This window comes from Zea mays, chromosome 3, assembly GCF_902167145.1.
Source record: "Zea mays cultivar B73 chromosome 3, Zm-B73-REFERENCE-NAM-5.0, whole genome shotgun sequence".
Lineage (NCBI taxonomy): Eukaryota > Viridiplantae > Streptophyta > Magnoliopsida > Poales > Poaceae > Zea > Zea mays.
The window spans coordinates 189,721,820-189,793,577 of NC_050098.1; the positions used below are offsets into that span (position 1 = coordinate 189,721,820).

At 52.6% G+C, this 71,758-nt stretch overlaps 1 protein-coding gene across 5 annotated transcripts; it reads left to right on the forward strand.

The window, feature by feature from the left end:
* The first annotated feature begins 17,093 nt into the window (after positions 1-17,093).
* LOC100278902 (uncharacterized) lies at positions 17,094-29,677 on the forward strand. 5 transcript variants are annotated; one of them, XM_023301866.2, is made up of 13 exons: positions 17,094-17,255; positions 17,446-17,540; positions 17,647-17,729; positions 18,168-18,243; positions 18,340-18,407; positions 23,955-24,042; positions 25,028-25,143; positions 25,256-25,339; positions 26,832-26,978; positions 28,018-28,126; positions 28,228-28,347; positions 28,535-28,640; positions 29,194-29,677. In XM_023301866.2, the coding sequence occupies exons 2-12, from the start codon at positions 17,453-17,455 to the stop codon at positions 28,606-28,608; spliced, it is 1,053 nt and encodes a 350-aa protein (XP_023157634.1). In that variant the 5' UTR covers positions 17,094-17,255; positions 17,446-17,452; the 3' UTR covers positions 28,609-28,640; positions 29,194-29,677. The 5 variants fall into 5 exon arrangements, with proteins under 5 accessions (XP_023157634.1, XP_023157635.1, NP_001337200.1 ...); XM_023301867.2 differs by having other exon boundaries at positions 29,250-29,677; XM_035965802.1 differs by having other exon boundaries at positions 17,248-17,358.
* Positions 29,678-71,758: the final 42,081 nt, after the last annotated feature.

A 71,758-nucleotide genomic window follows, 5' to 3' on the forward strand; every position in this document is an offset into this window, starting at 1 on the left:
TAACCCTTTCGTCACCACTGTTCACCCTTGTTGGCCTCCTTGCGATTGATAGCAAGTTCCAACATTTGGCGCCCAGCGTTCGTGCTACGACAAAACCACCCGCGATGGCACCCAAGAGAGCTAACCCGAAGGCTGACGAGGCTGCGAAGGCAGCACTGCTTGCCGCAAGAAAGGGCAAGACCCTCGCCCTCACCCAATCCACCCACCAAGAGCCCACTGAAGACAATGTTCCCCGCACCTGCGAAGACGACACCTTCCGCACCTGCGGACCCGAAGGACAATCGCAGCCGCCCCCAGGCTTCGCCCCTCTGGAAGGCGCGGATCTCACCGAGGACGGCGAGGTCCTCGGCGTCTCAACAGAAGAACAGCTACAGCTGCGCGCCCTGCGCCTCAAGAACCGCAATCTCGAGAGGCAGAAAGAGATACTAGAGGCCAAGCGCCAGCGTGTGTCCGCACTAGCCAAGGTGCGGCAAATGATACGCGACGAGGAGCAGAAGGCCCAAGACCTCGAGCGCGAGATCGCGCTAATGCAGCGCGAAGGCCACCTCGGCCTACAGCAAGAGCCACCCCTCCAGCAGCGCGCACAACCGGAAGACACGCGCGAAGGCCACCTCGGCCTGCAGCATGGCCCACCCCTGCAACACCGAGCGCAGCCGGAGAACCCGCGTTTCCCCCAGCATGACTACACCTTCCAGCACGGCGCGCCATTCCAAGGGGTCAACTACCTCGACGAGCGAAGTCCCCTGGCGCCACACCTGCAAGTGACGCCTTGGCCAGCTAACTTCCGAGCAGGGACCTATCCCAAGTACAACGGCAGCACCGACCCGGCGCAATACATAATGAGTTATCAGGTCGCCGTTGCATCCGCCGGAGGGGACGACGCCACAATGGTGAAGTCTTTTATCATCGCCCTTGAAGGCCCAGCACTCACCTGGTTCACCAGATTGCCTCCGCTGTCCATTGATTCATGGAGAAGTCTCAGGGACAAGTTCCTGCTCAACTTCCAAGGGTACCGCCCAGACACCGACGCCTTGGCCGAGCTCTCGCTTTGCAAGCAGCTGGAAAAGGAGACTCTGCGGGAGTATTACCGCAAATTCTTAACACTCAAGTCGCAGCTGCCCTCCGTCGATGATCAGATCGCTATCCACTACGCCATCAGTGGCCTTCGGGCCGGCGTCCTCTACAGCCACTGTATCAGAGATCCACCCAAGAACCTGCAGGAGCTATATCAGCTCTTTGAAAAATATGCCAAATCCGAAGAGCTCCACCAGCGCAAGGTTGAGTCACAGCAGAAGCCCAAAGATGCCCCGCAGTCCAGCCGCACGTGGACGAGGACTCCGCAGCCAGACTCCGGTCGAGACGGCCGCAGTCAGCAGCAAGTGCACAACATCGCCAACCAGTAGCCTGTCGCTGACCCCCCTCGTCGCCAGGAATATCCCCCCCAGGGCCACGGAAACAGAACTCGTGGCAGGGGCCGAGGGCGCGCGCAGCCGCCGCGCCGGTTCTACTGCCTTTTCCACGGCGAAGACTGCGCCCACCAAACCAAAGACTGCCCCGAAACGAAGGCCACCAGAGACAGAATGGCGCGGGCGCAGCCAGCCGACAATCCCAGAATTGTCGCGCATAATTACCAGCCACCCCCTCCACCATATATCCACGCTCCCGCCCCGCACCCACCGCACCACGCTTACCAACACCATCAGGAAGTACAAATCGTACCTCCTCCACCCCCACCACCACACCAGCAACATCAAAACATCCCCCATGCCCCAAAGCAGGAAGACTTCGCCGATCAACCATATCGCGGAGTCATTCACATGATAACAGGGGGGTCCAGCACTGACTTCGACACCAAGCGGCAGAAGCGGGACCACTACCGCAGCATCAACCATGTCGCCGTCACTGGCCCAGTCGTGCAGACAAAGTGGTCCCACATACCGCTAACCTTCGACGCACGAGACGTCGACCTGCGCAGTGCCCCCCACATCGACGCTATGGTCATCAATTGCAGCGTGGCAGGCTGGGACTTACACAAAGTCCTAGTCGACAACGGCAGTCAGGCGGACATCATCTTCCTCCACGCCTTCGACCGCATGGGTATCAGCCACAGCCTGCTCAAGCCTTCGGACAACCCGTTGTATGGCTTCGGCGGCAAGGGCACCTTTCCCGTTGGCAAAATAGAGTTGCCCCTCTCCTTCGGTGTAGCACCCAATGCCCGAAGTGAGCAAGTAACCTTCGATATTGTCGACATGGTATATCCATACAACGCCATCATGGGCCGGGGCTCCATCAATAAGTTCGAAGCTGCCATCCACGGACTGTACCTATGTATGAAGATACCAGGTCCGCTAGGCGCCATTACGATCTACGGCAACCAGCAGACGACGCGCAACATAGAGCGGGACTTCGTGCCTGGTCAGCGGAACGTACACTGTCTCACGACCCAGCGCGAGGTCCCTGCGCCCGCCAGCCCAACAGATAAGCAGCACGACAAGGCACAGTTGCAGAGCCAAGACGGGACCAAGACTGTCCCCCTCGATCAGGCCACGCCCAAGCAGACAATCACTATCAGCGAAGACCTTACCTCACATGAAGAAGAGAAGCTTCTCTGCTGCCTGGCCAAGAATAAAGATGTCTTCGCCTGGTCCGCCCTCGACCTGGTCGGAGTCAGTCGATCCATAATTGAGCACGGCTTGGGAATTGACCCTTCGGTGCGACCAAAAAAGCAAAGGCTTCGCAAAATGTCCGACGAAAAGACAGAGGCCGCCAAGGCGGAGGTGCACCACCTCCTAGAGGCTAAATTCATCGAGCCAGTGGCTTACCCCACGTGGCTCTCCAATGTTGTAATGGTGCAGAAAAAAAGCGGCAAATGGCGAATGTGCATAGACTTCACCAGTCTCAATAAGGCCTGCCCAAAGGACAATTTCCCGTTGCCACGGATCGACAAAATAGTCGATAGCGCGGCCGGATGCGAGGTCATGTCTCTCCTCGACTGCTTCTCCGGCTATCACCAGATATACATGAAGGAGGAAGACAAGGCTAGCACCAGCTTTATAACACCCTTCGGCACTTATTGCTTCATCAGAATGCCGGAGGGTCTCAAGAATGTCGGGTCCACCTTCTCCAGACTCACCAAAACAGTACTCGAAGGGCAGGTTGGCAGAAATATATTTACATATGTGGACGACATCGTCGTCGCCAGCAAGAATAAGGAGGACCATCTCGCCGACCTCGCCGAGACATTCGCGAACATGCGAGATGCACGACTCCGCCTAAACCCGGAAAAGTGCGTCTTCGGTGTTCGCCAGGGCAAGATATTGGGCTACCTGGTGTCACACCGCGGCATCGAGGCCAACCCAACCAAGATCCAGGCCATCGTAGACATGTCGCCTCCGCAGTCCGCCAGGGACGTCCAGCGTCTGACAGGCAGATTGGCCGCTCTCAACAGATTCATCTCCAGGTTCGCCGAGCGAAGTCTCCCCTTCCTCAAAACACTCCGCGGTGCAAAAGACTTCGCCTGGGGACCGGAGCAAGCAGCGGCCTTCGCCTCACTAAAACAGTACCTGTCAGAGCTGGCCATCCTCACAAGCCCCGACTCCTCGCTCCCCCTACTGCTCTATGTCGCGGCTTCGCCGCACGCGGTCAGCGCGACACTAGTGCAGGAGCAGACAGTTGAGGGTGCGGTCAGACAGTGCCCTGTTTACTATGTCTCCGAGGTACTGACACCGTCCAAGTGCAACATGACAGAGCTGGAGAAGATCGCCTACGCAGTCGTTATGTCCTCACGCAAACTGCGCCATTACTTTGAAGCATTCAAGGTCCGAGTCACCTCAGACAGAGGACTCGGCGAACTCTTCAGAAACCCGGAGGCATCGGTGAGGATTGCCAAGTGGGCAGCCGAACTATCCGGCTACCACATCAGCTTCGAGCCCAGGACAGCCATCAAGTCACAAGTCCTGGCAGACTTCGTCGTCGACTGGACTGGGCCAATAACACAGCCGGACTCGTCCACAGAGAAGGTTTGGACCATCCATTGCGACGGCGCATGGTGCCATGCGGGGGCAGGCGTCGCTGCAGTCGTCACCTCACCAGCCGGAGTCAAACACAGATATGCAGCACGCCTCAGCTTCGCTCTGGAATCCGACAGATGCACAAACAATATAGCAGAGTATGAAGCGGTTATCCTCGGCCTCCGCAAGCTAAGGGCCCTCGGAGTCACCACATGTATCATCAAAACAGACTCCAAGATAGTTGTCGGCCAGGTCGAGAAGGACTATGTAGCAAAAGACCCCGCGCTCATGCAATACCTCGCGGCCATCCGAAGTCTCGAGAGACAGTTCAAGGGATTCACCTTGCAGCATGTGGATAGGGCCAAGAACGAGGAGGCCGATGCATTGGCCAAGGCTGCCGCCAGGGGCGAGCCCTTGCCCTCCGACGTGTTCTTTCACACCATCGGCACGCCAGCCGTCCGGAGCCCCGAAGGGCTCCAAATAACTAATGATAGCGAGGGCCACCGCATAGTCAACCTAATCATGACCGAAGACTGGCGGGCACCAATAACCCTGTTCCTACAGGGGTACTATCATCCAACCGACGTCAGTGAGGCCAAGCGCCTCAGACATCGAAGCCGGGACTTCGCACTGATTGAGGGCCAACTCTACAAGAAAGGGGTCAGTCAGCCAATGCTTAAGTGCGTCACCGAAACCGAAGGCATGCAGATCCTACGTGAAGTCCACAGTGGCACGTGCGGCTCGCACGCAGGGCCAAGGGCCCTAGCTGCCAAGGTGATCCGCCAAGGGTTTTACTGGCCCGCAATGATCTGCGCCGCAAATCGGGTCGCAAGGTCCTGCAAAGCCTGCCAGAAGTTTTCTCCTCGGTCAGGCAGCCCCTCGCAGTATACAAAGCTGATTGCCCATACATGGCCTCTCCAGCGCTGGGGCCTGGACATTGTCGGGCCCCTGCCCACCGCTCAGGGGAACCTCAAGTTCGCCTTCGTAGCCGTCGAATACTTCACCAAATGGATCGAAGCGAGGGCTATTTCTACAATAACATCAAAGACTGCCCAAAAATTCTTCTGGCAAAACATTGTTTGCCGCTTCGGAGTACCGTCCGAGCTAACAGTTGACAACGGCAAGCAGTTCGACAACCAGGATTTCAAGGATTTTTGTTTCTCCATCGGCACCAAGCTTGCCTTCGCTTCAGTTTATCATCCGCAGTCCAACGGGGTCGTGGAGCGCGCCAATGGGAAAATCTTCACAGCTGTCAAGAAGATGCTCCTCGATGAAAAAAAGGCAGATGGACCGATTTATTACCGGAGGCAGTCTGGGCGCTAAACACAACTGAGTGCAGGGCGACTGGGTTCACTCCTTTCCGCCTTCTATACGGATCGGAGGCCATGACCCCGCAAGAAATAAAGCATGGGTCCCCGCGTACAGTTCCGTCAGCCGTCCCCGACGTGGACGAGCCAACTTCAAAAGATCTCATTGACGGAGACCGGGTCTTCGCCCTGCAGGCCCTGAACAAATACCAAGCCCAGACCAAAGCATGGCGCGACCACGCAGTCATCCCGAGGGAGTTCAGCGAAGGGGACCTCGTACTCGTCCGAACAGCTCGGACGGAGTCCAGGGGCAAGCTGGAGCCCAAGTGGGAGGGCCCCTTTATAGTCAAGACAAAAGCTTCCCCCAGCGCCTACAGGCTCACAACGCCAAACAGCGAGGACCTGGAGCACTCCTGGAACATCGACAACCTCCGCAAATTTTTTGTTTGACTCATCGGGGCTGATTCTGCCCTTGTAATTCGCCAAAAACAATCTTGTACCGGCCCGCACTCTTTTCCTCCCGGGGGGTGAGGTTTTTAACGAGGCGGAGCCATGTAATATATGTGTGAAAAATCCCCCGCAAAAACATGCGTTGAAAAAAGACCGCGACGACGGTCTTCGACATTCGACCAATTCGAGGTCACCGCGAGGCTAAGCGTTAGCCACCCTCGCGTGCGACAAATCCGCGCAGAAGTCGCCTAAGGGTGCAGCCGGACTAGCACAACAAGTGCGAAAAAATCCAATGTCTATCGCGAAGACTATCCGCGCAGAAGTCGCCTAAGGGTGCAGCCGGACTAGCACAACAAGTGCGAAAAAATCCAATGTCTATCGCGAAGACTATCCGCGCAGAAGTCGCCTAAGGGTGCAGCCGGACTAGCACAACAAGTACGAAAAAATCCAATGTCTATCGCGAAGACTATCCGCGCAGAAGTCGCCTAAGGGTGCAGCCGGACTAGCACAACAAGTGCGAAAAAACCCGAAGTCTATCGCAAAAGACTCCGCGCAGAAGTCGCCTAAGGGTGCAGCCGGACTAGCACAACAAGTGCGAAAAAAGCGCGAAAAAACCGAAGTTTACCGCGAAGGCTATCCACGCAGAAGCCGCCTAAGGGCGCAGCCGAACTAGTACAACAAGAGCAGAAACGACAACATCAAACCATCCGCGCTAAGACCGACTATAATCACACCAGCACAGCATAACCAACCATACCAGACAAAGTACACAGCGCCCTCGCAGGCACAGGCGCGCGAGGGCACACAACTTCATCGTACAAGCTTTTACACATATACAAGCGAGGGCGCCACACTCTACATCGGCTCAACCTTAGGAATAATTCACATCTCCCTATAATTAAATAACATTATCCTAAGCTCCTCACCCGCAAAAAGACTTCGCAGTTCCCCTTCCCCTGTACTCGCGGCCGGCAAAGACAACAGTTCCTGCCGACCAGCCCTACCCACACGAAGCCGAGACCTTTCCTCCGTGCTAACTCTACGCTTTGCAACCGCCCTTCGCCGTCGCCGTCCGGTGCTAGGACCTGGCACATCTTGCGCGTCCCCAGCGTGCGGCGAGGTCTCTGCCGCAGCCACATCCAAAGCCGCGAAATAGTCCAAATCCTCCTCCGACGACTCCTCAGTCCACTCAACCGAGCTCCCAGAATCAGCAACATCAAAAAACTCAGAAAATTCAGATCCAGATCCACCACATTCATTACCACCTTCCGCGGTCGAAGCCGCCAAAATTTTAGCAGTAGCGGTTGCGTGCGCAGGCCCAAAATCTTGAACCTGCGCAGCAACCAAAATTCAGTAACATATCCAAAATTCCCCAACCCTATTACACCCACTACGCCACCTGCGAAGGCCCTGGCACTGCGAAAGCTTCCGCCATTGGCTCCGCCGCTGCTTCCGCTGTTGTTTCTGCCGCCACCGCCGCGGGATCTTCAGCACTCGGCGCAGCGGCCGCGGGGGCATCCGGTTCGCCTTCGGCCACCTTTGGGGGCAGGTCTTCGCCGGCCGCAGCAGATGTGGGGGCAGCCGTCGCGATCGCCGCGGTCTCCGGGGTTGGCTCCAGGGCGACCCCGGACACGGCCTCCGCAGGGGCCGGCTCCGGGTCAGGCAGCGCGCTATTCAACGCCCCGAGGTCGTCCACCCGCTCGCCACGCAACGCCTAAGACAAAACACGCAAGATTCAGCAAACACACGCACACCCCACATCCAACAAACGCCAAACAAACGAAAATGTTACCTGAGCCATCGCCGTCTCCGCCCGCTCCCTGACCACCTCGCGACCGTGCGGACCCCACATCCGGTCGTAGAGGGCCCCGGCAGAATCCTTCACCACGAGGTCTTCAACCTTATAGACATCTCGATCAAAATCTTCATCCGCCTGGTCGAAGACCTCGAAGTGCCGGCACCCTTCGCGGGAGAGCGCGTTCATCGCCCCCTCGCAGGTAACCAGGGAGGCGTACGACATAAACCCCCCCCCCCCACGACAGCGGGGAGTTCCAGCAGCTCCTCCTGCACCCATTGCAGGCAACGAAGCCCGGGCTCTCGGTCCGGCACCTCGAAGTCACCGGTCCGCGCACCCAGCTCACGATATGTATCCATAAGCTGCGTGCGCGTCCGTTCGGCCTCCGCACGCATCGCGGCCTCGGCCCCCTTCGCGCGGCTCTCCAGGGCGGTGAGCCGCTCTTGCAGATGTTCGGCGAGCTCCTTGGCAAGATTGCCCTCCGCCCGCGCCAGCTTGGCCTCCGCCTGCGCAGCCTGCTCCTTGGCGATGGCCTCGTTGGCCTCCCTCCTCTCCGCCGCCAGTTGGCGCCGGAGGTCAGCCTTCTCCCTCTCCAATGCGGCCACCTTGTCCGTCAGTTTACGACACTTGCTGTCGGAGGCTGACTTCTCACAGACAGCGTCAGCATGTTGCGTCCGAAGTCTCTCGACTTCGGCAGACACAGCTGCCGTGAGGGCCCCCGACGCAGTACGGCTGGCGAAGTCAGCCACCTGCAGAGCACACGTAAGGCCGTTGCCCCAAAAGAAAGGGGGGGAGAGTATAGCTCAGCGGACCTGACTCAGCGCCTCCGTCACCTCCTTCAGCCGGCGGGTCGCTGCGTCCGCCTCGTCCCTGACAACCGCGAGGGCCGACACCTCGCCTCCGGAGCCAAGGGCCTCGCCCCTCGCCTTCGGCACTATGGCGGCCGTCGCGATCACCGCGGCAGGCGCAACTGTAGCAAGCTGGCCCTCGTCCGACCCTGCAACGCACCAACGAATTAAAAAAAATGTCGGTGGCGAAGTCGGCGACACGCTTGCCTGCCGACGGCAACGCTCGGGCCGCCTTCGCGGCCTCCGCCACCCTGCTGAGCGGCGGCACAGCCTTCGCCGGTCTGGAGCCTCCGGCGCCCGCCGCTGCCTCTGGCGCCTTGCTAGATGCAGGGACGCCTGACTTCGCCGCCAGCGGCGGCTTGCCTCCGCCGGGGGCCGCATCCTTCGCCGACCCCCGCTTTTGCCTCTTTGGCCTGGCTTCAACAATCCTGATAGCCGCCTGCCGCTTTTGTGCAGCCCCCTGGCGATCCTTGTCCATCACTGCCGACACAACAACAGCAATATTCCGCCCGTAAGGAAAAACTCTCCATTTGCGAACCATGCGAGATGTAAAAACGCCCCCGCTGGCCGCGCGGGGGATAGGAACATTCCTAGGCCAGCGACCCCCGGTAACCTTCAGCATCCGAGCCGAAGACTCCCGAAGCTCGGGCGAAGACATCCTTTCCCCCGGGGCCGCGCACGTCCTCATCAACTCTCTAGCAAAGCCATCGGAAACCCCAAGTCCTCCCATGGCAGTACCTAGTTTCCTCTTCTTAGAGGATGGGGCGGCCGCCGGCGCAGGGTCGTCTTTAGTCTCCACCACCGGTTTCTTCCCTCGGCGGTCCGCATCGTCTTGACCAGGGTAGCCGTCATATGGCAGTTGGTTCAATTCGAAGACCCTATTCAGACGGTCATTCGACCCGCGGATCTCCCAGCTGCGCTGGCCCTCTGTCCTCGGCCATAACGCCCAACAAGCCGCACCGCCTCATCCTCCGCCTCACGCACAAAGGCGGCCGGATCACGGTTTCGCAGATTTAGCGCGAAGGCGGGACTCCGCACCACCTTCCCACCACGGAAAGGCATCTGGCGAGGGCATACTTCGCCCAACGCCCAACCATGCGCCAAGGGCCATACCCCGTACGCCGCGAACTCTTCAACCAAGTCGCGCCCACTGCTCTGGCCGGCGGCACACCGAAGGGCCCCTTCGTCCACATCATCCTCCGCCACTTCAAAGGGCGGGTACGCCGAGTAAAAATGAGAGCACATCTCGGACACGGGGAGTCCCTCATGGCCTTCGACGGTACCCTCGGCAACGTAAAACCAAAATTCATTCCAGTTGCCCCACTTATTGCGGGCGCATGGAACCAACTCCACTACTTGCATTGTGGTCTTGCCGGTCTTCGGTGTGAAAGTGCATGACCCAAACTGAGCAACTTCGTCCCCAATCATCCTCTTCTGCCAGTGTAAACAATAATGCTTCGCAAAAACTTCGACCGATGGCTGTCCGCCGTACGAAGTCGTCGCCCAGACATACTTCGACAGGGCCACCACGGCATTCGGCGTCAGCTGATGTATTTGAACGTTGAACCTGCGCAGGACTTCGCCGACGAACCGGTTTGCAGGCAAGCGGAGACCGGCGGCGAAGAACGCCTCGAAAACAACCAACTCGCCCTCCGGCTCGGGGACTTCCTCCGTCCCCGGGGCACGACCAACTCCGCCGACGAAGTAGCCCAACCGCTGCATATCCTCCACGCGGGCCGACGACATGCGCGACACGCCGAAATCGACAGAATCGCCGGCGCGCAAATCCGCCATCAAACTACTCAGCGTCTCCTCCGACGAGGCGGCGGCCGGCGGCGAGGAATCGACCGGCGGCGTAGCGGCAGCGGAAGAAGAGGAGGACGGCATCACTACGTACCGTCGGTGGCGGCGGGCAGTCTGCTTCACTCGCGCCAGATCTCCAGCGAACAAGAGACGGCAGGCAGACGAGCAGCAAGACGGCGGGCGGCTAGGGTTTTCGCGGAGCAAGGAAAGTAAAGTTCAAAAGCGCCGGCCCCCGCCCCCTTTTATAGGCAGGGCGCGGCTCTTCGGGAAACCCGTAATCCAACAGAGCATGGCGCTTCGGGAAACCCGCAATCCAACAGTACGCGGTCAATCAACGGTCACATCAAAAACCCCCGCGGAACCACTTCGAGCGAGGGCAGCGTCTCCGCCATCTAGCGACGTCTTCGGCACTAGGTGACTTTGTCGAACTGGTCCCTCGGAGGGCAAATGTTGGAGCGAAGGCAGAAACGCCACCCTTCGCTCGAAGTCTCCACTGCTTAGCCGCCGCTTTGACAGAGACAAAGCAGGCAGGAACACCCTTCGCTTGATCGGCGCCAGACGAAGACCGGCGACGAAGGAATCCCACAGTGCGGCCTCATCCAGCTCAGAGGCCCACGTGCGATCCGGCCCATTGTAACGGGCCCTGCGTGGCCGCCGCGTGTTACGGGCCTAATTTGTAAAGGCATCCCTGTAATTACAGTCTGTAACCCTGCTTTATGGGAATATTCTGGGGATAACCTAGGTAGCTGAGGGCACATGCGTCCTTAACACAAGGCGTTGGGCGTTCAGGTACCTATAAATACCCCCGCACAGTGCCCGTGAGAGGCCTGGTTAACAGAGCTATTTGCCATCTCACGCGTAACCCTTTCGTCACCACTGTTCACCCTTGTTGGCCTCCTTGCGATTGATAGCAAGTTCCAACAAAAACCATGGTTTTACCAATACCACAATATTTTTTGGGTCAAAAAACTTTGGTCCAGACCAAAGTTTTTGGCTTGCACGCAGCTGCAGTCTTCTCTTCTACACTACAACTGAATACTTTATCTCCAAAAATGTGTTAGGCTGGACTGATGCAAAATCTATACTACTTCTTAAGAACTTAAGGAGGGCGTCCACCGGTGAAGCCTGCCCCCGCCCTCCGCTCGCTACGCAGCACTGCGCCTCAAGCCCTCACGTCCTCTGCACTTGTCGCTGGCTGCGCAACTTCCGCTCGCCTCGCTCCTCCCGGCATTAGCGCTCCGTCCACACCTCGGTGCCCCCAACCCCGTCTCCCGCCCGGGTGCCTCCCCTGCCCCGTTCACGGTCCCCGCCCCCATCCCTCGATCGGCGCGCGTGACGTCGTTGCTGCCACAGCGCGTACGTGCCCCCGCCCCGTCCTGCCAGCATCGGCGCACCCCCTCGCGTCCTCGCTGCTCCACTCCTTGCGATGCCCGAGTCCGAGCGGGAGGTACGACGGTGGAGGAGCTCCATTATCAACGTAGAAGCACGGTCCCATGCCAAGTCCGACCCGCGCCGCTGCGACCTCTCTCCAGACCGCGAGTACGCCGCGCTCCAAGCGAGAGCCAGCTGCTCTACATCAAGATCCGGTAAACCTTACCTCCCCAGCAATGGCGGAACTTCCAATTTCAGTCCTTGCACTTCCTGCCTCTCCCTCGCACTCTCGGTCCCACCGCTGTTCCCCCAACGCAACGATGAATCCGCTGTCCACGACAGCAAGTGGCAGGGTCCCCCACCCCTCGCTCCGTCCGGTGTTGCGGCGAAGAGGGTCAATCCCTACCCTCGGCTGTCTTTGTGCGTTCCTCGGCCGGTAGCTGAGGTCTGAAAATGAAGGTGTTGTCCCGTATTTACGCGGTCACAGCTCCCACCCCCTTCTCCCGCATCCTTCCATTGACGGCGGCGAGATTGCCACACCCCCATGCTCCCGCCCCCGCATATGTCTCCCTCCCATGGAGCTCGCCGTGCCCCTGCCCCCAACTCCATCATCGCGTGAATCCAGCCCCCGCCCCCTTCTCCTGCATCCTTGCATTGACAGCACCGAGATTGCAGCAGACCAGGCTGCAGAGATGCATGCCCCTTCTCCTGCATCCTTGCATCGACGACGTCAAGATTGCAGCAGTCCAGACTCCAGAGATGCACGCCCCCTTCCAACCACCATGCCTCCTTTCATCGACGGAGCGCCTCTGCCCCAAAACATCGCCACCACGGAACTAGCCCCCTGGTACGTGGCTGCAGGCCCCCTCCCCCAACCCCCTTCCACCACTTGAGTCTACAGCCCATGAGAAAAAGCGACGACGTCGAGTGGTCTCCGGGTTGGTGGTCCTGCTCGTATCCTCACCTTGATGGGCCACCCTTCCCTCGTAAACCATTAAGATCTAAGATGAGAAGATTTTTCTTCGGAGGCCCTAAGGTCTTTCCCAGTGAAAAGACAAGTTTGAGTTTTTCCGTATATTCCTTAGCTAAATGGGAACGATTCAAGTAGTTAACATTGTGACTGTTTGACAAACATGCTAAGTCTTGCTCTTGTAATCCATTTCTCACAATATTTATGGAGTCCAAATTACTCTTTTCCAGCTCATACCTATTTTCAAAGTTGTTGTCAAAACTATTATAAGCCAGTTCACATCTCTTTTCAATAGTGCCTTCCAAATTCACACCAAATGGTTCTGATCTCCGTGCATTGTTGATTAAAAGTAAGTTAGTCATGGATTTCTTGTTCTGATCTGTCTTCTTCCTCTGTTCCTCTGGTTTAAGAGCTGAAGTACATTTCTTAGAAAGGAACGTCACCAAACCAGAATTATCAGCAGCAGTTGAAGCTGGAGAATCCTGTAAATTAGCTTTCTTGTGAAAGGATATTTGGAAATGGAAACTTAATATATTTTTCAGGTAACAGGCCCGTCGTGTCAGTAATGATCTCTATAGGAACTTATCCTTCATAAATCTTAATACATTTTTTAAACACATTAATTTACTGTATTCAAGTTTTCAAGTAAGTATTATTATGTTTTTTTGTTAGAACTAATGTGTGAATATGTTCTCTTTTTTCTTTTCCAATTTAGGGAGGATCTGCTTGGTCATAGTAAAAAGGAAGATGACATGAGCAGAGTTGCTGGGTTAGATAACCAAGGAATTGTTGGCCTTGAGAGGCAAATTATGAAAGATATTGGTTTATTGTGGTTTGCTCAGTAGTGTTTGCTCGATGGACCTTACTAAAATGGTGCGATTAACTGTTTGCATGGGGTCATGTAGCACTGTTTCTTCACATCATTTCCATTTGCATTTCAGATTTGGTTGGTACAGATTTTTATCTCTGTCTTGCAGATGTCTTACTGAAGAGGCTTAAGCCATGATGATTATGATATTTGTTGATATCTGCTGATTGCTGAAGTCCCTTTCAGTTTGTGAACTCTAATTTTGTAAGTAAGAATTGCTTTTCTTCCACTTACAAATGTGGAATACATTGCTTTTCAGACTACATTGCTTCTGCTTCTATCTTTACATTCTTTTGACTGGTAACACTGTAGAAAGTTGAAACTCAACAAGCTAGAACTGACTGCATTGTGGAGATATTGGCGCCACTACAATCTCGTAAGTAGAACTCAAATTCTTAGATAAGGCTCTACTATCAATTGCAAGTATCCAATTATGCTTCGTTATTCTAATTGTCGGCATTTACTAAACAGGATGCATGTCCTAATCCATATAGAGAGCAGTTACTTGATGCTGTTCAGAGGCACTTCATAGCCCAGGTTGATAAAACAAATTTAACTTCTGACTCCAGTAACTTGCATCATTATGATGTTATTAGGACCTGACAGTCTGCTTTGTTGTGTTAATTCCAATTTGCTTTGCCCATGCCGAAGCAATTGGATGAGTTGAAGGTCATTGTCGGCTTTATGCAAGCTGCAAAGAGGCTGAAGACGACTATGAAAGTGGCCTAACTGTGAAGCCTGAACTTCAACTAACAGATTCAAGAGAGGATGCAGCATGTTTGATGATTGCCGTGGTATGTAATATATATGCACAAAGTTCTTTATATTTAGGTGGCTAGGTTAATGACAACTATATTATGTTAGCCTAATCTGATGTAGATATGCCTATCGAAAGATGTTTTAACCTCTAGCTCAGTTCTTTCTCTGGTGACTGGGTGTGGATTGAAATGACAAGTTTAAAAGTTATTTTGTCACCCTTTTCTAAGTTCCAACATTATATTTAGCCCATGCTTTGCCCAAATTGCATGCAGAATTAATCAGGAATGCAAAATGTGGTGGCCAGAAGTGCCAGAAAATTACCAAGTCTCATGGTAAAACCCTTCTGCAATAGTAGCCGGGAACTGTTTAAGTGAGCATGTGTAAAGACTTTTGAGTAATGGCTTGATAAAAGCTTTGAGAGGTGAATTGCAGTTAGCACCAAGACAAATTGAGCACCATGAGAGAAGCACGATGGCTAATTATAATATATCAGGTATTTAATTAACGTTTTATCAAATTAGGTCGTAGCATTAGCACGGGCAACTCACTATCTTATCTATTAAGAACCTAATGTGGGCACCTGGTGCTACCATAGCTTCACCCTCACCACGCCTAGCGCCCGCGCAGCACGCGCAAAAAATAGTACAGAACGAGCACTCAAACTCATGTCCCTTGCTCTAGAAATTTGGAGCTAACCACCAGACCACATGTACCTTACTGTTTAGAAATAAACAATAATTATATTTACAGTCTAGGAATCGCTCCACCCGCTTCCCCGCCTCGTGGCAACGCACGGGCATATACCTAGTATATTATATTTATGATATGACATACAATAAATTGTGGTATTATAAACTACGGTTTTAAGAAAGAGTTCCTAAACAAAGCCCTTAAATGTACAATAGGGCAAAGTTTGAGAATCTGGTTAGACCTTTTGCTTAAAAAAGAACAGATAGACTATAATAACACCGTCCCTATTACAAGAGAAAAATACAACGAGGCTGATTGTCCCTAGTTAGCCAAGTACCAGTATTTATAGATCAGACTGCACGCCTCCGGTCGTGAGCCGAGTTTTTTTCCAATTATAGTACGTTTTGTTAATGGTACTCACAACTTTACCTTCTCTCCAATTATATCCACAGGTAAACCGTAAACATATCTTCTAAATAGTAATATGACTTCTTTTTAACCACTTTCACTATTTTATCATTTCTCACGTCTAAATTGACTATATTGTCTGTTCTAGTTCGAGGGGAAGACAGAACGCACACACGCACTAGCACTCCAGATCGTACAAAGAGGACGCACCCCTCCCGTGCCCATTTTTCTTTATTTTCCTAAATTCAAAACAGTTTTTAATAGTTTAGAGTCTAAATTCAAAACATTTTTTTCTAAAATTTCAAAAATTGAATAACTTTGAATTAAATCTAGAATATCTTAGAAAATCTTGATTTGATTTTAGTTCAAATCTTAGTATTTTTAGATCTATATTAAAATTATCCTATTTTATGCATTTTTTTAAAAAAATCCTGATTTGGTTTTATAACCAAAACTATTAAAAACCATCTGTTGAACGTCTAAAAGAAAAAAAGGAAGAAAAAGACAGGAGCGAGGTGGGCCGTGGGCACTAGTGTGTGGGTGCGTTATGTGTCCCTTCGATTGATTCAGCTAAGATATACTAGAGAGACAATGTGATCAATTTAGGTAGTAAGATCAGATAAGAAATGAATGTAGAAAAATAAAAATAATTTAAAAGAGACAAGAGTACTATTTTAAAGCATATACTCCCTCCGTTAAAAAATATTTATTCGAAAATATAGATTTTCAAGTCACACTCATACGATCTTGAGTAATAAAACAAATTATAACAAAATAAATAACAACTTGTATTTTTTTAATAAAACGGGTGATTACAGTTTTGAAAATCGAAGGCACTGGTCGATCAAGCGATTTGTCGCGAGTAGGCGTCGATCAGGACGATTAGTCGACCCTAATCGTCCCTCTGGTTGTCCGGTGTATTCCAGTATATATATATATATATATATATATATATATATATATATATATATATATATATATATATATATATATATATATATATATATATATATATATATATATATATATATATATATATATATAGTAAGAGTCTTGCAACAGTATAAATATTAAAATAGTCAATAACAGCACAATATCAACAAGTTTATATAAGACTATGAAACTACAAGTCTACAACTTACTAGACGAGTAGAGTAGTAGACTATGACCAAGGTCCAAGAAGGCAACACCTATGTGAGATCATCATCCAGTTTGAACCGATCACCAGCAGCTCCAGATTCTTCTTCATCATCAATCGTTTTTTCTGTAATATCTTGGTCATTTTTAGTTGGCTCTTGATATCATTTTCGTTGTGACTGTCATCGTGCAGGACTAGAGGTAGAACCGTAGAAGACAGGTTGTTGCTGCTCAGCTGTTGTTAAGCCTAAAATGACTTTTAGCCTTCTTAGACAGCATTCCCAGACTGTATATGAAAGGTCTGGGCGTCCTTTAGCCTTCCCAGACAGCATTTAAGCCTAAAATGGTTTTGGACTACGAGACTTATCGTCTGATCGCCCAACACGGCGATTAATCGCTATAAATTGCGATTAGGCGGACGATAAGGATGATCAGCTACCCTAATCAAATCATTACCCCTTATCGAGCACTAAAATCGATCAGACCGACTAATCACGACTAATTAGTGGGACGAGATGTAATCAGAGCTTATGAATAATAATAAAATTATAAAAAAACCTAAGTGATAGTCTGAGAACACCATCTTTTTCAAAGGATTATTATTTTAAAGAAAAAATGAACTAATTTCTAAAAAAATGAAAATCGGGTTTCCAAATTATATAAAAAAGAGTCCGAAAAAGTTTCAGGGAGCCCGCGACTGCCCTTTCCTCTTATTTCCATTACCCCGAGCGTACATTCTCTCCTCTCTCTCTTGGCGGCGACTCGGCGACCGGCGCTGCTGCCCCACGTTTGGTGCCCAGGTCTTCGTGGGCCCCTTAGCCGGCGACGAGCATCACCAGGTACGTCGTCCCCTTTATTCCCTTACCGCTGTGCGAAACTGAGCACCCAAACCCTAACTTACTCTCGTGCTCGGATCTGATCTGATTACTAGTTCATATGCATGTATTATGCCTACTAACTTCAATTCTTTTGCAAAATTATCGGCTGTACATGCTTACACCCATGCCGTTTACTGGATCCGCCCTGCAGCTGAAAGATGGCGAGGATACCGTCTTTGAAGAGCCTCAATGCGTTTCCACATGCGGAGGAACACTTGTTGAAGAAGACTTACTCTGGTGCTGTTGGTATGATATATGGGGACCCTATTGTTCTGTAATTGCTGCAAAAAATCGCTTAAGTATATAGTTTTGAGGTTTGTATTTAATTAGCAAATCATCTATATCTTGGCAGTGACAATTCTTGGGCTACTTATAATGATTACACTGTTTGTACATGAGCTGCAGTTTTATCTCACCACATACACAGTGCATCAGGTATGATTGGTCACAGCTTATATTTTCATGTTTGACTGCTATATGCAACTTCTCAATATAATATTCACATATACTTTTGTTCTCCCTTAGTTTTTTTCCCACGCACTGTGAATATGCCTGTAGAAAATAGGGCCTTATCCAAAGTAAATGCTTCCATGTATTTTTCGAGATAATTCTGGTTTGCATGTGGGGGATGAGTTCAAGCATCATCCAGCAACCTGATCAACGAATTATATTTATGGCAATTCATTTTTTTGATATGAAACATGATTATAAATCAATTTCCTTGTTCAACTACTCATGTGTTTTCTGATGTTGTAGTTTCTGTTAATTATCATTGATGAGATTATGGTAAAATCATTTTCTTTTCATTGAGATTGAGCTCATCCTTCTCAAAAACTGTATCATGAACCCTTCACCAGTTGATATTGTCTGCAGATGTCTGTAGATCTAAAACGAGGAGAGACTCTGCCAATTCATGTCAACATGTCATTTCCTTCTTTGCCATGTGAAGGTCAGTTATTGATTAAATTCAGTAGTTCACCCATAAGTACTTTGTGACAAGCATTACATTATCTTTGACATATCTGTCTTTGTCTTAATTGTTTAGTATTGAGTGTGGATGCAATTGACATGTCTGGGAAACATGAAGTTGATTTGCATACAAATATTTGGAAGGTAACTTCTTCTCTTTGAAAAAAATCATCCCTTCCGGCATGGGTACTATTGTTTTAAATTAATGCAGTAGCTGAACTAACAAAGAAACACTGCACCTGTAAGTATTATTGAGTGCATATGCTCACCAGGTAGAAGCTGGCAACCAATAGATTATGATGGCAAGTTGTTTTTTATATGTTAATGTTCAGATGCAGAAGATATGTACTTTTACAGGCTTTGATTTGTGTCTTGGTGCAGTGTAAACAATGGTATTAATATGTATTTCCACATTCAATTGTTTTCCCAATCCCACAAAAAATGTATTATGTTTCGATATTCTAGTTGCCTAGTTTCCTTTTGGAGTTCCAGCCTGCATGCTTCTGTGGCATGGGCCATGTATCTGGAGGCCGCCTTTTTTCTTATGTCATTACTCATTAGATGCTTTGCTTGGTTCGGTAGTGTTGAGTTCTTGATGGCTGATTGTAGAAAGGGAAGAATGGAGTGAATCACCACACACCCATTGAGGGTGGGGAGCCTGTCATATATAGCCAATAGGCATGCATGGAAGGTACATGTAAGGAAGGCTATTCCCTGTACAAGGAAACCGTCCTAGGCTATAGATAGAAGGTAATCCTAGTCTATACAAGGCAGCTAGCCAATCTAGGGGATTACAATCAATTGCTAATCAGGCTCTGATTGATCCTGATAGATACATATCCTAATACCCGCCCGCAGTCTGAGCGGGAGGATCACGGACGCAAAGACTTCCGAAATTCAGTGAAGAGCTGTACGGGCAGACCCTTGGTCATGATGTCGGCGAACTGGTGTGTAGACGGAACATGAAGAACACGAAACTGCCCCAAAGCTACCTTCTCACGGACGAAGTGGATGTCGATTTTGATGTGCTTCGTGCGGCGGTGATGGACTGGGTTGGCTGCCATGTACACAACGCTCACATTGTCACAGTAGACCACGGTCGCACGCAGTATGAAGATGTGCAGCTCATGTAGAAGCTGACGCAGCCAGCAGCACTCAGCAACAGCATGAGCCACAACACGGTACTCTGCTTCGGCGCTGGAGCGAGAGACAGTCGTCTGACGCTTGGACGACCATGACACCAGATTGTCGCCGAGGTAGACGCAGAAGCCGGAGGTGGAGCGACGTGTGTCGGGGCAGCCGACCCAGTCGGCATCGGAGTAGGCTGTGAGCTGATCAACGGCGCCGGGTCCCAAGTGCAGACCTGCTGACAGGGAGCCCTTGACATAGCGCAGGATGCGCTTGATTAGCGCAAGATGCGGCTCGCGAGGGTCGTGCATGAAGAGGCAGACTTGCTGGACAGCATAGGCCAGGTCCGGCCTGGTCAGAGTGAGGTACTGGAGAGCACCAGCGAGGCTCCGGTACTTCGAGGGGTTGGCGACTGGAGCGCCCTCGGAGGCAGACAACTTGGTCCGGGCATCCACCGGAGTAGCTGTCGAGTGGCATTCAGACATGCCAGCGCGCTGGAGAAGATCAACGGCGTACTGCCGCTGGGAGAGGAACAACCCACCGTTGTCCCGTGTCACCGAGATGCCGAGGAAGTGGTGAAGATCCCCGAGGTCTGTCATGGCAAATTCCGACGATAGGCGGGAGGTGACGTGCCGGAGAAGAGCCGGCGATGATGCAGTGATGATGATGTCGTCGACGTAGAGGAGGAGGTAGGCCATGGCGTCTCCATTCTTGTAGATGAACAGGGAGGCATCCGTTTTGGAGGTGGTGAAGCCAATACTGCGAATGAAGCTGGAGAAGCGCTGATTCCAAGCGCGCGGTGCCTGCTTAAGCCCATACAGGGACTTCTGCAACAGACAGACAGAGTTAGGTGCAGCGGGGTCGACGAATCCTTTCGGCTACTCGCAGTAGACAGTCTCCTCGAGGTTGCCGTGGAGGAAGGCATTCTTCACGTCGAGCTGCCGGATGGGCCAGTCTCGGGACGCAGCAATGCTGAGGACGGTGCGGATCGTGGCCGGCTTGACGACCGGGCTGAATGTTTCGTCGTAGTCGACGCCTTCCTCCTGGGAGAAGCCACGAACGACCCAGCGTGCCTTGTGCCGGGCGAGGGAGCCGTCGGAGTGGAGCTTGTGTTTGAACAGCCACTTGCCAGTGACAATGTTCGCACCAGGCGGCCGGGGTACGAGGCGCCAAGTGTCGTTGTCGATCAATGCCTTGTACTCGTCCGCCATCGCAGCACGCCAATTTGGATCGGCCAGGGCACTGCGATAGTTCGTCGGGATTGGCGAGGCGACGGAGGCGGAGAAGCCGAAGCGCTGGACAGTGCGAAGGGAGCCGGTCTGTGAGCGTGTCACAGGCCGGTTCGCTGCAGTAGAGAGGAGCCGAGCTGCTGGAGCCGCTGGTGGCGCTGAAGGTGCAGCAGCCACAGGAGCCACCTCCGCGGTGACCGGTGCTGCTGGGGGCTGGGCGCGACGGGTGTAGGTGTTGCCGAAGCGCTGACCATCAGTCGGGGGAGCCGCCGGCTGCCCCACTTGGGGTCCATGAGCGCCCAGCTGTGGCCCGCCCACAGGGTGAACCCGGGGGCCGAGCTGAAGTATGGCCGGGTCCAGGAACACCTGGAGATCATCCTCGCTGCTAGCAACGAGCGACGGATGGGTGTTTGCAGGAGCCGTCGAGGAGGTGAGGTCCTGCATCAGAAAATCAAGTGACGACGGCATGGAGGCCGCCGCCGGTGCAACCGAGAATGGGAACACAGACTCATAAAAAATAACATGGCGCGAGATAATGATGCGGCGAGTGGACATGTCAAGACAGCGATAGCCCTTGTGAGAGGATGGGTATCCGAGGAAGACACAAGGAGTGGATCGAGGGGCGAGTTTGTGAGGGGAGGTGGCAGTGAGGTTTAGATAGCAGAGGCATCCGAAGATGCGAAGGGAAGCGTAATCTGGGAGTATGCCATGAAGAATTTGGTGAGGTATTTGGTTATGGAGGAGGAGGGGCGCCTATTGAGGAGGTATGTTGCTGTTGTGAGGGCCTCAGCCCAGTATGGAGGTGGCATGGACGCATGGAGCAGCATGGTGCGGATGGTGTTGTTGGTAGTGCGGAGCATGCGTTCGACCTTGCCGTTTTGTGGTGAGGTATAGGGGCAGGAAAGGCGGAGAGTAATGCCGTGGCTAGCAAGGAAGGAAGTGGTGGCGCGGTTGACAAACTCGGTCCCATTATCGGCTTGGAAGGATTTAGGCGTGGTACCAAACTGGGTCTGAGCGTATGCAATGAATTCAATCATGTGGCGGTGCACCTCAGATTTGTGACGAAGTGGGAAGAACCAGCAGTAATGGGAATAGTCATCGAGTATAATAAGGTAATACTTGAACCCATAATTGCTTAGCACGGGAGATGTCCATACGTCGCAGTGAAGTAAATCAAACGGAACATGAGTCACAGATGTCGAATGACTAAATGGAAGGCGCACATGCTTGCCAAGTTGACAGGCATGGCAGAGGCATGGCGAGCTTTTATTGAAGGAAATGACCGACATGCTTCGAAGTTTGGCGAGGCTGGAGGTACCGGGGTGGCCGAGGCGATGATGCCACAGAGACGACGTGGTGGCGAGGCTGCAGGAGGGAGTTGTGGTGGAGGGGTAGGTGTAGAGGTCGCCACCACTATTGCAGCGAAGAGTCACGTGCCTCGTCTGTTTGTCCTTGACAGAAAAACCATAAGCGTCAAATTCAATTGAACAAGAGTTGTCACGAGTGAATTGACGAACAGATAAGAGATTGCGCACAAGTGCAGGCGCAACAAGAACATTGTTAAGACGATAGGTAGAGGTGGGGGAGGATAGTATAGATGTACCACGACAGGTGATGGGTATGGTGGTGCCATTTCCAACGGTGATGCCGAATGAAGGAGGGGGGAGATGGGACAGGAGTATACCAGCCGAAGATGACATGTGAGCTGTGGCGCCAGTGTCGAGGACCCAAGGAGAGGACCCCTGGAGGGACATCTGATTCAGTGCGGCTATGAGGCCAGCCTGATCCCAACCGCCCTGCGCTGCCATTGGTTGAGCAGGGTTGTCGGAGGACTGAACAGGGGCGAGCGCAGTGTGCGCCTGAGCCTGAGTGAAGGGGCCGAGGATGCCAGGACTGCGCTAGGCTGGGGTCGGCGCCGGCGGGCGCCAGGGCTGCTGATGAACCCCAGCGGTCCAAGGGGGGTAGCAGTACCAGGGGCGGCTGGAAACCTGGGACCGCCGTCGGAGTGAGGTCCGCCCTTGCCCTTCTTCTTCCAGCGGCCGCCGCCACCACCTGGGTTGCCGCCGCTGCTGGAGCTACTGCCGTGACCGCCCTGTCTACTGGCAGTGGAGCCGCCGCTGTTGGTGGTGGGGGTGGTGCGGCAGTTGGTGCTGCACGATGCTGGAGTGCCGTCTGGGCCGCAACCATGCCTTCATTGGCGAGGCGGAGTTCCTTCAGCACGAGCTTCTCGCGAGTGGTGGCGAAGTCCGGCAGCGGGTGTGAGTCGGCAATGTTGTCGGCGGTGCTGGCGAAACGTGGGTTGAGGCCACGGAGGAGGTTGAGGACGAGCTCCGCGTCGGTGATGGTGCGACCGACATCACGGAGCGCGTCGGCAGTGGCCTTCATACGCTGGGCATAGTCATTGATGGAGGAGTCGCCCCTGAGTCATCGAGTGAAACTCGTGGCTTAGGAAGATGGCGCGTGGAGCCTTGTTGGCCTCGAAGAGGCGCTTGATGGCGACCCAGAGCTCGCGCGCAGTCTGGTTTGGAGCCGCGGCGAGGCCGATGACGTCGGGCCCAGCCGAGCCGAGAAGCCAGCTGCGGACGCAGGCATCGGCGATGCCCCAAGAAGGATCGGTGGGACGGGCTTCCTGCAGTCCGTCGATATGCGAGAGGAGAGCGAATTTTCCGAAGAGAGAGGTGAAGAATGGTTCCCACTGGTTGAAGTTGGGTTTTGCCAGTTCAAGAGTCACCGGGATGTGGTTCTTGACATTGATCGTCGCATAGGGGGCGACAAACACGGCGGGGGCAGGAATGGTGGCATCGGTCATGGCGACCAGGTGGGGGGGAGAAGGTGCGGCGCAGCAGGGAGGAGATGGCGCTGCGCACAGCAGGGAGATAGGCGCAGGATCTAGAGAGCTGATACCATGTAGAAAGGGAAGAATGGAGTGAATCACCACACACCCATTGAGGGTGGGGAGCCTGTCATATAGCCAATAGGCATGCATGGAAGGTACATGTAAGGAAGGCTATTCCCTGTACAAGGAAACAGTCCTAGGCTATAGATAGAAGGTAATCCTAGTCTATACAAGGCAGCTAGCCAATCTAGGGGATTACAATCAATTGCTAATCAGGCTCTGATTGATCCTGATAGATACATATCCTAATACTGATCCCTGGGTGATCAGCATCGGGGAACTATTGTTGCTACTCTTTAGATTTGCTGGAACGATTCCTACTGAATGCTGTAAGTTTGGTACAATAATGAAATCCGGTTGACTGTTGTGGGAAAAAATGTCCTAGCTGCCTTCTCTAATGTCCAATATTCTCTCTTCCTTTATATTTGCATAATACAGCTTCGCTTGGACAAGCATGGCCATATCATCGGTACAGAGTACTTGTCTGACCTAGTTGAAAAGGAGCATGGGGCACATCATGATCATGGTATACTCTTCTTCCTGCAAGGACAGAAAAGCATCAAATAGTAATAATTACCATATGAAATACTTTTTATCTGCAGCATGTATGTCATTTTCTTATTTTACCCAACTAGCAAACATACACATGCGTAGCAACGGAATGTACAGCTTGTTACATAGTTACATGGGCAATTTGCGGCTTGGGGATTTATTCAATGTTTATTTCATCTGTTGCAATTCGTATTGGAATTGGACTTTGTACTGTTGCTGGACATGCTGATGTTGTAACTCATATCGGCACGGATGGTGAGTCTGGGTCACATGCGAGTATGCGACAGGGAGGGGCGTGAGGGCATTGCGGGAAGTAAAAAAAGGACCGTTGGAAGAGTTGCTTCTATCTCTAATACTAGTTATTAGTTATAGATATAAATAGATGTGGCAACATATCTAGTGTAAAAAAGGAATATGGTGCTAACGTCAAATCTTGTCCATCGGATCCACCATCTACGGCTGAGTGCAATCCCACCTGGGGACGGTGCACCCTATTTTGTAAAAACGCAGGGGTTCCTTAGAAAATAGTCTTAGGTGGGATTGCACTCAGCCGTAGATGGTGTGGTGGATCCGATGGACAGGATTTGATATTAGCATGCTAGCACTCTAATCCTTTTTATATTAGATAGATATGTTGCCATTAGATGTAGGAAAAGTGCAGCTGCAACTTAAATATATTTTTCTGTTGTAAATATGGCCAGTTAGCATGTGGTGTTATTGGTTACCCTGGTGATTCAGGCTTCAACGCAGTGCCTACCTCCATAGAAGCTGAAAGTCCCTAGCTGTTTCCTTTTCCAGAAGAGAAAAAACTGCACCTTTTTGGTAATCTATAATTGACGGAGAAGCATATGTTCTGTCTTGATTGTCATGGTAAAACCTGTATAAAATATAACAAACTGAATTGATGGACCAAAGATGTTTCAGTTGGAATATCTCATATGATGGTTGGACATGAACAGACCACGAACAGGAGCATCATGATGAACAAAAGAAGCATGAACAAACCTTCAACGAAGAAGCACAGAAAATGATCAAGAGTGTCAAACAAGCACTGGGAAATGGTGAAGGGTGTCGAGTATGTTATTCATCTACTGGTTCTTATTTAATTTACAGAATGGCGTTACAGGTTGTAATTGTGAATTGCATTTTATGGCATTGCTAATAAACTGTGTCCACAATTTTCACAGGTCTATGGGACGTTGGATGTGCAGAGGGTGGCTGGTAACTTCCATATCTCAGTGCATGGTTTGAACATCTTTGTTGCTGAAAAGGTCAGTAATCCAAAATTCCAGATACTTAAAGTTATTCTACCCTTTGTACATTTTGATTATGAAGTATGTGTACTTTCTTTACATAAGATTAAAATCTAAGCTGCTAAAAACTTAATTATAATGCTTGCGATATTGTGATATTAGAAAAACACTAAATTTATATGAAAATAAAAAGGAGAGAAAAATAAGAAGCGAACTAGGAAACTATAAAAAACTGTCATTGGAGCAAAAGATAGTTGATACCTCATTCTCTTGAACACCGGCTTATTCTGACCATCACATGATATGGTTTCTTCTGAGGCAGGTTCCAAAATGCGGTAGGTGCTAGGCCACTTCCTAGCGTCTAGATGGACTAAATGGAGATTAAACATGATTAGGTGTCTGTGCATTTTTATTTATTTTTTCCTGACAACACATATGGCTCAGATTAGATGGCCAACTTCAATCTCAGAAGAAATTGTATTGTAACACATTCAGGCAATTTTGGTTCCAGTTTTTGCAAACATGGAAAGAAGTAGTAAAGAGACTTGCAATTTTGATCCCCTTTTCACTAGCTCTTCCGTGTGCTTTTTCGTGCCCGCCAGCTGGTGTGGTCACACATAGCCCATCAAGCTAGCCAGGCTGTTGCCTTTTCATGTTGCTGTGCTGCTTAAGCACTGCCACGCCTACGCACACTGCCTAGCCATGATCGGAGTTTTATAGGACGCCCTGGCCCTGAACAAGATGCTAGGGGTCCATTTCAGGTTTAGTAAGTTTAATTAGGTTTTTTTAGAACCACCGCTCTTCCATTGGCATTGTTTTCCCAGTGTTTTTGCGAAAGGGCCTCTAGCGTAATGGTTAAGGCTTTCGAGTAGCACTCCAGATATCGGGTTCGATCCCCCTCGGGGGCTAATTTCAGGCTTGGTTAAAAAATCACCTCGTTGTGCCCTGCCCGCTCTCGGGGAATGGAATCTTGTGCTCCACCCTCCGGCTGGGCCATTGCACAGTGGTTAGGGAACGGAATCCTGTGCTCCACCCTCCGGCTGGGCCGTTGCACAGTGGTTAGTTGATCGGCCCGTTAGTGATGGGGGCCAGGGTTCAAGTTTTCTCGCCCGGGACCATATTTCGGTCTCTTCTTAATATAATACCGGGAGGACGGTCTTTCCCTCCCCGTCCGTCTTTTTTCCTAGTGTTTTCCACTTATATAAAAATAACACGAAGTATGTTCTTTTCTATTTTGGGCATATGCTACCTCACAGCTGGGTTTTTTCCGAATTAGAATCATTTTCCTTGCAATGTCTCAGTTTTTGTGGATATAAATAGTTTCATCTGCATTAAAGAAATCATAGCTTTTGTCGATTTTGATGTTCTTATTTATGTAAACAGGCAGACTTGCTTTCTTGCATTACCCCTTAATAGAGTGCTCCTGTGCAACCTTGTACTGCAATTGACATTCTTGATACTTTTTCAACTGGTTATTTAATACAGCTTACCGAGTACTGTTTTTATGCAGATTTTTGAAGGGTCAAGCCATGTAAACGTCAGTCATGTTATCCACGAGCTCTCATTTGGCCCAAAGTATCCAGGAATTGACAACCCACTGGATGATACTTCAAGGATACTTCATGACACAAGTGGAACCTTCAAATACTATATCAAGGTGAGTTGTCAATCATCTAGCCTTTGTGATCACTATATCAAGGTGACACAAGTGCATGAAAAAACATCCAAATTGCAACATTTAGGAAATATAGCAAATAAAGCTTGAAGGGAATTAGGTAGTTTGACAAAGGTTCACATTCACATCACGATATGAGTTCATCAAAGCAGCAGCAACAACAAAGTCTTCTAGTGCCAAGCAAGTTGGGGTAGGTTAGAGTTGAAATCTAACAGAAGCCGCAAATCAAGGTTCGGGCATGTGGATAGTTGTTCTCTATGTACTCCTTTTCAGGGCTAAATCTTTGGGTATATTCCATTTTTACAAGTCTCCTTTTACTGCCTCATCCCATGTCAACTTCGGCCTTCCACTGCCTCTCTATTACTATCACGCGTTAGGATTCCATTATGCAATAGTGCTTCTAGAGGTCTCTGTTGGATATGTTCAAACCATATCAATTAGTGTTGGACAAGATTTTTTTTTTTTTTTGTAATTGGTGCTACCCTTAGCTTGTCATGTATATCATTGTTTTAGGCTCAGTCTCTTTTATTGTTATAAATCCAATGCAACATATGCATTTCCGTAACATGTATCTGCTGAACATGTCACCCGTCGTCTTTTTGTAGACCAACTTTCTGCACCATGTAACATATAAGGTCTAATCGTCGTCTATAAAACTTGCCTTTTATCTTCCACGGTACCTCTTGTCACATAGAACACCAGATGCTTGATGTCACTTCATCCACGCTTCTTCGATTCTATGGCTAACATATCCATTAATATTCCTGTCTCTTTGTAGCATTGATCCTAAAAACCGAAAGATATCCAGTTTTGAGCACTACTTGACCTTTCAAACTAACATCTTCCTCATAAAAAACGAGCTAATTTGTGCTGTATTGATATTTCCGATCTCAAATGATCTAACGTTTGTTGAGTTGATTTGATCAAGTACACCACATCTGTAGAGTGCATACTTACTAGTTGATGTGACTTGTAATAGCTTGTGAGAAAGCTCTCTACTTTTTGTCCAATTGATATACAGGTTGTTCCGACTGAGTACAAATATCTGTCAAAGAAAATATTGCCAACAAATCAGTATTCTGTCACGGAGTATTTTCTTCCCATTCGCCCAACTGAGAGGGCCTGGCCAGGTAGCTACCCCCCCCCCCCCCCCCCCCCCCCCCCTCCCTTCCTTTTGAAGCATGCTATCTTCATCTATTCTAAAAGCTGAAGCGTTTTTTTTTTCATGTAGCGGTGTACTTCCTGTATGATCTCTCACCAATTACAGTCACCATCAAAGAGGAAAGAAGGAACTTCCTTCATTTTATAACTCGCCTTTGTGCAGTTCTTGGTGGCACATTTGCCATGACAGGTTAGCTTGCACCCAATAGTTTTCTTGTCTATCTTTCTGCATTTTGCATTTTTTTTCCTGACTCAGATTCACTGGTAGCGTCAGTTGCAATGCATGCAACGTGGTACTGACAAGCAGGCTTAGAAAATAAATCCATTGTTATAATTAACTGCTTGTTACAAAGCTCTTACTGATATCTGTTATACAGGAATGCTTGACCGATGGATGTACCGGCTTGTCGAGTCAGTCACCAACTCGAAGACCAGAAGTGTACTGCGGTAACTGCACAATTCATGATAGGCGGAAAACAGCTGGTACCGTGGCTAAGAGCATCTCTAAGAGACTTTTTATTTTTGGCTCTCTATTTAACTCTCTATTTATTTTTTCATAAAGATTACATTATATATATAGCATCTCACTCCAACAGACTATCTATCTAGTTTTGCTAGTCAGGTGGCTAGTCAAATTTGGCTAGTGAGAGAGCTGATTTGGAGAGTCAGATAGCTTAGCGAGTTAGATAACTAGTCTGTTGGAAAGTTATTTTATTGTTGAGTAGCTAAAATTTGGCTTGACGAGTCATTTAACTAGTCTCTTGGAGGTGCTCTAATGAAGCCAATAGACGGACCTTTGCCCCCAAGCTAACGGATGAAGCCATGCTGATTTGCATGTTTTATTTTCTCCGTACATGACTAACTTTATCATCAGTTATGTTAAATTGACACAAAGTCCACGGACTACAGTTTTGTAAAACTTGATGAGGAATATGTATGCAAAGAAAGCGTGGGTCCAGAATAGTTTTCTGTGAAAAATCAATACAAATGTAGCTTCAGTGTGCTCTGTAATAGCAACCTGATGCTTTATTTATAGGACGACTTTCGTCGCATGTGACATGTGTTGCGAGCTGCATTCGCTCCTGTCCTCAGGTAGATGCATGCCCTGCGATGCTTCAAGGCTGTCCGGGGGAGTAGCAGTATTTGAGGAAAGGTCGATGAAATGAAGTAGTAGCGAGGAAAGATGTCATGCTTCAACTGCCAAGGATCAGAAGAGTTCGTGAGTCGTTACTGTTGTGAAGCACGTCGCTGTTGTAGTGCTGTATGATTTATTTCTCCGTCACGAGTCATGATTAACACAAACGAGGTACAGAGACTTTTTTTAATTCCTCTGAACATTGATCATTGTGATATAGAGCTTCTCCATATATATAGAGAGCTATTATATATATAGTGCTGTCAAGGACGAACATTTGTATAAACGGGACTGGGATTAGAATCCCTCATTTCCTCTTTTTTTATTATAAAAAATAGAGTTTGTATTTTTTTATTTTATGATATTTCTTGGAGGATTACTATGATATGCATATTTTATAACATTGGACGATTACCACGATATGCATGGACGATTACATAATATAATATGCACGTTAAAAGCTTCATTAAAAAATCAGTGAGAAAAAAACACTACAAATTTTGTCTTTTTGATAAAAGAGGGCATTGCATCTGTTAATTGTATTGCATGTGTTGTCTCATTAAAAACCTTGTGCAATGAAAGAAAAGGCTCAACACCTGAGAGTTTACACACATGGGTTTTGACCTTCCTTTTATCATTAGTCAAGTCATGTTGATGGCCTTGATTGTCTGGTAGGGGATATCTCTTTGATCGTTCACGTTTCTAGGCTTGAAGCCCATGGGCCGGCCCAAATAGCCGACTTATCCTGTTCCTGTCATCAGAGCGGAAGCCTAGTCTAGTCTGCCGCAGTCAGCCACGGACCCGTTGATTATTGTGGACTGAATCAGTGGAGTTGAAATGTAAACTCGATCTTGATTAACCCTGTCCCATCTAAGGATGTAAATAGTCGATAAAATTCGGTAAATTTTTGGTACCGTTTACCAGATTTTTCCGACCGTTTTCAGATTTTTCGGGATATACGGAAAACGGGACGGAAACATGATGTGTTGTTACAAAAAACGGTACGATAAACGATGAGACATATTTACCGACCGTTTTCGGAATTCTCGGGAAAATCCGGTATTTTCCCGTATTTTCCCGATCCACAAAAAAAAAAACAAAGAAGGCAAGACTATACCCGTTAGGGTTTAGAGATTAGGGTTTTAGATGTCATAGAAGATATATCAAGTGATCCAGACGATTTGCCACATGATTTCTAGTTTATGTATCGCGTGTTTAAGACTTATATACTATGTGGTTAAAACTTTAGTGAACATGTATGATCATTTATGTGTGGTCATGACTATGTATTGTATATTTGTATGGTTGAGACTTGTATGTGAATGTGAATGAACAATCGTGTTTTAAGACTTATGTGTTGTGTGTTAAAATTTAAGAGTGGACATGTATAAGTGTATGACCAATTATATGTGGACAAGATTGTGTTTTGTGTACTTTTGTGAATGAGACTTGTATGTGGATGTGAATGAACATCTGTGTGGTTAGGATTTGTTTATTGTGAGCTTTTCCGATTACAGTTACCGTTTCCCGATCAATTTCGAGCTATTTTGCTCGGATTTATCCGTTTTCGATATACCGGAATTTACTGACCGTTATCCGTTTCCGACTTTCCCGTTTACCGATTTCGACCGAACAAAAATTTATGCGGGTGAAAACGGTGAGAGGTTTTTTTCGACCGTTACCGGCCGTTTTCACCCTTAGTCCCATCGCACCAAAACTGTTGAACGGTCGCCTACTCTATCATGAAAGAATTTGCTTGAGATGTGCCGTTATTTATTATTCATGAGATTTCATATTTTTCATCGGTCCACTTGTCGGTTCTCCTGCGAAGAAGGGAAGACCACATACCATTCTTTCGTGTTCCCTCCATCCAGAGTCTGGAATCAATTACATATGCATGCATGCATGCATGTGTCTAGACTTGAGGCTTCAAATCTCAAGAGTGACCAAACAATCCTTCTGAGCTGCACCGCGGATGGTGCAGAAACAGAAACGCGATGGCTTCGGCCGCCGTACCAAACAGGCAAGCAGTGAAGATTAATCCGGGGATTGGAGCCGACTTCGTCGTTTCAAACTTGGCATCGATCGGGTTATTCCGGCCAGTCAGCAGCAAGTCGAGCCTGTTGACCCCAAGCCCCCCAACACGCCCAAGGACTAGGATTTGGACCTTGGACCACGGTTTCCCATTCGTACTTATCTTCGCCTTATCTTATCAGTCTTCGCGGACACTGAACGCCGTGAAAGTGAGACTCGCCCACCTGTCAGAACCGGATGCAAAATGGATCACTGCTACTGCCATCGGTCTACTACTACAGTGCTACACGTCAAATAAAGAACGCCGCCACGGCCGGAGAGGAACCAGAGGTGCGTGACACACATACCACTGCGTAGACCGAAGAAGCCGCCATGGACAGTGACCTTGTTCTAGGAATAGTGCTGGACTACCAGCAGGAGGAGGCAGAGGATGCTGTCATAACTCATGCGTCCAGGTCCAGCCATCGTTCTCTTCGCGAGCATTCCGGTCCGAAGCCGAGAGCCCCCGTTGCCACAGGAACGGTTCAGCGGGCTAGCTAGTAGTAGCGTCTGCGTCACTGTGAGGCTCCAGTGGCCTGGCGCCGCCGCCGCTGCTAGAAAAGAACCTCTTCGCTCCGAGTGCGGGCGGCTGCCGATCGACCTATGCCACATGCCAGCACCACCACATACGGACGTGAGCAGAGAGCGACGACCGCACGAGACTTGGTGGCCACACCTCCGAAACCGGCTCCTTGTTCCTGTCGCCTGCCATCGGCGACGGATGCAACCAGACGCCAGCGGGATGCTAGCTAGAGCGCGCGCCACCACTGTTTCCGTCCCGCTCAGGGCCGTGACTTGACTGAGCCTCTGACGCACACGCACCCAGTCGAACCGCGATGCCTTCGCGCGCCTGCGCCTCCAGTACCAGGAGCGCAAAGAAAAACCACGTGCAAAGATCGGTTTCCTCGGACGGCGGCGAGTGGCGCCGAGCCGTGGGGTTGGGGACCGGAGGGAGAGGATCGGAGTGAATCCAAGCATATGGGCGATCGGGCGGGCCGGGCGGGCGTGCGCCACGGGGACGGTGAGACGGCGACGCTCGTGAGGTCATTGACACCACACTGAACGGTCCGGCCCCGGCGGTGCCACCACCGCACGAACCAACTGCCCCTAAACGCGGATGGATAAATACACGTGTTAGTTGAGTAAGACTTTGACCATCTTAAACAATATGTTTAGGTCATGTTTGTTTCGAATTATAATCTCTACAGATTATATAATCTAACGTAAATAATCCGGCAGTTAAACAAACACCTAGATTATGGATCCAGATTATATAATTTAAAACCTAGATTATGATAATATCATAATCTTGAGATAATCTGCTAAGAGTAGCTTATTTGAGATTATTTTTGGCAAAAGACCAACTACTCATGGTTATGTAAATAGAAATTACAGTATATGTCATCCTTTTTTTCCTCACCTAATACACGATCAAATTCTCCATTGTGCCTCTCGTGCCAATCTTTTTTACCGCTGCTAGCAGTTCATCGCGCTACCACGCCTCTTGCTATTCCTAGTGATAGAATGTCATAACTATACTAAATATTAAATAAACAAATAAGATATTGTTGTCTTTGTGAATAATCTACGTTTGTATAATCTAAACTACCAAACATGTACATATAGATTATAATCTAGACATATTATAATCTGGATTGTATAATCTAGATTATAATGCAGATTATATAATCCAGATTATATAATCTATAAGCAGAAACAAACAAACCCTTAGTTTATATTGTTAGAAAATGAAACATGTCATCAATTCTCCAAGGGGTGCGACAGTGTTACCTCGCCAAAGGGCATGTCCCTTGGCTTGCATCCCTGTTTGTGTAATCACCCTTCAATAATAAACAGTTGGTGTCATTCCATTCCATCGATCTCGTTTCAATTACACTACAACGACAAGTTATCAGCACATGCTTGCGAGAACAGAGGGAGAAGACAAGGGAACACTCGTTGTTGGAGAAGATATATTAATTTGATATAAATTTGGACATTATTTAAATAATTTCGACGTAAAGATTTGTTCAAACAAAATGTGATGTACTATAGAGTTGTAGATCTCTTTGAGCTCTATGATTTTCATATAAATTTTATCTTCATCCGATTTCATATATCTAAAAGTTACGATTTTATAACATATTATACAGAAAAGTAAAAACGGGTGCCCAAAATCCGGATAGTCCTCGCTCCGTATCTTACCCGATTTCGAAGGTGCAGTATTTGGGTACTACCCATATCCGTCCCGGGTATAAAAATACCCGAATTCATATCCGAAAACGGGTATTTTTACTATCCGTATCAAGTATTTGATGGGTATACCCGACCCATTTTCACTCCTACATTTGGTCATGTCGTGCGGACCGTTGAGTTTACAAGGCAGTTTTAGCCCTTGTCCAACATCGGCAAATACGAGGGAACCACCAACATGTTTGTTGGGCTCAAGGATTACCGCCTTGCCTACCGCATAGCAGGGGCGAGTGATGACATGTTGATCATCCAGCACCTCCACATACATCTAATAGAATCGGCTCAAGCTTGGCTCGAGTACCTCCCAGAAGGGTGCATCCAAGGGTGTCGGGGACCATAATTAGGGGTACCCTCAAGACTCCTAAATCTCAGCTGATAACCCCCACCAGCACAAAGCTGCAAAGGCCTGATGGGTGCGACTAAGTCAAGGATCGGTCCATTCGAGGGACGCGATCGCGCCTCGCCCGAGCCCAGCCTCGGGCAAGGGCAGCCGACCCCGGAGGATCTACGTCTCGCCCGAGGCCCCCCTCCTGCAACGGACACACCTTCGGCTCGCCCGAGGCCCAGTCTTCACCAAGAAGCAACCTAGGCCAAATCGCCACGCCAACCGACCAAATCGCAGGGGCATTTAATGCAAAGGTGGCCTGACACCTTTATCCTGACGCACGCCCTCTAGTCGACAGAGCCGAAGTGACCGCAGTCACTTCGCCGCTCCACTGACCGATCTGACAAGGGGACAGCGCCGCCTGCGCCGCACCGACTGCTGAGCCACTCGACAGAGTGAGGCTGACAGCAGCCAAGTTCGGCCCTAGGCGCCATGGGAAACTCCGCTTCGCCCGACCCTAGGGCTCGGACTCGGGCTCAGCCCCGGAAGACGACGAACTCCGCTCCGCCTGACCCCAGGGCTCGGACTCGGGCTTAGCCCCGGAAGACGACGAACTCCGCTTCGCCCGACCCCAGGGATCGGACTCGGGCTCAGCCCCGGAAGACGACGAACTCCGCTCCGCCCGACCCCAGGGCTCGGACTCGGGCTCAGCCCTGGAAGACGACGAACTCCGCTCCGCCCGACCCCAGGGCTCGGACTCGGGCTCAGCCCCGGAAGACGACGAACTCCGCTTCGCCCGACCCCAGGGCTCGGACTCGGGCTCAGCCCCGGAAGACGACGAACTCCGCTTCGCCCGACCCCAACGCTCGGACTCGGGCTCAGCCCCGGAAGACGACGAAATCCGCTTCGCCCGACCCCAGGGCTCGGACTCAGCCCTGGCCTCAGCCGACGGTCTCCGCCTCGCCCGACCCAGGGGCTCGGACTCGACCTCGGCCTCGAAAGACAGACTCGACCTCGACCTCGGAGGAGCCTCCACATCGCCCAACCCAGGGCACGGACCGACCACGTCAACAGGAGGCGCCATCATTACCCTACCCCAAGCTGACTCAGGCTACGGGGAACAAGACCGCCGTCCCATCTGGCTCGCTCCGCCAGACAAGTAATGATGGCACCCCACACGCTCTATGACGACGGCGACTCTCAGCCCCCTTACGGAAGCAAGAGGACGTCAGCAAGGACTCGATAGCCCCGACAGCTGTCCTTCCGCCAGGCTCCAGCGCTCCTCCGACGGCCACGACACCACACGAACCTGAAAGGGAAATGTGCCCTTGGGCCATTTCTAAGTATTTTAGTGATTTAGTGTACAACACAAGTGCCTAAGTGTAAAATGGTGGACAAAGTACAAATCAAGGATAAAGGTATGTTTCTCAGACTTAGTACATTGTTTTAGAGACTAATGTATTGTGTCTAAGTGCTGGAAACAGGAAAAATCGAATTGGAATTGTCTTGGCTCGAGCAGCCAAGACTCTGCTCAGACTAGGAGCACCGGACTGTCCGGTGGTGCACCGGACAGTGTCCGGTGCGCCAGTGTCACACCCGGTTTTAGAAGGCAAACCGAATGCGAACCATGTACGTGCCAGGATCAGTTATTCACGTACACAGCAGTTACATAACATGGACATCATCACACAGTGCTCAAAATAGTATTAAAAGGGAAATAATAGTCGATTACATCATACGTCTGAGACGTCCATATAGTCCTTACAATAAATCAAAGTGCGGAAAAGAAACGTAGATAAACGCGGCCTTCACAGGCAGCCGACTGGGGGTTTGCCGCTAACCCACGCCTAGAACTCGTCGTAGTCTTGGAACTCCTGGAAGTCTCCTTCCACAACTTCATCTTCTCCCGAGCAGTGGTTGCAATGCTGACAACCTGGGGATGGGGGGGTTTGGTGTGTAGAGCAAGGGTGAGTACACATCAACATACTCAGCAAGTATCCTGTTTGGCTGTAGTGGACTAGCTTTATGTGGGGATAAGTCAAGCAGTTACTTTTAGTTGGTCAGATTATTATTTACTAATAGAAAGCCAGGTTTTAGCATTAACCCAAGTTATTAGCCCGATGTACCCTTTCCAAACGGAAAGAATACCACTTACCAGCACCATATTCATAACCAGAACCATCAGTCTCATTGCCACCTGTAAACCAAAGTGTCTCTGATTAAGTACCACTAATCACTGGAGCTCCCTTGGCCGCTCATAACCGCGAGCACGGCTGATATATCAGTTTTCAAACAATCTGCAGAGGTTGTGCACTTTACGCACAAGCCGTGATTCCCTTTCTGCCCGGAGATCATGACTCTCCATTGATCACTACCAAGGTGACCCAGCAGGGCATCACTATGTAGCCTTTACAAAGATTCCCCGGGGCTGTAGCCACCCGTTAGGTTTCCTAAATGCACCGCACTCCTCCCCAAGGGGCGAACCCAAACTTGGCAGAGCGAGCCGCATACACCGAGCCCCATTGACGGCACGACGGCTAAGTGATCTACACCCCGGATCCTCTAATTATTCAGCTAAGGGCATCCCATTCCACCCTCATGGTTGCACTGTTTTCCCGGGCGGTCATCCATAGAACAGGTCCTTATGGAGAGGCACTCGAGAAACCGCTCGAGCCCCCTTGAAGACCACAAGTATAACATCATAATAAAAGAGGGGAAAACAGCGTATCATAGATAATCTCATCATGTTCATTGATTAGAGTTAAGCAATAGCATAAAGCTAAACCATAATAATCCAACCCAAATAGGTGAACAAGGACATGGATCACAAAAGCTAGTCAATCCTTAAGTATAAAGGTGTAATGCAGGAGGTGAATTAAAGAATGAATAGGACAGAGATAGGTCAAGGGACACTTGCCTCCACCAACCGACTGCTGCTCAGGGGCTTCTCCTGCGAGTTCCTCGGGCTCTTCAACCGGATCGTTCTCTATGCGATTGCAAGCATACATACATCCATCCATTCAAATTAGGAAACAAACAGTACACCATACAAGAGAACAATTAAAGTAAATATGCATAAAATATCACATACGATAATGAACTCACCACAGTTAGAAAGAAATGAGAAAAGGTCTCGCGAGAGTTAAAGCTTATGCCCGAGACGCACTATGGGTTGATGAATAACTAGACGTCACGTGTTCTAATTCCAATTGGTTCTAACAAAAAAATTAGCTACATGCACTAATGTAAACGTGGCCACTTTTAGTAGATTAACATTAAATGAGTTAGGCAATTAGCTATACAAATTAACTAACGTAACCAATTTCCAAATTGAGACTCCTATCTTATTAATATAAACACGTGATTAGCGCACATAGGACACGGGGGGAGTAGACGGGGCGTCTGGGGGTAGACGGAGCACGACGGGTCGTGCCAAGGCACGCGCACTACGCGAGCACGCACACGCCACGAACTAGCCGTGCGCACGTCGGGGCCGAGCGCTAGCCGAGCTCAAAGCCGCGCACTAAAGGCACGCTGGGCCGAGCTCGAGGCCACGCCGGGGCCGTCACGACGCGAGCAAGGCAAGCCGGGGCGAGCGGGCAAGCGCGCCGGGGCAAGCGAGCACGGGCGAGCGAGGACGCGGCCGGGCGAGGACACGGCCGGGCGAGGCCGGGCGCGGGGCGGGTGGCCGAGCCGGGGCGCGACGGGAGCGGCCGAGCCGGGGCACGGGGCGGCCGAGCTCGCCGGAGGGGGCGACCGAGCTCGCTGGGAGGCGGCCGAGCCGGGGCAGTCGGGGCGCGGCGAGGGGCGGGCTCGCCGGAGCGAGGCGCGCTGGGGCCGGGGGTGGCCGAGGCGGGGCGGTCGAGCCGCGGCGAGGGGCGGACGGTTAAGCGGGCGGCCGGGCGCGAGGGGCCGAGGGCGGTCGGGCGCGGGCGGCCGAGGGCGGTCGAGCCGGGGGTGGCCGGGGCCGGGGCCGAGCTCGCCGGAGGCGGCCGAGCTCGCCGAGCCGGGGGCGACCGGGCCAGGGACGGCCGAGGGCGGCGCGGGGAGGGCGGCCGAGTGGGCGGGGCCGAGCGGGGCGAGGCGGCCGAGGCCGGGCGGCCGAGCCGAGCTCGCCGGAGAGCGGCGCGGGGAGGACGGGCGCGGGACGGCCGAGGCCGGGGCCGAGCGCGACAGGGGCGGGGCGGGGCGGGGCGGGGAGGGCGGCCGAGCGGGCTGGGCTGAGCGCGGGGCGGCCGAGGGCGATCGGGCGCGGAGCCGGCCGGGCGCGGGCGAGGCCGGGGCGGCCGGGGCCGGGGCCGAGGCCGAGCTCGCCGGGGCCGAGGCGGGCGTGCCCATGGCGCGGGGGCGGGGGACGCCGACGGGAGGGAAGGAGGAGGGAGGGGAGGAGAGGAGGGAGGGGGGGAGGGAGAAACCTCACCGGAGGGGAGGACGGCGCGGCGGCGGCGGCGGCGCTAGGGCAGGGGATAGGCGGCGGCGGCTAGGGTTAGGGTAAGGGAGAGAGAGAGGGGATGACGGGCGAGGCCCGCGGGGAGGGATTTTTGGAAAAAGAAAAGGGGAGGGGGGACGGTTGGGCCGGCTGGGCCCAAAGGGGGAGGGGGGGCGCGCGGCTGGGCCGCCAGGCGGCCCACGACGGGAAGGGAGGGGGGCGGCTGGGCCGCCGCGAGGCCCACGCGGGGGAAGGGGGGCGGCTGGGCCGAAAATGGGGAAGGAGGGGGAAGAGGAGAAGAAAAGGTTTTCTTTTTTTTTCTAAAATCTAATTTCCTCTAGATGAATGCTTTCACATTTTTAAACAATCAAAAAGTATGCATGGTTCGGCATGGTGCATCACACAAAATAAAGTATTTTAAGGTTTTGCTTTACACGAGGTCTAAAGCCAAAACCTGCTATAACTTTGGAAAAGATTAAGGTTTAGCGAGGAGGAAAGGGAAAAGGAAAGGGTAACGCCTGAATTTGGTGAGGGAAAAGAAGAAAAAAATCTACCCCCAAATTCAGGGCGTTACAAACCTATCCCCTTAAAAGAATCTCGCCCTCGAGATTCAGGGTTGGCTAGCAAAGAGTTCTGGGTATTTAGCCAACAGATCATCTTCACGCTCCCAGGTTGCTTCTTCCTCTGAATGGTGATTCCATCTAACTTTGCACATTCTGATGGTCTTCCTTCGGGTGACTCTATCTGCAACTTCAAGGATCTGCACTGGCTTCTCAACGTAGGTCAAGTCCTCCTGGACTTCGAGACCTTCCACTGGCAACTGCTCTTCTGGCACACGCAAGCACTTCTTCAATTGAGACACATGAAAAACATCATGCACAGCAGACAAATTCTCTGGCAGACTGAGCTGATAGGCCACTTCTCCACGCCTTGAGAGAATTTGGTACGGACCAATGTAGCAGGGTGCTAGCTTGCCTTTGACTCCGAACCTTCTGACTCCTCTGATCGGTGACACTTTCAGATAGACAAAGTCTCCGACTTCGAAACTCAGCTCTCTTCTTCTTGTGTCTGCATAGCTTCGCTGCCTCGATTGCGCTATCTTCAGATTCTCTCGAACCATCCTGATGTTCTCTTCGGCTTCAAGCAAAATGTCTGGCCCAAACACCTGCTTTTCTCCAGGCTGATCCCATTGCAACGGAGTTCTACAACTCCTTCCATAGAGCGCCTGAAATGGTGACATCTTCAAACTGGTCTGGTAACTGTTGTTATAGGAAAACTCTGCATAAGGCAATCTCTTGTCCCATCCGGACTGATCCTGCAGCGCACAGGCTCTCAACATGTCTTCAAGAATTTGATTGGTTCTTTCGGTCTGACCATCTGTCTGCGGATGATAAGCTGAACTGAAATTCAGATGTGTGCCCAAGGCTTCATGCAACTGCTGCCAGAAATGAGAGGTGAACTGCGTTCCTCTGTCTGACAATATCTTCTTTGGCACACCATGAAGACAAACGATCCGAGACATATACAATTCTACCAATACTGCACTGCTGTAGTTGGTCTGGACAGGTATGAAGTGGGCTGACTTGGTTAAACGGTCCACTACTACCCAAATGGAATCGTAGCCGGCTCGTGTGCGAGGCAATCCGACTATGAAATCCATACCGATTTCGTCCCATTTCCACTGAGGGATTTGCAATGGTTGCAACAATCCAGCTGGTCTCTGGTGCTCTGCCTTAATTCTTCGACAACTATCGCACATAGCCACATGCTCTGCGATTTCCCTCTTCATTCCGTACCACCAGAATTTCTTCTTCAGATCCTGATACATCTTCTCACTGCTAGGGTGAATCGAATAGGCTGTCTCATGAGCTTCCTTGAGAATCAACTCCCGAATGGATTGGACATTGGGAACACACAAGCGGTCTTTGAACCATATCACACCCTCTGCATCTTCTCGAAAATCTTTGCCTCTGCCGTCTAGAATCAGTCACCGGATCTCACTGATCTTCTCATCATTCTTCTGCGCTTCTTTGATTTCCCGCTCCAAGGTAGGTTCCAACTCAACTGTGACTCCTCGCGAATTGTTCAGAAATCCGAGACTCAACTTGTCAAACTCTTTGGCCAACTCATAAGGCATCAGACGAGCGACCATCAGATTGATCTGACTCTTCTTGCTCAAAGCATCTGCCACTACGTTTGCTTTGCCTGGATGGTAGTGAATCTCCAACTCATAGTCTTTGATCAACTCTAACCATCTTCGCTGCCTCATATTCAACTCTGACTGAGTGAATATGTACTTCAGACTCTTGTGGTCTATGTAAACATCGCATTTCTGTCCATACAGATAGTGCCTCCATGTCTTCAGTGCGTGAACCACTGCTGCCAACTCTAGATCATGGATTGGGTAATTCTTCTCATGAACCTTCAGCTGTCGGGACGAGTAAGCCACAACTCTTACCTCTTGCATCAACACACATCCCAAACCTGTGTAGCAAGCATCACAATACACCGAGAAGGGCTTGTGCACATCAGGCAAGACTAGGACAGGCACTGTTGTCAACTTCCCTTTCAGCGCTTCAAAGGCCTCTTGGCATTTCTGGGTCCACTTGAACTCGACCTTGTAGCCTAGCAACGCTGTCATTGGTTTCGCAATCTTTGAAAACCCTTCAATGAATCGTCGATAATATCCGGCCATTCCAATGAAACTCTTGATTCCTCGAGCATCTGTTGGCGCTTTCCAGTTCAGAATGTCTGCCACTTTCTTCGGATCCACAACCAATCCTTCTTTGTTGATTATGTGACCCAAGAACAGGACTTCATTGATCCAAAATTCACATTTGCTCAACTTTGCATACAACTGGTGCTCTCGCAATCTCTGCAATACCATCCTCAAATGATCTGCATGCTCTTCTTCGCTTTGAGAATAAATCAGAATGTCATCAATGAATACCACCACAAACTTATCAAGATAATCCATGAATACACTGTTCATCAAGTTCATGAAGAACGCTGGTGCATTGGTCAAACCAAAAGACATCACTGTGAACTCATACAAACCATACTTGGTAATGAATGCCGTCTTCGGAATGTCCGAAGGTCGGATCCTGAGCTGATGATAACCTGACCTCAGATCAATCTTGGAGAACACACTGGCTCCTCTCAACTGGTCGAACAGATCTTCTATTCTAGGCAAGGGGTACTTGTTCTTGATCGTGACTTCATTCAAAGCTCGGTAATCGATACACATCCTTTTGGTGCCATCTTTCTTTTCCACAAACAGGACAGGGGCGGCCCAAGGCGAGGTGCTTGGCCGAATGTAACCTTTCTCTGACAGCTCATCAATCTGCTCCTTAAGTTCAACCAACTCTGGTCCAGATATTCTGTAAGCTCTCTTAAAGATAGGGGCGGTTCCAGGAAGAAGCTCTATGGCAAATTCAACTTTCCGCTCAGGTGGCATACCCGGTAAGTCCTTTGGAAACACATCTGGGAATTCGGACACAACCTTGATAATCTCGATTGGGTCTGCTTCACTGCTATCAACAGCCATCTGATAACAACTTCCTTTCTTTGGCTCAGGCGGGACTAACTCGGTCACCACTTCCTCTCCTAGTGGGGACACCAACTTGATTGTCCTCTTATCACAACTGATCACTGACTGATACTTATCTAGCCAACTCATCCATAGGATGACATCTATTCCCTGAGTACCCATTACTATAAGGTTAGCGGGAAACGCTATCCCCCTTATTTCCACACATACATTCAAACAAATGCTATCGGCTCGAATTCTACCACCGGCTGAGTCGATTTGAATGGGGGTTGACATGGTAGTAATCGGAAGATTATGTGCTTCTACCCATGATGCAGTAATGAAAGAATGCATTGCTCCAGTATCAAATAACACTTCTGCAATATGGGAGTCGACTGGGAACATACCTACTATCATGCCGGGGGTCTCCTGAACTGCTTCAGCCTCCAAGTGATTCAGTCTCCCATGATTATAGCACGACTGAGAGCGGTTGCCTGCTCCAGGCTGAGACACGTTCTGCTTTGATGGGGCATTGGGGCCTGACTGCTGCTGGGCTGCCTTCTTCGGACATTGCATCACCCAATGGCCTTGCTCTCCACAGTGGAAACATGCTCTGTTTCCAACCTGAGCTGGTGCTGCCTGATTGCTCTGCTGGTTTGCTGGGGCAGGAAGACGAGGTGCCTGCTGATTCTGCCTCTGAAACTGACCTCCTGACTGATTGCTCTGACGGTTCTAATACTGGTGCTGAGGATACTGCCTTTGGAACTGCTGATGCTGCTGAGGTGGACGCTGGTTCTGCCTGAACTACTGAGGTTGATTGCTTGAGAAACGAGGACGATTGCTGCTTCCAGGTTGGGGTCCACTGATCTTGCGCTTACGATCCTCCATCTCCTTACGCTTCCTCTCTGTCATGATTGCCCTGTCTATCAGGTGCTGGAATGTCGGGAAGGTGTGATTCATCAGTTGGTACTGCAGAGGGTCAACCAAGCCTCTCAGGAAACGGTACTGTCGCTTGGCGTCGGTGTTGACATCTTCAGGAGCATAGCAAGACAACTGCAGGAACCTGTCCCGGTACTCACTGACAGACAATGGCCCTTGCTTGAGAGCCAGGAACTCCTCCTTCTTCACAGTCATCAGACCTGCGGGAACATGGTACTGACGAAAGCTTCCTCTGAACTCTTCCCAGGTGATGGTGTCGGGGTGGGCATGGGTGGCGAGGTAAGACTCCCACCATGACTGAGCTGCTCCTCTCAACAGACGGGGACCATACATGACTTTCTCCCTGTCATCACACTGAGCGGTGTGCAACTCCCGCTCCACAGTGCGCAGCCAGTCTTCAGCATCCATGGGGTCAGAAGAATGAGCAAACGTTGGTGGATGACCTCTCATGAATTCAGCACGCTTGTCTCTGGGCATCTGAGGCATCTGAGGCTGAGGTGGTGCCTGCTGCTGCTGCTGCTGAATGGCGGCCAAAGTCTGACCGATGCCTTGAACTGCCTGAGTCTGCATCAGAAACATCTGCTCGATAGACATCGGGGGCGGGGGCGGCAGGTGCTGTTGCTGGGGCACCTCATCCTGCTGAGCACGCCTTCCTCCTCTGCGCCTGTTCTCTGACATCTGCAGAATGCAACCACACATCAGAACTGATCTGGCAAATCTTGCAGCATAAGAAAAGAGTATAGAATTCTTCAACAGCATTGAACAGATGAGCATCTTCACTGATCTCCAACACAGACCACACAACTTCTCAGATAAAGAGGAAAGTGGAATAAAAGGTTTCCCAACTATATAACTAACTCCATTAACATATAACAGGTAAACCATAATGCAGGGGATATTCACACTCTGGTGACAGTCATTACAAAGATCCAAACCAAACATAGTTCATCATGACAAACATAAATGCACAGGATATAGCAAACTACCATGTCTAACTAAGACTAGCTAAGAGCGAGACTAACGCTAAGACTGTAGCTTCTACGTATATATATTTTGTATTAATTACAAGACCCAACTCTAACGATCTATGGTTCCAGATTTATCTTGGTCTTGGAGTCGGGATTGCCATAAGGCTGGCGTCCACGCCGAGGTGAGCGGTACGGGTGCTGAGTCCCGACGGGAGCGGGGGAACCACCATCCAGGTGACGACGTTCCGCACGCTCAGCCCGCAGCAGGGCGATCTCAGCACGAGCCCTACTCAGCTTGTCTAATGCATGGTCCAGCTCCGTGTTTAGCACGGCGGCTAGGTTGACTGTGCTGCTCAACCTAGGATTGTCCTCACCAACGGGTGAAACAATCACGCCTCCTGTGCTGCCAGATGGACGGCGGGGGTAATACTTCAGGTCGAGACCGTCAGCTACCCCACCGAGAACCGAGCAGTAGTGCGAAAGCGCACGCCGTGCAGCATCTTGCATGGCTGCCTCAGCTGAGTCCCGCTCAGAGATAGAATAGTGCTCTGAGCAGGCCTCCGCACCCTGGAGACTGTTCTCCGGACGGCGCACCAAGCAGGTCGCCTCCCAGCGGTCCGGGTAGACCCCGCGACTGTGCTGGTAGACCACACAGCGATACTCGATGGACCAAGTACGCCGGTTAAGTGCCCGACGTAGAAGGGTGTCGAGCGCATCGTGGAAGTGACACCCGCGAGCAGCGTCGCGAGTGATGGGTCGAGCAACCCATCCTTCCGGCTCCTTGTCGGCAGAAAAGTCGGTGTCGTGGCTCGAGCTGTTGTCGCCACCTCCGTCGTCTGGGTCTCCTCCAGCAGCTACTCCAGAGGCTGGGGCGCCCAGTGGTGGTGCAGGGGGCGCCTCCAGGGGAAGCACAGGGGAGCAGCTCTTCACGGACTCTATCTCCTGTTGGAGCGAGAAAGAAGAGCCATGCTGCTCCTGCTCCTGTCGTCGACGTTCCTGCTCCTCATGCAGGCGGTGGTGCAGTCTCTCCAAGTGGCTGGACTGTCCGGCCACGGGACGGCGAAGCGGACGCTCAGCAAGGCGGGAGGGTAAGAAGGGGATGACAGACTTTCGTGCGGTGTGTCTAAGACGAGCCAAGCAAAAGAGTGAGAATAGAATTAATATGGCCAACAAGTAATGAACCATAAATAAATGAAGGATTAGAAATAAACATAATTTTCAGCACGGTATAACATATAGTAGAACATAGGTTTGGTCGGTATGACCAACTTTTGAAGGGATATCAAAGTCAAGGCAGGGACAGAGGTCTATAGTCCTTAGAACGACCATTCTACTCTAGGTTAGCGGTCCTACAGTCAGCACAGCTTTGATACCACCTATGTCACACCCGGTTTTAGAAGGCAAACCGAATGCGAACCATGTACGTGCCAGGATCAGTTATTCACGTACACAGCAGTTACATAACATGGACATCATCACACAGTGCTCAAAATATTATTAAAAGGGAAATAATAGTAGATTACATCATACGTCTGAGACATCCATATAGTCCTTACAATAAATCAAAGTGCGGAAAAGAAACGTAGATAAACGCGGCCTTCACAGGCAGCCGACTGGGGGTTTGCCGCTAACCCACGCCTAGAACTCGTCGTAGTCTTGGAACTCCTGGAAGTCTCCTTCCACAACTTCATCTTCTCCCGAGCAGTGGTTGCAATGCTGACAACCTGGGGATGGGGGGGGTTTGGTGTGTAGAGCAAGGGTGAGTACACATCAACATACTCAGCAAGTATCCTGTTTGGCTGTAGTGGACTAGCTTTATGTGGGGATAAGTCAAGCAGTTGCTTTTAGTTGGTCAGATTATTATTTACTAATAGAAAGCTAGGTTTTAGCATTAACCCAAGTTATTAGCCCGATGTACCCTTTCCAAACGGAAAGAATACCACTTACCAGCACCATATTCATAACCAGAACCATCAGTCTCATTGCCACCTGTAAACCAAAGTGTCTCTGATTAAGTACCACTAATCACTGGAGCTCCCTTGGCCGCTCATAACCGCGAGCACGGCTGATATATCAGTTTTCAAACACTCTGCAGAGGTTGTGCACTTTACCCACAAGCCGTGATTCCCTTTCTGCCCGGAGATCATGACTCTCCATTGATCACTACCAAGGTGACCCAGCAGGGCATCACTACGTAGCCTTTACAAAGATTCCTCGGGGCTGTAGCCACCCGTTAGGTTTCCTAAATGCACCGCACTCCTTCCCAAGGGGCGAACCCAAGGGACTCATATCTTATTAATATAAACACGTGATTAGCGCGCATAGGACACGGGGGGGGGGGGGGGAGTAGACGGGGCGTCTGGGGGTAGACGGAGCACGGCGGGTCGTGCCAAGGCACGCGCACTACGCGAGCACGCGCGCGAGACCGCACGCACATGCCACGAACTAGTCGTGCGCACGTCGGGGCCGAGCGCTAGCCGAGCTCAAAGCCGCGCGCTAAAGGCACGCTGGGCCGAGCTCGAGGCCACGTCGGGGCCGTCACGACGCGAGCAAGGCACGCCGGGGTGAGCGGGCAAGCGCGCCGGGGCAAGCGAGCACGGGCGAGCGAGGACGCGGCCGTGCGAGGACACGGCCGGGCGAGGCCGGGCGCGGGGCGGGTGGCCGAGCCGGGGCGCGATGGGAGCGGCCGAGCCAGGGCACGGGGCGGCCGAGCTCGCCGGGAGCCGGCCGAGCCAGGGCGAGGCGGACGAGGGCGGGGCTCGCGCGGGGGCGGCCGAGCCGGGGCACGGCGAGGGGTGGCCGAGGCGGGGCGGCCGAGCCGCGGCGAGGGGCGGACGGCTAAGCGGGCGGCCGGGCGCGAGGGGCCGAGGGCGGTCTGGCGCGGGCGGCCGAGGGCGGTCGAGCCGGGGGTGGCCGGGGCCGGGGCCGAGCTCGCCGAGCCGGGGGCGACCGGGCCGGGGACGGCCGAGGGCGGCGCGGGCAGGGCGGCCGAGCGGGCGGGGCCGAGCTGGGCGAGGCGGCCGAGGCCGGGCGGCCGAGCCGAGCTCGCCGGAGAGCGGCACGGGGAGGACGGGCGCGGGACGGCCGAGGCCGGGGCCGAGCGCGACGGGGGCGGGGCGACGCGGGGAGGGCGACCGAGCGGGCTGGGCCGAGCGCGGGGCGGCCGAGGGCGACCGGGCGCGGGCGAGGCCGGGGCGGCCGGGGCCGGGGCCGAGGCGGGCGCGCCCATAGCGCGGGGGCGGGGGACGCCGACGGGAGGGAAGGAGGAGGGAGGGGAGGAGAGGAGGGAGGGGGGAGGGAGAAACCTCACCGGAGGGGAGGACGGCGCGGCGGCGGTGCCGGGGAGGCGGCGGCGGCGCTAGGGCAGGGGAGAAGCGGCGACGGCTAGGGTTAGGGTAAGGGAGAGAGAGAGGGGATGACGGGCGGGGCCCGCGGGGAGGGGATTTTTGGAAAAAGAAAAGGGGAGGGGGGACGGTTGGGCCGGCTGGGCCCAAAGGGGGAGGGGGGGCGCGGCTGGGCCGCCAGGCGGCCCACGGCGGGAAGGGAAGGGGGCGGCTGGGCCGCCGCGAGGCCGACGCGGGGGGGAAGGGGGGCGGCTGGGCCGAAAATGGGGAAGGAGGGGGAAGAGGAGAAGAAAAGGTTTTCTTTTTTTTCTTTCTAAAATCTAATTTCCTCTAGATGAATGCTTTCACATTTTAAACAATCAAAAAGTATGCATGGTTCAGCATGGTGCATCACACAAAATAAAGTATTTTAAGGTTTTGCTTTACACGAGGTCTAAAGCCAAAACCTGCTATAACTTTGGAAAAGATTAAGGTTTAGCGAGGAGGAAAGGGAAAAGGAAAGGGTAACGCCTGAATTTGGTGAGGGAAAAGAAGAAAAAAATCTACCCCCAAATTCAGAGCGTTACAGCCAGGCTGGCTCGAGCGAACTGGTCACTCTCGGAAATTCATCGGCGACGTACGACTATAATTCACCGGACTGTCCGGTGTGCACCGGACTGTCCGGTGAGCCAACGGTCGGCCGGGCCAACGGTCGGCCGCGCGATCTACGCGGGACACGTGGCCGAGCCAACGGCTAGAAGGAGGCACCGGACTGTCCGGTGTGCACCGAACATGTCCGGTGTGCCAACGGCTCCAAGGTTGCCAACGGTCGACTTCGCCGTAGAAGGAAAGAAATCGGGCACCGGACTGTCCGGTGTGCACCGGACTGTCCGGTGCGCCAGGCGACAGAAGGCAAGAATTGCCTTCTTGGATTGCTCTCAAACGGCTCCTAGCTGCCTTGGGGCTATAAAAGGGACCCCTAGGCGCATCGAGGAGCATACCAAGCATTCTTAAAGCATTCCTAAGCACTAAGACATCGATTTCGCGCCTTTGATTCTTTGCGATAGCAATTAGAGCTCTAGTTGAGTTGTGAACTCATTGAGTTGTGTTGTGAGCTCTTGTTGCGATTTGTGTGCGTGGTGTTGCTGTGATTTCTTGTCTTGAGTGTGTTGCTCATCCCTCCCTTACTCCGTGCTTCTTTGTGATCATCTAAGTGTAAGGGCGAGAGGCTCCAAAGTGTGGAGATTCCTCGCAAACGGGATAAAGTAAAGCAAGCAAAACACTATGGTATTCAAGTGGGTCTTTGGACCGCTTGAGAGGGGTTGATTGCAACCCTCGTCCGTTGGGACGCCACAACGTGGAGTAGGCAAGCGTTGGTCTTGGCCGAACCACGGGATAAACCACTGTGCCATCTCTGTGATTGATCTCTTGTGGTTATTGTGTTCTGTTGAGACTCCTCTCTAGCCACTTGTGATTATTGTGCTAACACTTAACCAAGTTTTGTGGCTTAAGTTTTAAGTTTTACAGGATCACCTATTCACCCCCCCCCCCTCTAGGTGCTCTCAATTGGTATCAGAGCCGTTCTCTTCACGAAAGGACTAATCGCCCGAAGAGATGGATCCTAAGGGAAAGGGGATGGTGGTCAACAACGAGAAGGAGTCTATCTTCAATGAATCAAAAGATGACAAGCCTACCGACTCGGGCTCGGGCCACAAGCGCAAAGACAGGAAGAAGAAGAAGACAAGGCGCATCAAGGAGATCGTCTACTATGACAGCGACGAATCTTCCTCTTCCCAAAAGGACGATGACGACTACGAGAAAAAGAAAACGGTCAATTCAAACTTTTCTTTTGATTACTCTCGTATTCCTCAAAGTACAAATGCTCATCTATTATCTATTCCACTTGGTAAACCTCCTCATTTTGATGGAGAGGACTACGGATTTTAGAGTCACAAAATGCGTAGTCACTTGTTCTCTCTCCATCCTAGTATATGGGAGATTGTAGAGAGTGGAATGCACTTTGATAGTACGGATAGTCCCATGTTCATTAATGAGCAAATTCATAAAAATGCACAAGCTACTACTGTTCTTCTAGCTTCATTGTGCTGGGATGAATACCACAAAGTGAGCGGCTTGGATAACGCCAAGCAAATTTGGGACACCCTCAAGATCTCTCATGAGGGGAATGACGTCACAATGCTCACCAAGATGGAGTTGGTGGAGGGCGAACTCGGGAGATTCGCTATGATAAGGGGAGAAGAGCCAACCCAAACATGCAACCGGCTCAAGACCCTTGTCAACAAGATAAGAAGCTATGGAAGCACGCGATGGACGGACCACGACGTCGTCCGCCTAATGCTAAGGTCTTTTACTGTCCTTGATCCTCATCTTGTAAACAATATTCGTGAGAATCCTAGGTACACCAAGATGACGCCCGAGGAGATACTTGGAAAGTTCGTGAGCGGGCGAATGATGATCAAGGAAGCAAGATACGTGGACGACGCATTGAATGGTCCAATCAATGAGCCTCAACCTCTTGCTATCAAGGCAACAAGAAGCAAGGAGACGCTACCTAGCAAGGTGGCACAAATTGAGGCGGTCGAACTTAATGATGAAGAGATGGCTCTCATCATCAAGAGATTCAAGACGGTGCTAAAAGGTCGCAAGGGGCAGCCAAGCAAGATCAAGACAAAGGGGAAGCGCTCATGCTTCAAATGCGGTAAGCTTGGTCATTTTATTGCTAACTGTCCCGACAATGATAGTGATCAGGATCAAGGGAACGAGAGGGAGAAGAAGAAGAACTATAAGAAGGCAAAGGGCGAGGCGCATCTAGGCAAGGAGTGGGATTCGGATTGCTCCTCTTCCGACTCCGACAATGAAGGACTCGCCGCCACTGCCTTCAACAAGTCATCCCTCTTCCCCAACGAGCGTCACACATGCCTTATGGCAAGGGAGAAGAAGGTATGTACTCGAAACTCTACTTATGCTTCTTCAAGTGAGGACGAATCTAGTGATGAGGATGAAATAGATTATTCATGTTTATTTAAGGGCCTAGATAGAACCAAGGTAGATAAAATTAATGAATTGATTGATGCCTTGAATGATAAGAATAGGCTTTTAGAAAAGCAAGAGGATTTGTTGTATGAAGAACATGACAAATTTATAGAAGCACAAAAATCTCATGCTCTAGAAGTTAAAAGAAATGAAATGCTTTCTTGTGAATTATCTTCTTGCCATGAGACAATTTCTAACTTAAGGAGCATTAATGATGATTTGAATGCTAAGTTAGAAATAGCTAGTAAATCAACATCTTGTGTAGAAATTGTTGCAACTTGTAATAGGTGTAAAGATTTTGACATTGATGCTTGTAGTGAACACCTAGTTTCAATTTCCAAACTTAATGATGAATTGACTAGTCTTAATGCTCAACTTAAGACTAGCAAGAGCGAATTTGATAAGCTAAAATTTGTGAGGGATGCCTACACGATTGGTAGACACCCCTCAATTAAGGATGGACTTGGCTTCAAGAGGGAAGCCAAGAACTTAACAAGCCATAAGGTTCCCATCCCCGCCAAGGAGAAAGGGAAGGCTCCTATGGCAAGTAGTACTAAAAAGAACCATGCTTTTATGTATCATAATAGGAGACATGCTAGAAATGACTATAGAAGTTATGATTCACATACTTATGATTCACATGCTAGGTTTGCTTCTAGTTCTTCTTATATGCATGATAGAGATATGTCTAGGAGTTATGTTCATCATGTGCCTAGAAAGAATATTGTTCATGTTTCTAGGAAAGTTATGGATGGTCCTTCTACAATATATCATGCTTTAAATGCTTCCTTTGCTATTTGTAGAAAAGATAGGAAGATAGTTGCTAGAAAATTAGGAGCAAAATGCAAGGGAGATAAAACTTGCATTTGGGTCCCTAAGACAATTGTGACTAACCTTGTAGGACCCAACAAGAGTTGGGTACCTAAGACCCAAGCCTAAATTTGCCTTGCAGGTTTATGCATCCGGGGGTTCAAGCTGGATTATCGACAGCGGATGCACAAACCACATGACGGGGGAGAAGATGTTTACCTCCTACGTCAAGAACAAGGATTCCCAAGATTCAATTATATTCGGTCATGGGAATCAAGGCAAGGTGAAAGGTTTAGGCAAAATTGCAATATCAAATGAGCACTCCATATCTAATGTGTTTTTAGTTGAGTCTCTTGGATATAATTTGTTATCTGTTAGTCAATTATGCAATATGGGATATAATTGTCTATTCACAAATGTAGATGTGTCTGTCTTTAGAAGAAGTGATGGTTCACTAGCTTTTAAAGGTGTATTAGACGGCAAACTCTACTTAGTTGATTTTGCAAAAGAGGAGGCCGGTCTAGATGCATGTTTAATTGCTAAGACTAGCATGGGCTGGCTATGGCATCGCCGCTTAGCACATGTAGGGATGAAGAACCTTCACAAGCTTCTAAAGGGAGAACACGTGATAGGTTTAACTAATGTGCAATTCGAAAAAGATAGACCTTGCGCAGCTTGTCAAGCAGGTAAACAAGTGGGAGGAGCGCATCACAGCAAGAATGTGATGACCACATCAAGACCCCTGGAGCTGCTACATATGGACCTCTTCGGACCCGTCGCCTATCTAAGCATAGGAGGAAGTAAGTATGGTTTAGTTATTGTTGATGACTTTTCCCGCTTCACTTGGGTGTTCTTTTTGCAGGATAAGTCTGAAACCCAAGGGACACTCAAGCGCTTCCTAAAGAGAGCTCAAAATGAGTTTGAGCTCAAAGTGAAGAAGATAAGAAGCGACAACGGGTCCGAATTCAAGAACCTTCAAGTGGAGGAGTTTCTTGAGGAGGAAGGGATCAAGCACGAGTTCTCCGCTCCCTACACACCACAACAAAATGGTGTGGTAGAGAGGAAGAACATGACGCTCATCGATATGGCGAGGATGATGTTTGGAGAGTTCAAGACCCCCGAGCGTTTTTGGTCGGAAGCCGTGAACACGGCTTGCCACGCCATCAACCGGGTCTACCTTCATCGCCTCCTCAAGAAGACGTCGTATGAACTTCTAACCGGTAACAAACCCAATGTATCTTACTTTCGTGTATTTGGGAGCAAATGCTACATTCTAGTGAAGAAGGGTAGAAATTCTAAGTTTGCTCCCAAAGCTGTAGAAGGGTTTTTGTTAGGTTATGATTCAAATACAAAGGCGTATAGAGTCTTCAACAAATCATCGGGTTTGGTTGAAGTTTCTAGCGACGTTGTATTTGATGAGACTAATGGCTCTCCAAGAGAGCAAGTTGTTGATCTTGATGATGTAGATGAAGAAGATGTTCCGACGGCCGCTATACGAACCATGGCGATTGGTGATGTACGACCACAGGAACAAAAGGAGCAAGATCAACATTCTTCCTCAACAATGGTGCATCCCCCAACTCAAGAAGATGAACAGGTTCATTAAAAGGAGGCGTATGATCAAGGGGGAGCACAAGATGATCAAGTAATGGAGGAAGAAGCACAACCGGCACCTCCAACTCAAGTTCAAGCGATGATTCAAAGGGATCATCCCGTCGACCAGATTTTGGGTGACATAAGCAAGGGAGTAACTACTCGGTCTCGATTAGTTAATTTTTGTGAGCATTACTCCTTTGTCTCTTCTATTGAGCCTTTCAGGATAGAGGAGGCCTTGCTAGATCCGGACTGGGTGTTGGCCATGCAAGAGGAGCTCAACAACTTCAAGAGGAATGAAGTTTGGACACTGGTGCCTCGTCCTAAGCAAAATGTTGTGGGAACCAAGTGGGTGTTTCGCAACAAACAAGACGAGCACGGAGTGGTGACGAGGAACAAGGCTCGACTTGTGGCAAAAGGTTATGCCCAAGTCGCAGGTTTGGACTTTGAGGAGACTTTTGCTCCTGTGGCTAGGCTAGAGTCCATTCGTATTTTGCTAGCATATGCCGCCCACCATTCTTTCAGGTTGTTTCAAATGGATGTGAAGAGCGCTTTCCTCAACGGGCCAATCAAGGAGGAGGTGTACGTGGAGCAACCCCCTGGCTTCGAGGATGAACGGTACCCCAACCACGTGTGTAAGCTCTCTAAGGCGCTCTATGGACTTAAGCAAGCCCCAAGAGCATGGTATGAATGCCTTAGAGACTTCTTAATTACTAATGCTTTCAAGGTTGGGAAAGTCGATCCAACTCTCTTTACTAAGACTTGTGATGGTGATCTTTTTGTGTGCCAAATTTATGTCGACGACATAATATTTGGTTCTACTAATAAAAAGACTTGTGAAGAGTTTAGCAGGGTGATGACGCAGAAATTTGAGATGTCGATGATGGGCGAGTTGAACTACTTTCTTTGGGTTCCAAGTGAAGCAACTCAAGGACATCACCTTCATCTCTCAAACGAAGTACACGCAAGACTTGCTGAAGCGGTTTGGGATGAAGGATGCCAAGCCCGCAGAGACTCCGATGGGGACCGACGGACACACCGACCTCAACAAAGGAGGTAAGTCCGTTGATCAAAAGGCATACCGGTCAATGATAGGGTTGTTACTTTACTTATGTGCTAGTAGACCGGATATTATGCTTAGCGTATGCATGTGTGCTAGATTTCAATCTGATCCTAAGGAGTGTCACTTAGTGGCAGTGAAGCGAATCCTTAGATATTTAGTTGCTACGCCTTGCTTCGGGCTCTGGTATCCAAAGGGGTCTACCTTTGACCTGATTGGATATTCAGATTCCGACTATGCTGGATGTAAGGTCGATAGGAAGAGTACATCGGGGACGTGCCAATTCTTAGGAAGGTCCCTGGTGTCATGGAGTTCTAAGAAACAAACCTCTGTTGCCCTATCCCCCGCAGAGGCCGAGTATGCTGCCGTAGGACAGTGTTGCGCGCAACTACTTTGGATGAGGCAAACCCTCATGGACTTTGGCTACAATCTGAGCAAAGTCCCACTCCTATGTGATAATGAGAGTGCTATCCGCATGGCGGAAAATCCTGTTGAACACAGCCGCACAAAGCACATAGACATCCGGCATCACTTTTTGAGAGACCACCAGCAAAAGGGAGATATCGAAGTGTTTCATGTTAGCACCGAGAACCAGCTAGCCGATATCTTTACCAAGCCTCTAGATGAGAAGACCTTTTGCAGGTTGCGTAGTGAGCTAAATGTCTTAGATTCGTGGAACTTGGATTGATTTATAGCATACATGTGTTTATGCCCCTGATCATGTTCCTTATGCATTTCGTTGCTTACTTATGGTGCTCAAGTTGTACAAACACTCCCCGGACCTCACAAGTCCTTTTTTTGCAAGTGATGCACATATTTAGGGGGAGCTGTGCTACAACTTGACCCTTTGAGACTAACCATGTGCTTGAGTTTGCTTGTTTTAGTCTCAAAGGAGGTTTGAAAGGGAAAAGGTGGACTTGGACCATGAAAGACTTCCACTGCACTCCGATGAGAGGGTAACTTATTCCAAGTTCATCTCATGTACTCTTATTGCCTTTGTATTCTTATTGAAGATTTTGGTGAGGCAATGGGGTTCTGGGGCCAAGATTAATCCCGTTTTGGTGCTTGATGCCAAAGGGGGAGAAAATAAAGGCCAAAGCGATAAATGGATCAACTACCACTTGAGAGATTTTGAAAATAGTAGAATAGAGCTTTTGGTTTGTCAAAACTCTTTTATTGTCTCTTTTGTCAAAAGTTGGCTTCTTGTGGGGAGAAGTGTTGATTATGGGAAGTGTTGATTATGGAAAAAAGGGGAGTTTTTGAAATCGTGAATCAATTTCTCTTGGAATGACTCTCTTTATGTCTTAACATGTGTGTTTGACTTAGAGATAGAAATTTGAGTTTGATTTGCAAAAACAAACCAAGTGGTGGCAAAGAGTGATCCATATATGTCAAATTTGAATCAAATCAATTTGAGTTCTTATTTGAATTGATTTTGTATTTGTTCTACTTGCTTTATATTGTGTTGGCATAAATCACCAAAAAGGGGGAGATTGAAAGGGAAATGTGCCCTTGGGCCATTTCTAAGTATTTTGGTGATTTAGTGTCCAACACAAGTGCCTAAGTGTAAAATGGTGGACAAAGTACAAATCAAGGATAAAGGTATGTTTCTCAGACTTAGTACATTGTTTTAGAGACTAATGTATTGTGTCTAAGTGCTGGAAACAGGAAAAATTGAATTGGAATTGTCTTGGCTCGAGCAGCCAAGACTCTCCTCAGACTAGGAGCACCGGACTGTCCGGTGGTGCACCGGACAGTGTCCGGTGCGCCAGGCTGGCTCGAGCGAACTGGCCGCTCTCGGAAATTCATCGGCGACGTACGACTATAATTCATCAGACTGTCCGGTGTGCACCGGACTGTCCGGTGTGCACCGGACTGTCCGGTGAGCCAACGGTCGGCCGGGCCAACGGTCGGTCGCGCGATCTGCACGGGACACGTGGCCGAGCCAACGACTAGAAGGAGGCACCGGACTGTCCGGTGTGCACCGGACATGTCCGGTGCGCCAACGGCTCCAAGGCTGCCAACGGTCGACTTCGCCGTAGAAGGAAAGAAATCGGGCACCGGACACTGTCCGGTGTGCACCGGACTGTACGGTGCGCCAGGCGACAGAAGGCAAGAATTGCCTTCCTGGATTGCTCTCAAACGGCTCCTAGCTGCCTTGGGGCTATAAAAGGGACCCCTAGGCGCATGGAGGATCATACCAAGCATTCTTAAAGCATTCCTAAGCACTAAGACATCGATTCCGCGCCTTTGATTCTTTGCGATAGCAATTAGATCTCTAGTTGAGTTGTGAACTCATTGAGTTGTGTTGTGAGCTCTTGTTGCGATTTGTGTGCGTGGTGTTGCTGTGATTTCTTGTCTTGAGTGTGTTGCTCATCCCTCCCTTACTCTGTGCTTCTTTGTGATCATCTAAGTGTAAGGGCGAGAGGCTCCAAAGTGTGGAGATTCCTCGCAAACGGGATAAAGTAAAGCAAGCAAAACACCGTGGTATTCAAGTGGGTCTTTGGACCGCTTGAGAGGGGTTGATTGCAACCCTCGTCCGTTGGGACGCCACAACGTGGAGTAGGCAAGTGTTGGTCTTGGCCGAACCACGGGATAAACCATTGTGCCATCTCTGTGATTGATCTCTTGTGGTTATTGTGTTCTGTTGAGACTCCTCTCTAGCCACTTGTGATTATTGTGCTAACACTTAACCAAGTTTTGTGGCTTAAGTTTTAAGTTTTACAGGATCACCTATTCACCCCCCCCCCTCTAGGTGCTCTCAGAACCGGGTGCCAAAACCTCTCCGGCTGCCACGATGGCATGTACTTAGGGCGCTAGCTCTCCTCCGCTAGACACGTTAGCACACTGCTACACCCCTCATTGTACACCTGGATCCTTTCCTTGCGCCTATAAAAGGAAGGACCAGGGCCCTCTTACATAGGGTTGGCCACGCGGGGAAGGACGGGACGGCGCTCGCGTGAGGCCGCTCGCTCCCTCCCGTGTGGACGCTTGTAACCCCCTACTGCAAGCGCACCCGACCTGGGCGCGGGACAAACACGAAGGCCGCGGGATTCCACCTCTCACGCCCGTCTCCCTCCGACTGCTTCCCCCCTTCGCGCTCCGTCTCGCGCCGACCCATCTAGGCTGGGGCACGCGGTGATAATTTACTCGTCGGTCCAGGGACCCCCCGGGTTCGAAACGCCGACAGTTGGCGCGTCAGGTAGGGCCTACTGTGTATTGACGAACAGCTTCCCGTCAAGCTCCAGATGGGCAGTCTCCAGCAACCTTTCCAGCCTGGGACGGTACTCCGTTTCGGGAGTCTTGAGTTCATGTCCCTCGATGGCAGCTACGACATGATACTCCTTCCCCCGCCGCGCGACAGCGATAATGGCGGCCGACAGCCCGCCCGCCGGCGGCGGAATCGACGACGTCTTCCCCGCGTGGTGGAAGAACAACATTCGAGCTCGCCCCCTCCCCTCCCCCGCCGACGGAGGAGGAGGTGGGGCAACCAAGGCCAAGCAGGAGGCGGCACCTCGTCGGCTGTCGAGCGAGTCGACGGCGTCGGCGCCCCAACGGGGGGGGGGGCACGTCGGGCATCGACCTCGCATCTGAGACGAAGACGAGCGCCGTCTCCCCGCAACACGCCAACCCCAAGCTAACGGACGACGCCAGCACGCTCGCGAAGGATTTGCTGGGCGTCACCCTCGTACCTGAGACGGCGGTACAGTCTGCTCCGGACGTGACTTCGTCACCGCCCGTCGACCAAGAGGTACCAACCGATTTCCATCTCACGCCTTTTGGATTCAGCCTCGACCCACCAAGCGACTTCACTTTGGTGGACGCCCTCGTAGATGCGAGTCCAAACCCTCTGGGGTATCGTATGCGGTCACCCTGGGACCGGCTGACGACCGTCTCGACCTACGGGCCCTCGGGGTCCAAGGAAGAAGATGGGCCTGACTTCTGTTGGGATTTCTCCAGACTTGGTAACGCCAGTGCCATGCGGGACTTTATGACCGCGTGCGACTACTACCTTTCCGATTGTTCTGACGGTAGCCGCAGCCTCGGCGACGAGGACTGTGGCCCAAGTTGTGAATGTTTCCACGTCGATCTAGGGGGTCCCTCCGAAGGCAACCATCTTGGTATGCCGGAGAACGGTGATCTCCCTAGGCCTGTGCCTCGTGTTGACATCCTACGGGAGCTAGCTGTGGTCCCCGTTCCGGCAGGGCGTCATGACCCACAGCTCGAGCAAATCCGCGGGGTGCAGGCCAGGCTCGACGAGGGAGCAGGAACACTTGAGCCGATCCGCCGGGACATCGGGCAGGAATGGACAGGCCAACCTCCGCCCGGAGAAGTGCGTCATCTACCCCAAGGTATCCAGTACCGCATTGCCGACGATGTTAGGGTAAGGCCGCCACCCACTTCCAGTGGAGTCGGCCAGAACCTAGCCGCAGCGGCAATGCTTCTCCGCGCGATGCCGGAGCCGTCAACCACCGAGGGGCGGCGTATCCAGGGAGAGCTCAAGAATCTCCTGGAGGACGCTGCGGTCCGACGGGCCGAAAGCTCCGCCTCCCGAAGGCAGGGGTACCCCTCGGAACATCGCGCTGCAACTTCCCGCTTCATGCGGGAAGCCTCGATCCACACCGGGCGCACGCGCAACACAGCGCCTGCGGCCCCGGGTCGCCTCGGCAACGAGCACCATCACCGCAACCATCGGGCCCACCTCGACGAGAGGGTACGCCGAGGCTACCACCCCAGACGTGGGGGACGCTACAACAGCGGGGAGGATCGGAGTCCCTCGCCCGAACCACCCGGTCCGCAGGCGTTTAGCCGCGCCATACGACGGGCGCCGTTCCCGACCCGGTTCCGAACCCCGACTACTATCACAAAGTACTCGGGGGAGACGAGACCGGAACTGTGGCTCGCGGACTACCGGCTGGCCTGCTAACTGGGTGGAACGAACGATGACAACCTCATCATTCGCAACCTCCCCCTGTTCCTCTCCGACACCGCTCGCGCCTGGTTGGAGCACCTGCTTCCGGGGCAGATCTCCAACTGGGACGACCTGGTCCAAGCCTTCGCCGGCAATTTCCAGGGCACGTACGTGCGCCCTGGGAACTCCTGCCGACAGAAGCGGGAGAGTCTCTCCGGGACTACATCCGACGATTCTCGAAGCAGCGCACCGAGCTGCCCAACATCACCGATTCAGATGTCATCGGCGCGTTCCTCGCCGGCACCACCTGCCGCGACCTGGTGAGCAAGCTGGGTCGCAAGACCCCCACCAGGGCGAGTGAGCTGATGGACACCGCCACCAAGTTCGCCTCTGGCCAGGAGGCGGTCGAGGCCATCTTCCGGAAGGACAAGCAGCCCCAGGGCCACCCACCGGAAGATGTCCCCGAGGCGTCAACTCAGCGCGGCGCCAAGAAGAAAGGCAATAAGAAGTCGCAAGCGAAACGCGACGCCGCCGACGCGGACCTTGTCGCCGCCGCCGAGTACAAGAACCCTCGGAAACCTCCCGGAGGTGCCAACCTCTTCGACAAGATGCTCAAGGAGCCGTGCCCCTATCATCAGGGGCCCGTCAAGCACACCCTTGAGGAGTGCGCCATGCTTCGGCGCCACTTTCACAAGGCCGGGCCACCTGCGGAGGGTGGCAGGGCTCACGACGACGATAAGAAGGAAGATCACCAGGCAGGAGAGTTCCCCGAGGTCCACGACTGCTTCATGATCTACGGTGGGCAAGCGGCGAACGCCTTGGCTCGGCACCGCAAGCAAGAGCGTCGGGAGGTCTGTTCGGTAAAGGTGGCGGCGCCAGTCTACCTAGACTGGTCCGGACAAGCCCATCACCTTCGACCAAGCCGACCACCCCGACCGCGTGCCGAGCCCAAGAAAATACCCGCTCGTTGTCGACCTCGTCATCGGCGACGTCAGGCTCACCAAGGTCCTCATGGACGGAGGCAGCAGCCTCAACATCATCTACGCCGAGACCCTCGGGCTCCTGCGTGTTGATCTGTCCTCAGTCCGGGCAGGCGCTGCGCCTTTCCACGGGATCATCCCCGGGAAGCGCGTCCAGCCCCTCGGACAACTCGATCTCCCCGTCTGCTTTGGGACACCCTCCAACTTCCGAAGGGAGACCCTCACGTTCGAGGTGGTCGGGTTCCGAGGAACCTACCACGCAGTACTGGGGAGGCCATGGTACGTGAAGTTCATGGTCGTCCCCAACTACACCTACCTCAAGCTCAAGATGTCGGGCCCCAACGGGGTCATCACCGTCGGCCCCACGTACCGACACGCGTACGAATGCGACGTGGAGTGTGTGGAGTACGCCGAGGCCCTCGCCGAATCCGAGGCCCTCATCGCCGACCTAGAGAGCCTCTCTAAGGAGGTGCCAGACGTGAAGTGCCACACCGGCAACTTCGAGCCAGCAAAGACGGTTAAATTCGTCCCCCTCGACCCCAGCAGCGATGCCTCCAAGCAGATCCGGATCGGCTCTGAGCTCGATCCCAAATAGGAAGCAGTGCTCGTCGACTTTCTCCGCGTGAACGTCGACGTTTTCGCGTGGAGTCCCTCGGACATGCCCGACATACCTAGGGATGTCGCCGAGCACTCGCTGGATATCCGAGCTGGAGCCCGACCCGTGAAGCAGCCTCTGCGCTGATTCGACGAAGAAAAGCGCAGGGCCATAGGCGAGGAGATCCACAAGCTAATGGCGGCAGGGTTCATCAAAGAGGTATTCCATCCCGAATGGCTTGCCAACCCCGTGCTTGTGAGAAAGAAAGGAGGGAAATGGCGGATGTGTGTAGACTACACTGGTCTAAACAAAGCATGTCCGAAAGTTCCCTACCCTCTGCCTTGCATCGATCAAATCGTGGATTCCACTGCTGGGTGCGAAACCTTGTCTTTCCTCGATGCCTACTCGGGGTATCACTAAATCAGGATGAAAGAGTCCGACCAGCTCGCGACTTCTTTCATCACACCCTTCGGCATGTACTGCTATGTCACCATGCCGTTTGGTTTGAGGAATGCGGGTGCGACGTACCAACGGTGCATGAACCATGTGTTCGGCGAACACATTGGCCGGACGGTCGAGGCTTACGTCGATGACATCGTAGTCAAGACGAGGAAACCCTCCGACCTCCTTTCCGACCTTGAAGTGACATTCTGATGTCTCAAGGCGAAAGGCGTGAAGCTCAATCCCGAAAAGTGTGTCTTCGGGGTTCCTCGAGGCATGCTCTTGGGGTTCATCGTCTCCGAGCGGGGCATCGAAGCCAACCCGGAGAAGATCGCAGCCATCACCAGCATGGGGCCCATCAAGGACTTGAAAGGCGTATAGAGAGTCATGGGATGCCTTGTGGCTCTGAGCCGCTTCATCTCGCGCCTCGGTGAAAGAGGCCTGCCTCTGTACCGCCTCTTAAGGAAGGTCGAGTGCTTCACTTGGACCCCTGAGGCCGAGGAAGCCCTTGGGAACCTGAAGGCGCTCCTTACAAACGTGCCCATCTTGGTGCCCCCCGCTGTCGGAGAAGCCCTCTTGATCTACGTCGCCGCGATCACTCAGGTGGTTAGCGCCGCGATTGTGGTGAGAGACGAGAAGAGGGGCATACATTGCCCGTCCAGTGGCCAGTCTACTTCATCAGCGAGGTACTGTCCGAGACCAAGATCCGCTACCCACAAATTCAGAAGCTGTTGTACGCAGTGATCCTGACGCGGCGGAAGTTGCGACACTACTTCGAGTCTCATCCGGTAACTGTGGTGTCATCCTTCCCCCTGGGGGAGATCATCCAGTGCCGAGAGGCCTCGGGTAGAATTGCAAAGTGGGTGGTGGAAATCATGGGTGAGACGATCTCGTTCGCCCCTCGGAAGGCCATCAAGTCCCAGGTGTTGGCGGACTTCGTGGCTGAATGGGTCGACACCCAGCTCCCAACAGCTCCGACCCAACCGGAACTCTGGACCATGTTCTTCGATGGGTCGCTGATGAAGACAAGTGCAGGCGCAGGCTTGCTCTTCATCTCGCCCCTCGGGAAGCACCTATGCTACGTGCTACGCCTCCACTTCCCGGCGTCCAACAATGTGGCTGAGTATGAGGCTCTGGTCAACGGTTTGCGCATCGCCATCGAGCTACGGGTCCGACGCCTCGACGCTCGTGGTGACTCGCAGCTCGTCATCGACCAAGTCATGAAGAACTCCCACTGCCGCGACCCGAAGATGGAAGCATAATGCGATGAGGTTCGGCGCCTGGAAGACAAGTTCTACGGGCTCGAGCTCAACCACATCGCCCGACGCTACAACGAGACTGCGGACGAGTTGGCTAAAATAGCCTCGGGGCGAACAACGGTTCCCCCGGACGTCTTCTCCCGAGACCTGCATCAACCCTCCGTCAAGATCGACGACACGCCCGAGCCCGAGGCACCCTCGGCCCAGTCTGAGGCACCCTCGGCCCAGCCCGAGGCACCCTCAGCCCCCGAGGGTGAGGCACTGCGCGTCGAGGAGGAGTGGAGCGGGGTCACGCCTAATCGAAACTGGCAGACCCCGTACCTGCAATATCTCCACTGAGGAGAGCTACCCCTCGACCAAGCCGAAGCTCGGCGGTTGGCGCGGCGCGCCAAGTCGTTCGTCTTGCTGGGAGACGGGAAGGAGCTCTACCACCGCAGCCCCTCGGGCATCCTCCAGCGATGCATTTCCATCGCCGAAGGTCAGGAGCTCCTACAAGAGATACACTCGGGGGCTTGTGGCCATCACGCAGCACCTTGAGCCCTTGTCGGAAACGCCTTCCGACAAGGTTTCTACTGGCCGACGGCGGTGGCCGACGCCACTAGAATTGTCCGCACCTGCGAAGGGTGTCAGTTCTACGCAAGGCAGACCCACCTGCCCGCTCAGGCCCTGCAGACGATACCCATCACCTGGCCTTTTGCTGTGTGGGGTTTGGACCTCGTCGGCCCCTTGCAGAAGGCACCCGGGGGCTACATGCACCTGTTGGTCGCTATCGACAAATTCTCCAAGTGGATTGAGGTCCGACCCCTAAACAGCATCAGGTCCGAACAGGCGGTGGCGTTCTTCACCAACATCATCCATCGCTTTAGGGTCCCGAACTCCATCATCACCGACAACGGCGCCCAGTTCACCGGCAGAAAGTTCCTAGACTTCTGCGAGGATCACCACATCCGGGTGGACTGGGCCGTCGTGGCTCACCCCATGACGAATGGGCAAGTAGAGCGTGCCAACGGCTTGATTCTACAAGGACTCAAGCCTCGGATCAACAACGACGTCAACAAGTTTGGCAAGCGATGGATGAAGGAACTCCCCTCGGTGGTACAAGCTCACGCCTCCCTGGGAAGGGCCGTTCGTCATCGCCAAAGTTCTGAAGCCCGGAACGTACAAGCTGGCCAACAGTCAAGGCGAGGTCTACAGCAACGCTTGGAACATCCAACAGCTACGTCGCTTCTACCCTTAAGATGCTTTCAAGTTGTTCGTATGCCTCGTTCCCACGCAAAGTTTAGTCATCAAGGAAGGGTCAGCCTTGCCTCGGCAAAGCCCGACCCTCCCTCGGGGGCTAAAAGGGGGGAACCCCCTCTGCGTCAAAATTTTCAATCAAAAAGGCTTCCGCGTTCCCCCGGCTATGTCGGTAGCAGGACCCCAAGAAGCGAACGCGGGTGCATGTAAGTGGCAAGGCTGACTAAGTCGAGGGACTCCTACGCCTCTGGGTTACGGATACCTCACTCGTCACCTACCACGAAAAATGACTCCTACTTGGGCAAGCCACCCTGCTACTGACGAACGGGGCCGGACACGCAAAATGAAAGGAAAAGGGGCACGACTTTATACTACGGTAATAAAGTGTTCGGGCCTCAGCGGTCGCAAAAGACACACGTGCATTCAAAGGAAACTGCTCCGGCAGAGTTAGGCGTCGCCCGGGGAAGGAGTCGCGCCTTCGGCTTCGTCCCCGCCTTCGGCAAAGTCCACCCCGGCTTCGGACGACGGTGCAGGCAGGAGGATCTCTGCCTCGAAGGTGGTCGCCAGCACTGCGCTCGGGCCCGCGGCGGCCACGTCGAGCCTCTGGACTTCAGCCAGGGCGGCTTCATCTTCGTCAGGAAGGCAATACCCCTCGCTGACCCGCTCCAGATCCACGACGTAGTGGGAAGCAAGCACGGCGAAGGCCCGCCTGACACCGTGGTGTAGCGCCTCGCGGAGTCTGCCGTACACGTGGTCACCCAAGGCCTGCAGGCGACTTTGAGGGGAGCTTCCTGAGGGGACGTCGCCGAAGCCAAAGACCCGGCAGAAGTACGAGATGGCCTCGGACATGGCCGCGTAGTCGGCCTCCCTCTGCTCGGCCGCCTCGGCAAGCGCCCTGGTGGACTCATCAAGGGCAGACTCGAGCTCTACGAACGGCCAGAGCACAAGGCCTCAAACACAAGTGGAGGAAACAAGCTGGAACGAAAACCGAAAACAGCCAGGACATACCTCCGGCTCGGGCACGCTGCTCCAAGGCTACGGCTTGGGCTACGGCTAGGTCTGCTGCAAGGGCTCCGGCCCGGCTTTCAGCCTCGGCAGCCCGGCCCCGAGATTGATCTCGCTCGTCGACGACCTGGTCGAACTCCGACTGTCGTCGCTGCACCTTCGCGCGTGCCGCCGCTGCCTCTGCTCTCAGATCGGCGCAGAGCAACCAAAGGTCCGTCACCTCGGCGCCCTGCTGGGAGAGGTGCGCGGTAGCCCCGGCGAGCGAGGTCCTCAGGGATCGCAGCGAGCCCCAGACATCGACCTCGTGGCGGATGAACGACGACTTGGCGGCGCTCAGATCCGTCAGATCCTGAGGGAAGGAAGCGGGGCGTCACAAAGGACGCCTTGATCACAAAAAAGGTATGCCTGAAATCATTACCTGGAGGATCTTGGGGACGTCTCTGCAAAAGACCTCCAAGGATGACCGGAGCGACCCCACCGTTGCTTCGGCACACTCGTGGAGCTCGTCCCAAGACTGCTCCTCCCGCTCATCGTCAAGAACGAAGAAGGGATCCGAAGCCTCACGGGTCCGGAACCGGAGCAACTGGCGCCGCCCCTCGGAGCTCCGCCGCGCAGGGACAAGGCTACCGCTCAGCGGGACGGGCCGCGTTTCCACGCCCCCCTCCTTCGAGGCACCAAGCGCTGACGCCTCGGCCATCTCAGCGTCGGCGGCGACAGGTCGCTCCCCGACCGGGATGGCAGCGGCTTCGGCGACAGCTGGCGCCAGCGCCAGCGGCATGTCTGGTGGGCCCGAGGCCACGTCTGCGCCAGCCGCCTCCCCCAGCGCGACGACCACCTCGACAGAAGAGCCGGCCTCGGGAACTCGCTCCACGGCGACTGGTGCCGCCTGAGCCCCCCGCTGTGGGGCGCCTTGCGAGAAGGTCAGCTGAACGGTGAGGCCCGGCGCGGCACCGGCTGCGGAAGCCGACGACGTCTTAAGGACTTTCCGGGGAGCCAGATCGGTCAGGCCATGGCTTCGCTTGCTGACGAGGAAAGGAAAGTCGCGGTCGGGACATACAAATGAGGAGCCAGGACGAAGACGTTCTAAGGTACTTACCCGCTCCGAGCCATGATCAACCGTGCCTGAGGAGAGGTCTCTCGGATCTCGACCCCCGAAGGTACCGCCGAGGTCCGCCTCGCCGCCAGCTTCGGTACCATCCTCGCCTTGGGCACCTTGGACGCTCGGGAGACGGACTGCCCAGGCGCTGCCACGGCGACCTGAGGGTCGCTCTCCTGCGCTGCCGGCGTGGGCGACGGCTCTCGGGGAACAGGCACCTCGGTCTGACTCCCCGGGGTCACCTCAACTTCCCTAGCCGAGGGGTCGAGTCCCCCCTCGGTCTGCCCCCGCTCTCCGGGCCGGGACCTCGGCGTCCCGACCCCGGGAACTGACGGCGGCAGCCCGCTCGGGGGCTGGCTTGACGACTCCTGGCCTAGCCTCAAACCCGGGCTGGGGCCAAGCCGGGCAGCCATGTCATCATCCTCGTCATCGTCTTCATCATCGTCGTCGTCGTCAGGCGTTTCCGGTGACGGCTCCCTCGGGAGTCCATCCCTCTCCTGCCGACGACGGAGCTTTTCCAAGGCGTCTCGGGCCCGCGCCCGCTCGCGGGCCCGAGCCTTCTTCGCGTCCTTTTTCTTCTTCTCCTCCTCCGCGGCAACCCGCCGCGCCGCTCGGTCCACCGCGTCCTCCGGGACCCATGGCCGGGAAGGCTTGTGGCACCCTACCTCCTGGAGACAGATGAAAAGTCTCGACTGTAAGGACCAAGGGCAATCCGACGCAAGGAGAAAGAAGGAGCGGACACTCACCAGGGACACACACCCGTGGTCGGGGCGCATCAAGGGCTGAGAGAAGGCACTGGCGTCCGGTTTTCCCAACGCGACGGCCACCCGCCCGTGGAGAACGTCGATGGGAAGGGGATCCGAGGACATCCGCGAGCCCTCCAAGTCAGCCTCCGGCGTCATCTCTCAAAGCGGCAACCGCCGCTCCGCCAAGGGAAGCACCCTCCGGCGATGAATGGCGGCAATCACTCCCGTGGCGGTGAGCCCTCCTTTCCGCAACGCCTCCAGGGCCTTGAGAAGGGGCTCGAGAGTCTTCTGTATGTCGTGCGGGGTCCCGTAGCACCAAGCATCGGCGGCGACGGTGACCACTCGCTGAGAAAACGACGGGAGCCTCTCGTCGTCATTCCGGAGATAGAACCACCGGCGCTGCCACCCTTTATTCGAGGACGCAAGGACGGCGAGAATATACTGCGACGCTCGCGACTGCCTCAGCTGGAGGATGCAGCCGCCAGCCCGCACTGCCGCGCGGACCCTTCTCTCCCCCGTCGGCGAAGCAAAAAAGCTCTGCGGAGAAGAAATGAGTCCAAAAGTCCAAGTGGGGGTCGATCCCCAAGTATCCATCGCACACCGCTACGAAGATGGCGGCTTGCGAGATGGAGTTGGGGCTGAGGTTGTGCAACTCCACCCCGTAGTTATGCAGGATCGCCCACATGAAGCGGCTTGCCGGCACACCAAATCCTCGCTCGTGGAAGGAGACAAAGCTCACGACGTACCTCGGCGGCGGGGATGGGGCGGCTCCGCTCGGGGGGGGGGAATCCACTACGGCTGCCTCTCATCAGAGAGAGGGCGAAGTAAACCCTCAGCAACGAGGTCCTCCAGGTCATCCGCTGTGACTGTGGAGAAAGGCCATGGGTCGCACGGCGAGACAATGGTCACCCGGTCGGCCATCACCGAGCAGAAGGGGTGGCGGCGGAAAGGACTGGGTGGGCGGTTTCCTTTTCTCTGGCTAAAACTCTCAGGTTGCGAAAACCTAAGAAGGAAGTAAGAAGCAGAGCAAAGAACCGTCACCAAGCCCTCCCTCGAGTATATAAAGACCAAGGCGAGACCCGTTCAACGCGTCGCCCGAACCCGCCGCGGGATTCAAAGACTCAAAGCGAAACGACCGTTCCTCAAACGGCTCGCGCACGCGCAACGGCCGCCTCGCGAACCACTCGCCTTGTCGCATTAACTCCGCGGTGGGACAGGCGGCGCCTCAGGCAGGAGAAGCAAGCGACGCTTCGCCTTTGCCATAATGACCGCATCAAAAAAGGTACGCCACGTCATTCGATTTCGTATCCTTTTCCTTTTCCTCTTTCTCTCTCTTACAATAGGGACCGGGAAAGGGGGATACCCCGAAAAGGATCCTTCTCCGTGAAGGAAACAGGCCCCGAGCCTCCCTACTGATCAGAGGTTCAAAGGCTGGCCCCTCGGAGGGGTTTAACAGCCGCCTCAGAGCACTTGGGTTCCATGCCCACTACTGGTCAGAGGTTCGAAGACCGGCCCCTCGGAAGGGTTCAACGACCGCCTCAGGCCACTCGGGCTCCGCGCCCACTACTGATCAGGGGTTCGTAGGCTAGCCCTCGAAGGGTTCACAGCCGCCTCAGACACAGAGCGAGGGATGACTCTGGGTACGTTCGATACATAACCAAGGCTCGGGCTACGCTCCCGAGGTACCCTAGGACATTTCCGAGACTAGCGGGGACGATCTTGTAACGGAATCCCATCAGAGGGAGGCATCGAGCCCTCGGACCCCGTCGAAAGGGGACCGGGTCCGGCAGATCACCCGCAGGTACTTTTGGAGCGCGCCTCCGGGCCTCTAGCTGACCCCTAACAAATGGGGCACGGGCGTCCACTCGGATTACCCGTCAGCAGCTCACCGGAAACACCATGTTCGGCGCCCTCCGAGGGCAGCATGGCGCTTTCCCCCCCTCCTCCTTGCGGAAAGGCGACACAGGGGCGTATGTAAAAAAGTCGAGTCTGTCCTTGACCGTCCTCTCGCCCTGTGCAGAGGCTCGGGGGATGCTCTCGCAAACCCGACTCCGGCCAGACCGTTGACAGCGTCAACATACCAGCCCGAGAACTTGGGACCCGACCGTGCACCCGGGCTACGGCCAGCTCGCATGAGGGAACGACCAGACCAGCCGAAGCATTGCGCGAGACATTAAGACCTCGGAGGAGTCAAACCACTCCTCCGAGGCCTCGGGGGCTACACCCGGCGGGTGCGCTCGCGCGCACCCACCGGAACAAAACGCAACCGAGAAAGGCTGGTCCCCTTGCAAAAAAGTGCGACAAAAGCCTCCAAGCGAGTATTAACACTCCCTTCGAGGCTCGGGGGCTACTTTCGGGGACCATAATTAGGGGTACCCTCAAGACTCCTAAATCTCAGCTGGTAACCCCCACCAGCACAAAGCTGCAAAGGCCTGATGGGTGCGACTAAGTCAAGGATCGGTCCATTCGAGGGACGCGATCGCGCCTCGCCCGAGCCTAGCCTCGGGCAAGGGCAGCCGACCCCGGAGGATCTACGTCTCGCCCGAGGCCCCCCTCCTGCAACGGACACACCTTCGGCTCGCCCGAGGCCCAGTCTTCACCAAGAAGCAACCTAGGCCAAATCGCCACGCCAACCGACCAAATCGCAGGGGCATTTAATGCAAAGGTGGCCTGACACCTTTATCCTGACGCACGCCCTCCAGTCGACAGAGCCAAAGTGACCGCAGTCACTTCGCTGCTCCACTGACCGATCTAACAAGGGGACAGCGCCGCCTGCGCCGCACCGACTGTTGAGCCACTCGACAGAGTGAGGCTGATAGCAGCCAAGTCCGGCCCTAGGCGCCATGGGAAACTCCGCTTCGCCCGACCCCAGGGCTCAGACTCGGGCTCAGCCCCGGAAGACGACGAACTCCGCTCCGCCCGACCACAGGGCTCGGACTCGGGCTCAGCCCCGGAAGACGACGAACTTCGCTTCGCCCGACCCCAGGTATCGGACTCGGGCTCAGCCCCGGAAGACGACGAACTCCGCTCCGCCCAACCCCAGGGCTCGGACTCGGGCTCAGCCCCGGAAGACGACGAACTCCGCTCTGCCCGACCCCAGGGCTCAGACTCGGGCTCAGCCCCGGAAGACGACGAACTCCACTTCGCCCGACCCCAGGGCTCGGACTCGGGCTCAGCCCTGGAAGACGATGAACTCCGCTTCGCCCGACCCCAGGGCTCGGACTCGGGCTCAGCCCCGGAAGACGATGAACTCCGCTTCACCCAACCCCAGGGCTCGGACTCAGCCCTGGCCTCAGCCGACGGTCTCCGCCTCGCCCGACCCAGGGGCTCGGACTCGACCTCGGCCTCGGAAGACAGACTCGACCTCGACCTCGGAGGAGCCTCCACATCGCCCAACCCAGGGCACGGACCGACCACGTCAACAGGAGGTGCCATCATTACCCTACCCCAAGCTGACTCAGGCTACGGGGAACAAGACCGGCGTCCCATCTGGCTTGCTCCACCAGACAAGTAATGATGGTGCCCCGCACGCTCTATGACGACGGTGGCTCTCAGCCCCCTTACGGAAGCAAGAGGACGTCAGCAAGGACTCGACAGCCCCGACAGCTGTCCTTCCGCCAGGCTCCAGCGCTCCTCCGACGGCCACGACGCCACACGAACCGGGTGCCAAAACCTCTCGGGCTGCCACGATGGCATGTACTTAGGGCGCTAGCTCTCCTCCGCTAGACACGTTAGCACACTGCTACACCCCTCATTGTACACCTGGATCCTTTCCTTGCGCCTATAAAAGGAAGGACCAGGGCCCTCTTACAGAGGGTTGGCCGCGCGGGGAAGGACGGGACGACGCTCTCGTGAGGCCGCTCGCTCCCTCCCGCGTGGACGCTTGTAACCCTCTACTGCAAGCGCACCCGACCTGGGCGCGGGACAAACACGAAGGCCGCGAGATTCCACCTCTCACGCCCGTCTCCCTCCGGCTGCTTCCCCCCTTCGCGCTCCGTCTTGCGCCGGCCCATCTGGGCTGGGGCACACGGCGATAATTTACTCGTCGGTCCAGGGACCCCCCGGGTTCGAAACGCCGACAAAGGGTGGTTTGATCTACAAAAATCTTTCATTGGAAACTTCTAGGGGACATGCAAGCATCCTAGGAACCCCCTAGACTTAAAATTTGAAAGATGTGACTAAATAAGACCCTGAGAGACTATATTAGGCTATCTCGATCTAAATGTTGCAACAAGTTGCTCGGTGTGAGTATCTCCGACGTTGTCAGTTCGTTTATCTACGACACCACCAACAAGGTGTTGGTGCACAACATAGGCCACAATAGGCCCAAAACCATCACTGTGCTAATAACGATCGCCAGCGACCACACGTCCTGTGAAGATGCGATTGGTGCCATCTTCGATGAACAAACAAAGAGTCATCTTGACTATAGGGTCGAGCTGCACACCCCTTGCAACCGATGGGAGAAATGGTGTCGTCATGGCGACCTCCTCAAACTATGTGATAGAATTGGTTGCCACCGTCTAACGACCAACCCAGATCCATGACCTCCACACCCACCACATGGTCCCCACGACTAGCACGACCGGCACAACCAAAAGACTTGGTCGCAAGCTGAGCATAGCTAATTTGAAAAGCTCATGGATGTGTCGTGTTCACATCATGACCGGGTCATGGGGCACATGTACTATCATTGTGAACTCCTTTGGCCCTCACACCACACCCGATCGTTGTGCTCACCAACGATGGCCACCAAATGATTCAACAAAACAAGGCGATGACGGGTTCTCTAAGATCAACGATCTCCTGGTGATTTTTGGCAACTCCATGTGAAGGCCCTCTCAGACTCGGCGACGCTAAATAGTGTCGGCCTTTGCCTCTCTACATCGGAACGACCCACTAGGAATACATGAGCTTCAGTACACTTACAATGTGACCAACTCTTGGAAAGAAAAAAGATAAAAAAATATTCCCAAGTTTTTTTTTATCTCTATGGAATTTGCTTTATCTATGGTCGACTCGACCTAGGTGGGCCGACTGAAGGCCTGTCGCCGACTCGCCGTGATGGCCTATAGTCGGTCAACCCCGTCCAACATTACCTAAACCAAAAACTAAGCTCCCATCTGCCACTGGGTGACTCGGCTCAAGCTAAGGCATGTCCCAGTGGTAGCCTTCGACTAACCAACTCGGTCCAACAAAACACTCCCTCACCCCCAATATGATGTGGCCGACGCTTGGCCACAAGCTAGCCCCTTAGAGCCGAAGGCTCAACACTACTAGAAACTAGAGTGAGAAGGGGATAAAAAAGAACATCACGTTGCAATTGACATCATTGGCCACTTTTATACATACTAGCATATAGCTTGTGCTAAGCTACGACCCCGAGGAGGAGAGGGGTCGACGACGGTGGCAATGCGAGGGGAGGAGGGGTGGCGAGGTCGCGAGGATGCAGTGGTAGGGGGAGGGGGAGGCTGAAGGCAACAGAGGAGGGGGGATGGATGGATGAGGAATGGCGGGTGATCCAAATAACATTGTCCATTTAATTTGAGTAAGGGAGAAGTGGTATCCATATATCTGAATCATTGGTTTTGACGATATGTGTAAGTCTGGGTGCAATTTGTTTGGTAGATTTAATGTATGTTCCGTGTGTGGGTGATTTGGTTGGTTGAATTTTGCAAAGTTTAAAGTGGTGGATTATACGGTGGTATAGATATAGATAGTGGCCAAATAAAGGCCTTAAGGGATGTGGACCAAAGAAGCTTGAATGAAATTTTGGTTCTTTAATATTGTATAAAAGGTATACAATAGATTAAGTATAGAATATATTTATAGTAGTTCTT

What these genes read in the sequence shown, in the direction of transcription:
- LOC100278902 (XM_023301866.2), top strand. Translation starts at nt 17,453, where the DNA reads ATGGCGAGGATACCGTCTTTGAAGAGCCTCAATGCGTTTCCACATGCG. An exon ending in GAAATGGTGAAGGGTGTCGA is followed by an intron (nt 25,144 to 25,255) that starts GTATGTTATTCA and finishes CAATTTTCACAG; the next exon opens with GTCTATGGGACGTTGGATGT. An exon ending in ACATCTTTGTTGCTGAAAAG is followed by an intron (nt 25,340 to 26,831) that starts GTCAGTAATCCA and finishes GTTTTTATGCAG; the next exon opens with ATTTTTGAAGGGTCAAGCCA.